Source organism: Scyliorhinus canicula, chromosome 18 (genome assembly GCF_902713615.1).
Source record: "Scyliorhinus canicula chromosome 18, sScyCan1.1, whole genome shotgun sequence".
NCBI classification, from domain to species: domain Eukaryota; kingdom Metazoa; phylum Chordata; class Chondrichthyes; order Carcharhiniformes; family Scyliorhinidae; genus Scyliorhinus; species Scyliorhinus canicula.
This window is the reverse complement of record NC_052163.1, coordinates 64,639,682-64,711,770: the sequence shown is the minus strand read 5'-3', so window position 1 is coordinate 64,711,770 and position 72,089 is coordinate 64,639,682. Positions and strand designations below refer to the sequence as shown.

The window sequence follows — 72,089 nt, the reverse complement described above, 5'->3', positions numbered from 1 at the left end:
TCTCCTCAGTTTATGGCAACAGACTGGCAGCAAAAGAGCTTTGACACGTTAATTGTAGAGCCCTACATAAGATGCAATACACTGGAATCCTGGAATATGCCCCATTTATAAATCCACATAGTTCGCCCATAAAACAGCCCTCCTGTGAGAGGGCATCTGAACAATTGCATATTGGGATCGCTGGCTAGCGTGTTCTGTATACCTTATAAATGGACCTATTGTATTGAATGTGTGGGTCTCTGGCCTTTTCCTCGTGTGAGGCGAGGATTCCTTGGGCCTATTTATTTGTGTGCTGCAGCCCCGGTGGGATCTGAATGGAACCATATTCTCTTTCAGTCTTGACTGCAAGGGAAATTGTGTTTTGTTGACAAGTTGATAAATTACTGCTTGGTCATACATCCGGATCGCAGCGATGTGTTGCCATATCAATAGGTCCAGGTGATATCATTTTTGACAAGCAGCAAAAACCCAATGAACAGGGAAAACAATAAAACAATAAAAAAATTCCAAGACTGAGTCAATAGATTTGAATTTCAGTAACAAGGTTCCAGAATAAATTAATTAAAAATAGATTGTCCTTAAACCTCAAGTTTTACCAGAGGAAGAAAATCACAGAGCCAAGGAAATACACAACACAGGAGGAGGCCATTTGGTCCATCATGTGTGTGTTGACTCTTTGAAAGTTGCGACTGAATCTGCTTTCATCAGCCTGTCAGACAGGAATTGAACCCATGCTGCTGCCGTCGTTCTGCATCATGAACCAGTCGTCCAGCCAACTGAGCTAAACCAGCCCCAGATTGTAATAACTTGCTGTATAAAAAGAAAAATGCTTTTCTTGCCCCTCTAGTTATTTTGTCAATTATCTTTAATCTGTGTCCTCTAGTTATTTACACCCCTGTCAATGGGAACCATTTTTCATTATTTGATCTATCCAAGGCATTTATGATTATGAAAACCTCCATTAATTCATCTTCCGCTACTTGTCTAAAGGGAACAAAAAGCACAAACAAAAATCGTCTCTCCAGTCAAATCCTCTCAAACTAAAGTTAATAGGCTGGATTCTCCATTTCTGAGACAGGATTTGAGTAGGATTAGTGGAGTTCCACGACAGCAAAACTGGCGGCGAACCTGGACCGATGCAGCCCAGGGGCTGGCACCGATGCCACGTGGAACACAATCAATTCTAATGAGAAATGGTGCCGGATTCGCCAGTTTTGCGATTGATACTCAGGAGGCTGACAAGCTGCAGCCGCCTTTACACACTTCAGTCCCCGCACACACCATCCCAGCTAACAAAATGGCAGCAAGATGCGCGGCACCACACTTCACCGACGTCAAGCTGGAGACCTTTCTGGAATACCTGGAGGAGAGGCGGGCCACCATGTACCCTGGCCCGAGAAGGAGGCTGCCAGCCGCCGCCGTTCATCATGCCTGGGCACAGGTGGCAGAGGTGGTTAGGGCCGTAGGCAACACCGTCCAGACGGGCCAGCATTGCTGTAAAACACTGCCCGACCTCCTCAGGGCAGCCAGGATGAGTAGGCAGCACCCTGTCCCTGGCACCCATACAACACACGTAACATGCCCCCCACCCGCACACCCAGAGGGTGGCCAAACTCACACCCTAAACCACATGCCGGTACCTATACCGGCCGCCATGGCTGGGTGCCCTGGCCACTGAAGCCACCAGCGACCCAGCCCCTGTGCTGTTTGCGCCGGACTGTCTAACACTGCCATTTTCAGTTTGCATCCCCCAGCCCCCCACCCCCCGCCCCCCCAGGAGAAGGCCATCCATAACTGCTGGGAGAGGGAGAAAACTGGAGGGGGTCCACAGGACTTGCGGCCCCAGATCATGGCAGGGCAGAGGGTTGTGGTCGGCTGCCCGAAGGAAAGGGAGGTCGTCAGGTTGGAGTTCGGCAACGGGCGAGGAAGTGATACCCTGCTGAGTGGCGGTTCCCCGTGATACGTCTGTCAACCCCCCCCAACACCGCCCTCATACCACCCTCACCACCACCCTCACCCACTCAACTCCATCAAGATTGCTGACGACACAACCATAGTGGGTCAGATCTCGAACAACAAGTCAGAATACTGGAGGCCTAGTGGAGTGGTGAAACAAAAATCTCTCCCTCAATGCCACCAAAACTAAAAAGCTGGTCATTGACATCAAGAAGGAAAGTACTGTGCACACCCCTGTCTGCATCAATGGGGCCAAGGTGGAGATGGTTGACAGCTTCAAATTCCTGGGTGTGCACATCACCAAAAATCTGTCCTGGTCCACCCACATTGACGCTACCACCAAGAAAGCACAACAGTGCCTATACTTCCTCAGGAAACTAAGGAAATTCGGCATGCCCACACTGATTCTGACCAACTTTTACAGGTGCACCATAGAAAGCATCCTATCTGCTGCATCACAGCCCGGTATGGCAACTGCTCGGCCCAAGACCGCAGGAAACCTCAGAGAGTCGTGAACACAGCCCAGTCCATCACATGTTCCTGCCTCCCATCCACCCATTGACTCTATTCACACCTCCCGCTGCCTGGGGAAAACGGGTAGCATAATCAAAAACCCCTCCTAACCGGCTTACTCATTCCAATACGTGACAATAAACCCCCCCCGCCCCCCCGACATGCGGCCGAATCATGCGTCTTGTCTTGCAGGACCAGCTGGAGCCTGGAGGTGGGGCAGGTCCATCCAGTGTCCCGCCCCCAGCCAGTGCCACAGCCGGAGCCACCCCCCCCCCCCCCCCCCTCCCCCCGCCCCCAACCCTGAGCTGAGCATTGATGATTAGAGCAGCTTGGACGTTAGCCCTTGACCTGAAACTCAGGACACCCTGGAGCAGGTTTCCGAAGATGACACAGATTTCCCCTCACAGCTGTCTCCAACACACTCCTCCATCCCAGAGACACTCACCTCAGTTGGGTACTTTAGTGAAGAGGCTCCTGGGATACTCTCTGGTGAGCACCACACAGTTGATCCGGTACATCAGGTGGAGGTCGGAACACCTGATGGGGCGGGATATTCGGAGGGCAGGCCGACCCCATGAACCAGCTGCCGTCGAGACGGGTCCCGGGCTCCTGGAACATCCAGTCCCAGTTACAGTGTTGATGCAGTCTCAGAGCCAGGAACTTCACGAGGGGATTTTGGTGAGTATCCAGTACCTGCCAGCACAGTTGGAAGAGTCCAACCACGTGCAGCAGCAGGAGGTGGCGCCGGCCATGCGTTCCACCCACTGCACGGGTGGCGTCCGCGGTGGAGGCATTGGGGGGCGATGGTTTGGGCAATGGATCAGCATGTCCAAGGTCTGGGGCATTCTGTGCGGGTGCTGACCGAGGCCTAGGACAGAGTTTCCGCCTCACAGGCGACCATGTGCGAGAGCCATGATGTGACCATCAATTCACTCGAGACACAATAAGAAGTAAACTGTGGCTTTAATAGACTTACAACTGAGCCTGCCTGCGACCAGAAGAACTGAGGGCAGACTCACAAGGCTGCAGTACGTTATACTTCTGGTCGTGGGAGGGGCCATGGATGGAGCCAAGGGTGGAGCCCTGTGCAAGCTCCTCATCTCCCCCTTTGGGCAGAGCCGCGCAACGGCTCACAGACAGAGTCCACAAGGACACAACACTATACAGTGTGAGTTACGCAATGTACATTCACCACAAGCCACCTGTAAATTGCTGCGGCGGTCCTGATTGTGGCCCAGTCACAGCCAGCCATGCTGGGAACGTCGACGGCATTTCCCAGGCACTGTCCGACGTGGCACAGACACAGGAGGTGGCCCAGTCCCAGATGGTGATGACACAGTCCCAGATGGAGATGACACAGTCACTAGCAGATGTGACACAAACCCAGAAGGTGGTGGCTCAGTCAATGAATGATGTGGTACAGTCCCAGACGGCGATGGTCCACCCTCTGTGCACCATGGCCACCAGTATACAGACCCTGTTCGAGGCCAGAGCGGGCCTCCAGGACTGTAAGCGCCAGGTGGCGGGGGAGCCTCAGGGGACGTTTCCATTCGCACCCCCACAGAGTAGCCCGGGGGCCAGTGGGCCCCCAAGTGAGGAGGAGGTGATGGGGCCCACGCTGGTGACTCCTGCAGGGGAGGTGGCGGATCACCACAATACCTCAGACTCCTCGCCCCCCCGCCCTCCTGTTCCTGGCACATCTGGTGGGCAGCAGACAGAACAGGGCAGCAGGGTAGCATGGTGGTTAGCATAAATGCTTCACAGCTCCAGGGTCCCAGGTTCGATTCCCGGCTGGGTCACTGTCTGTGTGGAGTCTGCACGTCCTCCCCCTGTGTGCGTGGGTTTCCTCCGGGTGCTCCGGTTTCCTCCCACAGTCCAAAGATGTGCGGGTTAGGTGGATTGGCCATGCTAAATTGCCCGTAGTGTCCTAATAAAAGTAAGGTTAAGGGGGGGGGGGGGTTGTTGTGTTACGGGTATAGGGTGGATACGTGAGTTTGAGTAGGGTGATCATGGCTCGGCACAGCATCGAGGGCCGAAGGGCCTGTTCTGTGCTGTACTGTTCTATGTTCTATGTTCTATGGCGGCACCACGCGATCTGGGACACCCGAGCAGCAGCCGGGCCCATTCAAGCCTGGTCGCCCAGAAGACGCCTGCCAAAGGGGACCCAGGTCTCAGGGCGGGAATCACAGCTTGCCGCTTCCACTCCTAATGTACCGTCTGGGGATCCACCAAGACGTGGCATTAGGGCCTGTAAGGCCAGAAACTTAGACACCAGTTAAGTTGGCATGGGTGCAGGGCACAGTTTAGTTATCGGGGTTAGGACACAAATCTGTAAATATGTTATCACATTAAACACCTGCTACTACTATTACAACCTGCCTCGTTGTGACGGCTGTAAGGGGTGGGCTGGTCTGGGCTGGCCAGACAGGAAGGTGGAGAAATGGGCGAATGTTGTGGGCGTGCCGAGCTCCCCCCCCCACCCTCCCCCCAACCGACCGCCCCCACCACAATCACCCCAGGGATTCGATAGGACCGTGTGATGGAATGGCCAGCTCACATGCAGGGATCACCCAGGTAGTCAGTGGAAAGTGCTAGCATGGACAGGAGTCAGACATTGTCAAACAATGCGGAGCACCAGAGCTCCTGGCAGAGCGGGTTGTCATCATCCTCCATGGCAGCACAGTAGCACAGTGGTTAGCACAGTTGCTTCACAACTCCAGGGTCGCAGGTTCGATTCATTCTTGGCCTGGGTCACTGTCTGTGCGGAGTCTGCACGTTCTCCACGTGTCTACGTGGGTTTCCTCCGGGTGCTCCGGTTTCCGCCCACAGTCCAAAGATGAAAAAAAATGAAAATTGCTTATTGTCACGAGTAGGCTTCAATGAAGTTACTGTGAAAAGCCCCTAGTCGCCACATTCCGGTGCCTGTCCGGAGAGGCTGGTACGGGAATCGAACCGTGCTGCTGGCCTGCTTGGTCTGCTTTAAAAGTCAGCGAATTAGCTCAGTGAGCTAAACCAGATATGCAGGTTAAGTGGATTGGCTATGCTAAATTGCCCTTAGTGTCCAAAAAAGGTTACGTTACAGGGATGAGGAAGGGGTGGGGATAGGGTGGGGGTGTGGTCTTAGGTAGGGTGCTCTATCCAAGGGCCGGTGCAGGCTCGATGGGCCGAATGGCCTCCTTCTGCACTGTAAATTCTATGATTCTATGATTCTATCCCATGGACCTGACCCGGTGTTACTGCCAACCCAGGGCCCCACCCCGTAGTGCGGCAGGTGTGTATAACAGAGGGGGTGCAGGCAGGGGGGTGGCCTAGGGGGTGGGGGGGGGTGGGATTCGCTGTCGGTGCCCCCCTCCCAAACGGTGAGCCTGGAGGTGATCAGATGGTGATGACACAGTACCAGATGGAGATGACACAGTCACTAGCAGATGTGACACAAACCCAGAAGGTGGTGGCTCAGTCAATGGTCCCACGCACGTTGACCCTGGCGCACACGTCATGGCCGCATGTCCTGCCCACCCTCTGCCTCCTCCGCTTCCTCTTCATCTGATGAGGCCTGGCCTTGCTCCTCACCCTCCTCCTCCATCACATCACCCCTCTGCTGCGCGATGTTGTAAAGGACGCTGCAGGCCGCCATGATGTGAGCGACCCTCTGAGCATCATACTGGAGAGCCCCTCCAGAGTGGTCAGGCACTTGAAGCGCATCTTCAGAAGTCATTGTAGTAAGTCTTGGCATCAGTCTGTGTCCTTCAGATAGGCATCATCAGCCATGACCGCAGTGGAAAACCCCTGTTGCCTAGGAGCCAACCCCCCAGGGTGGGCATCTTGAACATGTCGGGAATCATTGAGTGTGCCAGGATGAAAGTGTCGTGCACACTGCCCGAGTATCAGGTGCAGATGTGTATGATGCACAGCTGATGGTCAGCTGCACGTTCATCGAGTGGAACCCCTTTCAGTTTGTGCAGGTGCTTGAAGGTGGACATGCATCCCATCGATCACCCCCTGGACCCGGAGCATGTTGGCGATGGCGATGAACCCCGCTGCCCGGGCATCCTGCTGGGCTCGTTCCACACTGAAATGGATGCATAGAGCCGCCTGAGCATATAGGGCCTCTATGACGGATATCCCGGACAGGTCCCCATTCATCGCCTGGAAGGACCCCGTGGAATGGAGGTTCAGGGCGGTCACCTTGACGGTCATCAGGAGCGGGTGTCCTCCCCCATACCCCCACGGTCTCCCTGCTCAGCCAGAGTCTTCGATGGTATGCCCGGTTCTCAAATGACAGACGCTGCTGGTACACACGAGGCCTCATGCGGCGCCTCCTTGGCACCTCCTCCTCCTCGGCCTGATGGGTGGCTGGCTCTCCCTCTTGGGCAGCTACTCCCTGTTCCTCTGGGGCAGGTTCCGCTGCTGCACGCTCCGTTGTTGCATGCCCCGCTGCTGCACGCTCCATTGCTGCACGCTCCGCTGCTGCACGCTCCGCTGCTGCAGGCTCCGCTGCTGTATGCTCCATTGCTGCACACTCCGCTGTTGCATGCTCCGCTGCTGTATGCTCCATTGCTGCACACTCCGCTGTTGCATGCTCCGCTGCTGTATGCTCCATTGCTGCACACTCCGCTGTTGCATGCTCCGCTGCTGCACGCTCCACGCTACGCTGCTGCACGCTCCACGCTACGCTGCTGCACGCTCCACGCTACGCTGCTGCACGCTCCGCTGTTGCATGCCCCGCTGCTGCATGCTCCATTGCTGCACACTCCGCTGTTGCAGCTTCCTGCTCCTTAAGTAGCATCAGCTCAGTCACAGAACATCCCCCAAGGCTGCGGAGACTCGGAGGAAGGCCACCATTGCTGGCTGACTTCTAATATCCATAGTCTTAGGGCATGAAAGGCTGACATGTGAGCATGGGGCGTACCGCCGTGCCCAACCAGGTCCAACAGGCTTCATGGTGGCCCCAGTTAGTACTGCCCGCTCCACCCCTGCATGTCACCCTCCCGGCCCCCCACCATCCCTGCACCACTCTGGCCCTGGTGCCTGTCCCTAATGCCAGGATACCGCTGGCTTGCACTGCCCTTGCAAGCGGTTTGCTCCTCAGCCCCCGACTGGAGCCCCCATAAGTGCTATAGCGGACTTGCACTGGGTGGGCTGCATCTGGCCCCCGACTGGAGCCCCCATAGGTGCTATAGCAGACTGGCACAGGGTGGGCTGCCAGATGCCCGCCGGAGGATGGGTATGGCGAAGGGTGGTATGGTGGAGGGTGAGGTACGGGGATGGAAGAGTGGGGGCACCCATAATGCCGATGTCACTCTGCAGAACCAGGGCCAAGGTGGGTGGTCAGTAGGGTGCGCAGGAAGTTGGCCGCAGCAATGACAGTCCGTGCCTCGACACCGCCCCTGTCCCATGGGGGGATCACCCCAGCCACTCAGTCCATTCCCCGTCACCCCCCCCTCCACCCACTGCCTAGGCAGGGTCCCCCCCCCTCCACCCACTGCCCAGGCAGGCCCCACCCCCCCCAACCCAGCCAGTCCGCCCAGTGTCCGGCCCGGCACCCCGCAGTCACTCCTCTCTGCGTCCTATTTCCTCTCTCTCCCTCAGCAGCCACCACGCTGGTTTCATGATTTTAAGAAGCACCAGTGAACTGCGCCATCGGGAACTTAGCCCATTGGAGGTGGAGAATCGCGGAGGCCCTGGAGAATACCGGGTCGAGCCCGCTAGTGACATGTAAACGGCATTTACTGTACATGCATTCCGGAACACATTGCCACCGCTGTCGAGATGCTGGAGAATTGTGATCTGGTGTCAAATTGGCACCCGCTGCAATTCTGGCATCGGAACCGATTCTCCGTCCAATCATGTTCCACAATTTCACCGTCAGCAAACGGAGAATCCCGCCCAACAGCCTGGAACCGCATGTGTACCTGGTTAATCTGGAAGCAACCAGTCCAGCTTTGAAGACGTTCGGAGCAAACATATTTTACATTGGGGGGGCCTCAACCAAACATTCAGCCCCTTCTGCAAATATTCTTATCGTTCCTCAAGGCTAGGTATCAAAGAACAAGAACAATACAGCACAGGAACTGACCCTTCAGCCCTCCAAGCCTGTACCAGTCCCCACTAGACACAACCTTCAGTTGCCTATTTATTTGCGATACCAATTTTGGACAGTGCTCTTCCAGCTCTACAAATATACATGCTGACTGCCGACCATATTGGAAATATCAGCATTAGTTTAGAGCATGTGAAAATGAGTCCAGCCCCATCAAATGATTAGACTTTTTACACCCTGCTCCACCTTTCACAGCGACTGGAAGCCTTGCAAGAATGAGAATTCTGGGGTTCACACTGGTTAACACTGCTGCTTCACAGCTCGAGGGTCCCGGGTTCGATTCCTGTTTCCGTGTCTGTGTGGGTTTCTTCCGGGTCCTCTGGTTTCCTCCCACAGTCCAAAGATGTGCAGCCTAGGTGGATTGGCATGGCTAAATTGTCCCTTTGGATCTTTGGATTGTGGGGTGAAACCCACGCAAACATGGGGAGAATGTGCAGACTCCACACGGACAGTGACCCAGGGCCGGGATCGAACCTGGGACCTCGGCAGCTGGGCTAACCCACTGCGCCACTGTGCTGCCACGTGGTGAGGGGATTTAATGTTCCTCGTGCAAGTATACACGACTGCACAACTATCCCAATGGTGTCGTCCCACTATCCCCATCCTCCTTCCTTTCCCCCCGAAACCCCCGCAATGCCCCCTCCCCTCAACACACATTGCACTCCTTATCCCCTACCTCCTCTAGACCCCTCAGTGATCCTTGATGTGCTTGATCTTCCGTGCTCTTCTGCTATACTGTACATCTAGGTGTATTCCCAGGAGGTACATCAGAGGTGGAGGCAGACGGCTGCTTACCTTGTCCTGTGGCCTTCGATACCCATGGCGGCCGACCTTTGAGGGCTCTGGAGTTCTGTTGACATCCAAATTGGCATGGAATCACAATGGGTGAAAACTCAGCAATGCCAAAGAGCGGGAGTAAACTATTTTGGCGTGACTTCCGATCCAGCCAAGAGAAAAGGAAAATGAGGGTGAAAGTTTAAGATTACTCCTCCACATATAACTTCCTGAGATAGCATTGTTTAAAAATCGGCAACAACTTTACTTCAGCCTCACCAAAGCAAACCTAATTGACATTCTGAAGATCTACCGAATGGCAAACCTATTAGGTTAGTCAGATTAGTAGAGGAAGCCTGGATGTTGCCACGTGGAAACACACTTCCCTCGACCCACAGAAAAACAGAACAAATGATCCATTCATTGCTGTTTGTGGGATCTTACATATGCAGATTGTTGTCCTGATTGCCTACTTCACAGTGCCTGCATTTCAAAGGAGGCCGTTGTAAATGAAGTGTTTTGTGATGTGATGTTTCTTAGGGGTTTGATACACAAATGCAACTCTCTCGCTCATTGTCAAAGAAATGTTCTCTGCCACCACAAAGCCACTTTCAATCTTCCTTCTCCGCTAATACATATTGTTTCAGAGAATTCCAACAAACCTACGGCACATTCTTCAATAGCGACACACTATATTTTTATGTTGTCTTTGAAGTCGCACCATGTCCTAATGCACTACACAACATCAATTCAAATTTGGCATTGAACCATAGGAGACATCAGGACAGGTGAGAAAAACCTTGGTTAAAGAGGAATGAGCATCTTGAAGGAGAGTGAGGTAGAGAGGTGGAGATGTTGAGAGGGGGAATTCCAGATTTTAAGGCCGAAATAGTTGAAGGCATGGCTACCTCAGGTGGGGTGCAGGAAATTGGAAGTGCACAATAATCCAGAGTTTGAGCAATGCAGAGATCTTGAACGGCAGTGAGGCTGGAGAAGATGTCAGAGACAGGGAGGGATGACGTCGTGGACTGATTTCAAAACACACACGATGACTTTAAAATACATGCCTTACCGGACGGAGAGCCAGTGCAGGTCAGCGAGCACGGGACTGATAGGTGAACGGGGACTTACTGTAAGCTATGATATGGGCAATAGAGACTTGCATAAGCTCATGTTTATTCAGAGTGGATGATGGAGGTCAGGCATGGGAGCACTCGAATAGTCATGTCTATGCCACCTGGAGTTAAGGGACTGGAGTTGAGATATATAGCACTGGGAATGAATAGTGTGAGATTGAATTTGCTGCATAAAACACTGGTTAGACACCAGCTGGAGTACCGTGTGCAGTTCTGATCACCACATTATAGGAAGGAAGTGATTGCATTGGAGAGGGTGCAGAGGAGATTCACCAGGATGTGGCCTGGGCTGGATCATTTCAGCTATCAAGCGAGACTGGATAGGCTGGGGTTGTTCTCCCTGGAGCAGAGAAGGCTCAGGGGGAAACCTGATTGAGATATATAAAATGATGAGGGGCATTGATAGGTTGGACAGGAAGGCAATTTTCCCCTTCGTGGAGTGGTCAATAACCAGGGTTTACAGTAATGGGCAGGAGGTTTAGAGAATTTTTTTCTTCTTCGTTCATGGGATGTGGGCATGCAGATTGTTGTCCTGATTGCCTACCTCACAGTGCCTGCATTTCAAAGGAGGCCGCATTTATTGCCCATCCGTAATTGCCCTCGAGGGGCAGTTAAGAGACAAGAGTCAACCACATTGCTGTGGGTCTGGAATCACATGTAGAGCAGACCTGGGCAGCACGGTAGCATGGTGGTTAGCATAAATGCTTCACAGCTCCAGGGTCCCAGGTTCGGTTCCCGGCTGGGTCACTGTCTGTGCGGAGTCTGTACGTCCTCCCCGTGTGTGCGTGGGTTTCCTCCGGGTGCTCCGGTTTCCTCCCACAGTCCAAAGATGTGCGGGTTAGGTGGATTGGCCATGCTAAATTGCCCGTAGTGTCCTTAAAAAGTAAGGTTAAGGGGGAGGTTGTTGGGCTACGGGTATAGGGTGGATACGTGGGGTTGAGTAGGGTGATCATTGTTCGGCACAACATCGAGGGCCGAAGGGCCTGTTCTCTGCTGTACTGTTCTATGTTCTATGGATGGCAGATTTCCTGCCTTAAAGAACATTAGTGAACCGGATTTACGACAATCAACATGGTCATCATTAGACTTTTAATTCCAGATTTTTATTGAATTTTTATTGAATTAAAATTTCACCATTTGCAATGGTGGGATTCGAACCCAGGTCCCCAAAGCATTACACTAGCGCCTCCCCAGTGTAACATGTGAGGAAAATCCACTTCACCCAGAGGGTGGTTGGAATCTGAAACTCACTGCTTGAAAGAGTGGTAGAGGCAGGAACCCTCTCAATTAGAAAAAAGTTTTTTATTGGGTTTTCATTTTCATACACAGCAAAGTCATTTAGTGACACATATTATTACATAAATAAATCCTACTGTTTTGCACGTATTTACAAATTTTCTATCTGAGTGGGATACTCGCCCCCGCGCAGTGTGTGGTCAGCGTATGTGCCCCCACAAAGAACAAAAAACAAATAAAAGTACAGCACAGGAACAGGCCCTTCGGCCCTCCAAGCCCGTGCCAACCATGCTGCCCGTTGAAACTAAACTCTTCTACACCTCTGAGGTCCGTATCCCTCTATTCCTATCCTATTCATGTATTTGTCAAGATACCCCTTAAACGTCACTAAGAACAGGACAAGGCCATCAGATCCTTTTCTGCAATGGCATTTTAAGTGCTGATCTAAATACTTTGGATCCTCACTGTCTTCAGGTAATGCCCCGGAGGGCTGTTTCCACCACCTCCTCTGGCAGTGAGCTCCAGGCACCCACTACCCTCTGTGTAAAAAACTTGCCTCGTACATCTCCTCTAAACCTTGCCCCTCGCACCTTAAACCTATGCCCCCCAGAAATTGACCCCTCTACCCTGGGAAAAGGTCTCTGACTATCCACTCTGTCTATGCTCCTCATAATTTTGTAGACCTCTATCAGGTCGCCCCTCAACCTCCTTTGTTCCAGTGAGAACAGACCGAGTTTACTCAACCTTTCCTCATAGCTGATGCCCTCCATACCATGCAACATCCTGGTAAATCTCTTCTGCACCCTCTCTAAAGCCTCCACATCCTTCTGGCAGTGCAGCGACCAGAATTGAACACTATACTCCAAGTGTGGCCTAACTAACGTTCGAAACATCTGCAACATAACTTGCCAATTTTTATACTCAATTCCCCAGCCAATGAAGGCAAGCATGCCGTATGCTTTCTTGACTACCTTCTCCTTTCAGTGACCTGTGGACCTGTACACCTAGATCCCTCTGACTGTCAATGCTCTTGAGGGTTCTACTATTCACTGTATATTGCCTACCTGTATTAGACCTTCCAAAATGCTTTACCTCACATTTGCCTGGATTAAACTCCATCTGCCATCTCTCCGCCCAAGTCTCCAAATGATCGAAATCCTGCTGTATCCTCTGACAGTCCTCATCGCTGTCTGCAATTCCATCAACCTTTGTGTCTTCCGCAAACTTACTAATCAGACAAGTTACATTTTCCTCCAAATCATTTATATATACTATGAACAGCAAAGGTCCCAGCACTGATCCCTGCGGAACACCCCTAGTACAGCCCTCCAATCATAAAAGAACCCTTCTATTGCTACTCTCTGCCTTCTATGACCTAGCCAGTTCTGTATCCATCTTGCCAGCTCACCTGTAATCCCATGTGACTTCACCTTTTCTACCAGTTTGCCATGAGGGACTTTGTCAAAGGCCTTACTGAAGCCCATATAGACAACATCCACTGCCCTACCTGCATTAATCATCTTTGTGACCTCATCGGAAAACACTGTCAAGTTAGTGAGATACGACCTCCTGTTCACAAAACCGTGCTGCCGCTCGCTAATACGTCCACTTGCTTCCAAATGGGAGTAGATCCTGTCTCGAAGAATTCTCTCCAATAATTTAGGGCAGCACGGTAGCATGGTGGTCAGCATAAATGCTTCACAGCTCCAGGGTCCCAGGTTCGATTCCCGGCTGGGTCACTGTCTGTGCGGAGTCTGCATGTCCTCCCCGTGTGTGCGTGGGTTTCCTCCGGGTGCTCCGGTTTCCTCCCACAGTCCAAAGATGTGCGGGTTAGGTGGATTGGCCATGCTAAATTGCCCGTAGTGTCCTAAAAAGTAAGGTTAAGAGGGGGGGGGGGGTTGTTGGGTTACGGGTATAGGGTGGATGCGTGGGTTTGAGTAGGGTGATCATTGCTCGGCACAACATCGAGGGCCGAAGGGCCTGTTCTGTGCTGTACTGTTCTATATATTCTATAATTTCTCTGACACTGACGTAGGCTCATTGGCTTGTAGTCCCCTGGATTATCCTTGCTACCCTTCTTAAACAAAGGAACAACATTGGCTATTCTCCAGTACTCCAGGACATCAGCTGAAGACAGTGAGTATCCAAAGTATTCAGATCAGCACTTAAAATGCCATTGCAGAAAAGGATCTGATGGCCTTGTCCTGATAGGAACATAAAAACAGGAGTAGGCCATTCATCCCCTCGGGCCTGTCCCACCATTTGAAGAGATTATGGCTGATCTGTGGCCCAACTCCATATATCTGCCTTTGGCCCATATCCCTTCCAACATGTTTGCAAGCTAGCTCCCTTTCCATCATTTCCAGTATTCATCTTTGTGGAAAATCTGAATTATACCCTTCATTCTGTTTCAAAGAACCAATGGCTCTCTGTGCATCATTTCCCAATATGTAGTCTCAGCAGACACGAAAAGGTTGCATATTGTAATTTTTAAGCCACTTTGGGCTGGGTTCTCCACCGGCGGGATGCTCCGTTTTGCCGGCAACCCGGGGGTTTCCCCGACGACATGGGGATGCCCCACAATGAAAAACCCCATTGACCAGCCGATGGAGCATCGCGCCAGCGTGCTGAAACAGAAATGTGGCACGGTGGGGCAGAGAATCCAGCCCTTTATTTTTGATTGAGCTTACAATTTTAGTACACAAATACCAGAGTAATTCTCCTTCAATGTGACATTTTAACTACTGAAACATATAATTGTCCTTCTTCAATATGCCCTGGCTAATAATGATTCTTCAACCAATACATTTCTCGTTCTCTTTCTAACACTATCCTACATTCTCCATATGCCTGACATTTACGGTGCCCACATATATTGTGCTCTGTATTTCTGTCAATATTGTATTCTCTCCATATTGTACTGATATTGTGCACAATCCTCATTTTTCTGGTCAGATGCTCTCCCTATTATAATCATATATACTACACTCTCCCTATTTCCATTTCTCCTCATTTGACATATTTCTTCTTATTTCTATCCTGTGCTCTCTCCCTATTTCTGTTGTGCATCGTTCTTGCTTCTTACCTCTTGTGCACTGTGAATTTTGATATTAAAGGGTCCCTTTAAGAAAGGTTTTTTTCTTATCATTTGGCTTCAGTGAGGTCATTTTGTGGGTGGAGCTGAGCTGTGAGGTTTGTTTTAGTTTCATTTTCAGTTTGATTGCTGTGTACTACAGCCAGAGAAAAATAAGAGTTTTGGCCTGTCTCTCTCTATTTTCATTTTAAATATCTGTTCATTTTAAAAATCACCTTGGAGGTGGCTTTGGACATATAATTGCTTTCTGGAAGGAATTTGAATCTGCTGGTTGAAAACCGGATCAGAATCACAGGGACCAAGACCAGTCTTGGTCAAGGTAGAATACAGTGTGCTGGGCCACGCCTTTGAAAAGGGGTTTTTGATTTATTGGATTTTGTTTTTGAATTGGAACAGTTAAGGGGGAATACATAGATTACTGTAGCTGTGTGCTGTCTTTGTTTGTAATTGATTAAAAATATTGCTGTGTGTTTATATATATGTTGACTAAATTCTTAGAATAAAGCTTGTTTTGAGTAAAGTATCTGGGAAGACTGATGATTCACACCTGGAGGGAAGGCTCTTGTGCTCAGCCTATCCAAATTCAACAAAAAGGTTGTAGGTCAGGTGGACTTCATAATATACTTTGGAGTTTCCAAACCCTGGCTCATAACAATTTCATGCACTAAACTTTCTCCCTTTATGTATCACGTTCCAATTCTCACCATACCTTTTTCCTGCACTGTTCTCTCGCCATACCTGTCATGTAGTGTGCACTCTCCATTCCTTTATTCGAACAAAGGGACTCAACAAAGGGTGTTATTTTTAGGTAATTTTAATCAAATTATAAAGGAAGTCTTACAGGAAGACAAATTGTATTGCAACCATTGAATCGATCTTACGGCTCAAAGAGCTCGGGAAACATTTTAGCTAAGAGCTAAAACTCTGGATACTAAAAGGACGCATCGTTGTCACGAAACCACAGACAGTTAAAACCACACACCATTCACTGAGGAACGAAACTTTGAGGAGTTTTGAACAGAAACACACCCACTGCACTGTAATTCAAACACAAAGTTCGGTGGCACAATGGCCCCTACTACATCTTGGAGACTGGGTCTACATGGGGAGGTCCTTGCTGCTCTATGGGAGTGTTGCACTGTCTACAAGAAGCAATTGAGTGCATTTCTAATGCGGGACGATGAACATTGACCATTTAGGTTGGATTGGCACTCCTGCCAATCATCAGCACAAAGCATGGCATTGGTCAACTAAGATTCTCAGTTCCAATATAGTCTTTGCAAAGAAGTTTCTGCAGCTTCTGATCTTCAGAGGATGTTTTCCATCAAGAATTATTTATTTAAAATTTCGAGTTAAGGATTGTGCAGCAGTCCATTAGTCCTTGCCGCTGCCTTCTTGGCTGGGCATGAGTGAGACATGTCAGCAATGAGAGAGAGATTGGATTTAGTCCCACTCTCTCCAGGGTCAGGGAGACCGAACCCCACTCCAGCCCCTGCTCACAGCTGGGTGACACTTTTGAGTGTCTTTGGAGAATTAATACAAATGCAGAGCACATCAGGTAAGGTGTGTACAGCTCTCTTTACGACATCAGTTTCATAGCCCTATGTTTTCAGTCGATCAATAAAAAAAATAGATATGACAATCCATTGTAAAATCATAAGTTAAATGTGGTACCATTTCGTACACATTGCACATATGTTAACATTAGAAACACTTCTTGTAAGCATAGTGAAGATACATTAGGATTGTGATCTGTTAGATACACAAATTCAAATATATGTTTTGTGGGGGATTCTGGGTAAGGGTTGGGGAGATACTGACAGGCATCTGGACCTCTGAGTCCAGAAGTCAAAAACATAACAATTGCCTAACAGCAGTAAGCATGGTAATGTGTTGCTATCCCAAAAGGTCCATTGGCCAAGGTTGGCCAAGTGTCCCCTTAAACAGTTGCTACAGGTTGGATCGTGTCTGTCTGTCTATTTACTGCTTGTTAATTTTTCCCTTGGTGGCCTGAGATACAATTAGCGGCGGTGGCCTTTTCTGATTGAGATTTTTTTTTTTGCTTAACTGGATTTCTTCCTGGCAGGCAAAGTTGATTTTCAATGATCTGATTGGCTGACAGGACTTAAAGTATTCAGTGGCCATTGGATGGATTGCAGGCGAGAGGACTGGGAGATACTGGCTGGCAAAGCTGACTCTCTGAGAGGTTACACTGCCAATGGCCCACGGCTGAGGGAGTGAGCTTTATCATAATGACAGCAGTGTTGGATCACTCTAATCTAATCCATTGATGGGATTGCATCAGCTGTCTCATTTACACCCCCACCCGGCCTCATTACACTTCAATTGCCTTCAATGGATCCTGTCAGTTTTCCTCTGGGCAGATTACATTAAAAACACCCTCAGTGCCCACAATGACAACAATGTTCGTGCCTCCCTTTCAGTGATATGTAAAGCCAAGTCTTCTCAAATCTATCACCTTCAAGACTGAAGAGTGAGAACTTCCTAACTGCAGGTGTCACTGATCCTGTGACAGTCTAAACTCAGTGCTCCTCATCCATAATCCACGCACAAAATCCAAGTGAGAAAGGAAAATGAAATTAAGGAACTCTCAGGCTCATCACAGCATATCTGGAGTTGGCTCGCTTTTAATAGGTGGACTACCTGGGGCTCCCATCCTCTGGGCTTCACAAGGCAAAGGTTTAACTTAACTCTTTTGGACATTGTGTGGGCTAAGTATTTGTTGAATTGAAAGATTTTTCATTGCAGTCTCCTTCTGTCTCTTTAACCCAAAAGCAACAAATTGCCTTTCCCTTCATTTTCTTATTGTTCTAATCGGGTTTTGTCCAGCTCCTGGTTCCTCTCCAGGTTAGTTCCTCGTTAAGCTGTGGGTTAACGAATAACTATTACACCTGAGTCCACTACTGCCATAAACTTGGTCGTTACCAATCTGGTGAAGGAATAAACAGTTTGGTGCGCAGGAGAACCACAGCAACAATCCCTGTTCAGGCCTCACTCTTACTGTCACTGTGGGGCACAGAAGGAGGCACATACAGTAATGCTTATTCAGCACACATTGATGCAAAAGAAGGATGCAGAATGTGTAGAAAAGAAGCAGACCATTCAGCCCATTTAGTCTATAACAGAATGGAGGGAGCCAGGAAACATTTGGGGAGGTTCAAGTGGCTTGGACTCCTTAAGACCTAACTAATAATTATCTTTAAATTGTCACAACAGAACAATCCTGTTGCCTGTGATTGTTCCGCTCAGCTAAATGATCTCTTGACTTCTTGAATTCCAGCAATTACCTCAAATGTTATTTGTTTTTGTTCAATCCGTATTAACCTCATGGTCATGGAAAGTTAGTCCATTATACTGATTATTACATGAGATGTTAGGATATTTAGCAGCTTAACATGCTGGCCGTGCCAGGGGAGGGTAGAGGGTGAAGGCTGCAAAATAAGAACCAAGAAGAATAAATTAGCATGATCTGTTACAGGAAGTGGCAGTCGTACTAGTGAAAGATCGGTGTAAGTAGTGAAGACTTGTGCCGAGTGAGCCATCCTCTTGGTGAACACTAACCAGCCCTTGGGGGGGAAAAAAGTCCTTTGAACAGCAGCAGCTTGATCATTAGGCAATGCCCTTATCTTTCACTCTTAATTTATAATAAAAAGAAGGATTCTTGCACAGGGACTGGTCCTAATCGGTCAAGATCCTGGTTGCGGTCCTGCTCAGTTCTTTAGACCGTTGTGCTGCTTCCTCTTTTGATGTCACCCATAACTTCAACACAAACTGAGCATATTGCTTTAAAAGTGTTAGGGTCGGGCCAAGTGCTATGTTTCGCACCTTCTCAGTCTGACTGACCCAAAAACACAAAGCAACTCAGTCACAGCTGGGAAAGGTTAGCTCAGGGTTGAAAGCTCTGAAGAGCCTCACTGCAAGCCTGAGTTTGAGCCCTCAGGTGGCTCATGTCGATTTCTGAAGCAACATTTCCTTACTAATAAGTTTGTTACTCATTAAAACATGTTTCTCATCACATTTAAAGCCACCTGCATCTTGGATACAGTGCAGTGCAATCTAGACGCAGATTTCAATAGGTGTGGCAACCAGAATTCTGGTGTTGTTGCTCTCCCTTGTTGCTCTCTCATAGCTGCTGTTAGACGAGAGGGAGCTAGATGTCGTCATGGAGGAGAAACGCGAGGATGGCGTTTCCACAGAAATTGCGCTCTTGGCAATATTGCATACTGGGGACAAGCTCTGTTGCTTCATCCTGGCCACCAGATCTTCTTCAGAGGAAGAGCTCACATCAGCAATACTGTTGTTACAATCTGTGTCCAACATCCACCGATATCTCAGGTATCTGAATATTTCCTTGACAGAGCATCTCCTTTCTGGTTCAACAGGTAGAAGTTTACGGAACATGCGGAGAGCATCGTCGGTGAACCGCCTCCATTGAGATGGCACGCAGGCACCTCGGCGCTTCTGCCATCTCACAAACTCATCATAGAAAGAGTCTGACAGTAGGGCTTTCTCCCAGGGGAAATTTCCTGTGAGCATGCAGAAGAGTAGCACTCCAAAAGCCCAGACATCAATGCTGTAATCCACTGAGAAGCCCTCATGTTTGGAGGCATCGCAGAGCTCTGGCGCAGTGTAAGGGATGGTCCCACTCACCCGTTTGACAGGAGTGCCAGCCCGACGAGTCATCCCAAAATCAGACAGCTTAACTTTGCGGCACTCCTTGTCAAAGATGAGGATGTTCTCTGGTTTGATGTCACGGTGTACCAGCTTCCTGCTGTGAAGATAGTCCAGAGCTAAGGCAACCTGGTGCACACAGCGCTTGGCAATCTGTTCAGGAAGTCCAACCTTGCAAAAAACAATGAAACATGGGTTACAATTTTTGGATTCTTCATAACCACATGTGGCCTCAGACACATTGAGATGATTGACTTCAATCCTAACAACTATGGAACAGAGGGACCCAAACCCAAGGATATTGAGATGGGGTCCATGAATCAAGGGATAATGAAATGGAGATTCTTGAACCCAGGTGTCATTGAAAGGTGGTCTTGATACTTAGTGGTGGTGGGATGGAGGATTTCCAAAAGAGGGAGAGTGGAATAGAGATCTCAAATAAAGGAAGGTGGAATGAATAATTCCAAAATTCAGGATAGGAGATTGAAGGACCATAAAATCAAGCATCATGGGATAGGGAACTTCAAATTAATGAATAATGAGATGGAAGACCTGAAATCTGGATTTCTGATCCAGGGACAACAGGTCATTTAAAACTTGGGGATAACATAATACATCTTCAAACTTGTGTAAAACAAGATAACTGATTTCTCGCAATGATTTTCAATTTTTGTTTACCTTATTCTGGAGAAAATCCTCAGACTCTAATTTTTTAACTGTGATTTGCTAAAGAATTGCTTGTTGTACAATGGAGATAACTGGATATCAAAAAAGAATAATGGCCAAAAGAAGTAAACAAAGCTAGAGAACATGATGGTCAAACACAACGCGGTTTGGTATCTGATTGCTGTTGAAGGTGGGTGTGTACCTGGGGAGGAATGATATCAAACAGGTCCCCCGCTGTCGCATATTCCTGGGCAAACACATAATATTCATCAGTTTCAAAGGCTATTCCAAACATGTCAATGATGAAGGGCGATGCTGACAGATAGAGGGAGATGCTGTATTCTCTGAGGAAGCTCTTCAGTTTGGTGGTCTTCTTCCTCAGAAATTTCAAGGCCATTTTGGTACCTGAAGTGGGAAGAGAATAAAATGGATAGTTTTTTCACTAAGTCATTGATGGCATACCCACCATCATATCTGAACAATCCTGAACCCAACTTTAACTTTTTCGAACAATCATGAGATATTTTGCGTCATTACTGACCGAGCAATGGTCCAGTTGTCGAGAGTGTGAGTTGGAATCGTCTGCGAAGGAGCAATGAAGAAAATGGAATAGGCCCCTTGAAGAGTCAGGTTCAGAAGAAAAATAAGCTGTGGGAAAAGTGCAACGCAGCAAGCAACACTCCCACCAATGATTGGATCATGAGTCTCCTTGGGAATTTGCTGCGAGCTGTGGGATGCTAAACAGTATTTGGGGTATATCGTGTTGATTCCATAGCAACAGACATTGCCTTCAATAAAAGGAATTCATTGTGTACTTTTAACATAAAGACACTGTGTAAATGTGAATATTTATTGTTTACAAAGGACTGTGTGCCCACTCCAACTGAATGGTGTCTGCACTGTTTTACACAGAGTATAATCAGGAACCGTGTCTCTTACTGCAGATTCTAGGACTCTTGAAGCACTGTACTGCTTCTTAAAGCAACCTAAATGTCTGCCAACCATAGAACAATATATGATACATGGCATCTGTTGAGTATTCAGACTGCAAGCTTTCCTAACATTCCTGTTCTCTATTTCCAGCATGAAATCTCTGAAATGTCTCAGAATACTTCTTATATAATGGATTAGCTTGCAATGTGCTGACTTGCTGTTATGTGGCCAGATCAGATTGGTCAGACCAAATGGCAGTCTCTCCGTGGTTATACTGATAATGGGATTGCCTTGTGGCTCTTTGCAAGCCAACTCCCAAATGCAGTTCTAATTCAGAAGGGCAACTGCCCTGTCTCTGTGTGGCCTGCAAATTGCCAAAGTGAGGTTCCTGTCTGCAAAGTTAATCCAGGAAATGATCCCACCAGAGTCCCTTCAGGGTACAAACCAGAATATCCCAGTGTGCAAATCTGAACCCAGTGGGTCCGTGTGGAAAAGTAACTCTACCTCCAGAAGCCCTGATCATGTTTTGTAAGGTTATTCTCATCAATGTAAGGGGGGCGGTTTAGCTCAATTGGCCAGACAGCTGGTTCATGATGCAAAGCAAGGCCAGCAGCAATATTCAATTCCTGTACCGACTGAGGTTATTCCTCACTCGCCTAAGGCTTCGTGATCCTCCGGTTAAATCACCAGCAGTCAGCTCTCCCCTTCAAAGGGGAAAGCAGCCTATGGTCATCTGAGCCTATGTCGACTGACCTTACCTTACCTTAAGATATTAGAAATCCTGGCATTTTCTCATTCCCTGTGTGCATAAACCTTACTTCCTGGTGTCACTTTCTGTCACAGTATTGCATCAGATTTCCCATTAGAAGTTCCTATATTCTCCATTTCTAATGGAGATTGTCTGTATTGAACTGTCATGCTGTAATTTTACCCTCTCACTAGCAGTTGTGCTCTACGCCTCATCGTTGCATCATTGCACTGCACACTAGCTAGACTGCAGAGACATTTCTTCTCCTCCTACTTCTTTGCTTCACAGATTGATTGCAGATTATTTAACTGAATGACAAAATTTTTTCTAAAAATGTTTGAAACAATACCTTACACCTATGCAGCCTGATACAATTATTATCCTCTAGCCTGAATTCTCCTGAAGACTGCTTGATCTTAATGTCTATTATGCAGCACCAGAGGAATTAATCAAGAGGTTCTGAGGACCTTTGTTGGAAATGGCTGAGCCCGATAATATTTAATTAGGAATGTTAGCACTCTGTCGGATGGTTGAAAATGTGATACATCTACGACGACAATGCAGTCTCAGTTATTCCCCCAGGATTGGGGTTGAAGTTGGGGTATTTCTCTCACCTTCCCTTTATCTCTCTGTGCCTGACACAGGCCAGGATTTTATGTCCCCTCCCTCCTGGTGGGATATTGTGCATTTGTGTGTATGTGTGTGTGTGGGGGGGGGGGGGGGGGGGGGGGCACAGAAGGAGGGGGGAGGCAGAGGGGGGGCAGAAGGAGGGGGGGAGGCAGAAGGGGGGGGGCATTTGGCCCATCAAGTCTGCACCGACCCTCCGCAAGAACACCCGACCCAACCCCCGCCCTATCCCCATAATCCCACCTAACCTTTGGACAATTAGGGGCAATTTATCATGGCCAATCTACCTATAGACATGGGGGGAAAAGTGTAAACTCCACGCAGACAGTCACCCGAGGCCGGAATCAAACCCGGATCCCTGGAGCTGTGAGGCAGCAGTGCTAATCACTGTGCCACCGTGACGCCCTGCAGAAATATGGTGCACAGGCAACCTGGGGCACTGGATAGATGGCGCAAAAGTTAGATCAGGATCTTTCCCTTCACATTTTCTCTTCTTCGCCCTATGGAAGGGCTTTGCTCCCGTGAGTTGCATCCCAGAGCGGTGTGGCTGAGATTTGTGACTCTGTGTGCCACAGGTTGGAGGCAGAACCATAACTCACTTGTCTGAGGCTTGGCACACAGTTGCTCCAATCTGCAACATTAACATGTTACCAGTTGCCGTGCCAGCTGTGGTTGCCTCTGTGTCACAAGGCTCTGGGTTCAAGTCCCCTCCAAGACTTGAGCACAAAACTCATGGCTGACATTGCAATGCAGTACTGAGGGAGTGCTGCACTCTGGTAGTGTTGGCATTCAGATGTGCTGTGAACCTGTGGGGTTGTCTGTCTGCTCGGGTGGATGTGAAGTATCCCATGGAGCTGTTTTGATGAAAACTAGGAGAGTTATCCCCTGGCCAATGTTTATTCCTCAACGTGGGGGCAGCAGGGTAGCATGGTGGTTAGCATAAATGCTTCACAGCTCCAGGGTCCCAGGTTCGATTCCCGGCTGGGTCACTGTCTGTGTGGAGTCTGCACGTCCTCCCCCTGTCTGCGTGGGTTTCCTCCGGGTGCTCCGGTTTCCTCCCACAGTCCAAAGATGTGCGGGTTAGGTGGGTTGGCCATGCTAAATTGCCCGTAGTGTCCTAATAAAAAAAGTAAGGTTAAGGGGGGGTTGTTGGGTTACGGGTATAGGGTGGATACGTGGGTTTGAGTAGGGTGATCATGGCTCGGCACAACATTGAGGGCCGAAGGGCCTGTTCTGTGCTGTACTCTTCTATGTTCTATGTTCTATGTTCTATGTTACATAACAGATTATCTGGGCATTATCACATTGTTGTTTGTGGGAGTTTTCTGAGGGTAAATTAGCTGCTGTTTTCCTATATTACAACAGTAACTACACTTCAAAAGGTGCCTCACTGGCAATAAAGGGTTTGAGGCATCTGGTGGTCCTGAAAACAGATATATAAATGCAAATCCCACTCGATTTTCCAATTTGTTCTATTATTGCCGAACAGAGCCAGAGTGTCACATGCTGTTCAATTCAAATCATCAGTCTGATTATACCAGTTTGATCCAGATAGTAGTCAAGTGCTCAATGGTCACATCAAACTGTTTGGTTTATATGTTTATAGCTTTCCCTCAAAAAACCATGGCAGAGCAAATGCTGATTACCAGTAGCAATGTTTGCTACGAGTTACCATAGAATTTACATAGAATTTACAGAAGGAGGCCATTGAGCCTTTCGAGTCTGCACCGGCCCTTGGAAAGAGCACCTTACTTAAGCCCAGGCTTCCACCCTCTACCCATAACCCAGTAACCCGACCTAACCTTTTGGGTACTAAGGGGCAATTTAGCATGGCCAATCCACCTAACCTGCACATCTTTGGACTGCTCTCACACCCACCCTCGGACACTGCTCCACTGTAACCAGGGGCAAAAATAAATCCACCCCCCCCAACCCCACTCACCCCCCACAACAGCCTGAAAGGGACAGAGGAGAAATAAGAAAACAAGATAAATGTTCTCAAAGCTGCACTAACATTTAATTCATTCTGGGTGGGTAGGTGGGTAGGTGGATAACCTGATAAAGGTGCCATGCTTGTGCCATGGTCAGGAGATACACGATAAAAACACAAAATGAATGACATTCTAATTATCTGTCCCATTAAGGGTGTTACTCAGTCCTGCTCACACCTTCCACAGCAGTAGGTAGAGACTCACTGTGCAAAGGATTAAGAGGCAATCGAGTCATGGCAAGGCATTGATTCCATCGAGGGGTGAAGGTGTCCCCACTCTCTCGTTTCCCGTTTCTTGCCCCAATGCAGAGAGACCCCCAGGGAAAATGTGGGAGGAGGAAAAAACAAAAACAGGTGGATGGCACAGCTAACCTTAACCTGTCCCAACTTGGGTCAGTAGATAGCAGCAAGAAGTGAGTCTAATTCTCGCTCCACGGCTTAGGGGCTCCAAAGCTAATGGTCATACTCTGGGCCACCTGAATGAGGTCAGCTAACTGAGTCGTACCAATAAGGGGTCAACTCTTGCACACCTGAATTGTGCAGCATGTTACTCAAGTAAAATGTCATGTTCGCTTCAGAGGAGCCAATCAAACAAGTTTTGGCATTGAGCCAAAGAAGGAGACATTAAGACCGATGAACAAAAACTAGGTGAAAGGGGCAGATTTTAAGGGTGCCTTAAAGGAGGAGTGAGCGGTGGAGGTGGGAGATAATTCCAGAGTTCAGGATCTATTGCAATATCATAGAATCATAGAATTTACAGTGCAGATGGAGGCCATTCGACCCATCGAGTCTGCACCGGCCCTTGGAAAGAGCACCCTACTTAAGACCACACATTTACCCTATCCCCATTACCCACCTAACCTTTTGGATACTGAGGGGCAATTTAGCTTGGCCAATCCACCTAACCTGCACATCTTTGAACTCTGGGAGGAAACTGGAGAACCTGGAGGAAACCCACGCAAACACGGGAAGGAAGTGCAAACTCTAGACAGTTACCCGAGGGCAGATTTGAACCTGGGACCCTGGAGCTGTGACGCAGCAGTGCTAACCACTGTGCAACCATGCCGCCCCAAATTGCCGCACAATATTTCTCGCAAGAAAAATTCTCACCAGAGAGGAAGCCTGAGCTGTGTTGTTCACACACTTTGGTGTTTAGGTGTCTCAGTACCTGTAGAAAGCATCAGGTGTGAATCATTGAGCCAGTGGAGTACACTGAAAACTTGCGCTACTTCTTCCTGCCATTTGAGGGAGCTCACTATCTACATCGGGCCTTGCTGGATACAGATTGGGATTGCAGAGTTACAACAGTTTAAAGGACCCATTGTTGAGTCCTAAAGACTTGGGCATGGTCTGGCTCTGGAACAGCCCCAGGCACAAACACACTTCCTAGTTCATTGTACGGAAGTGACCACAGTGGCACAGTGGTTAGCACTGCTGTCTTGCAGCGTCAGGGACCCGAGTTTGATTCCAGCCTTGGGTGACTGTGTGGAGTTTGTATGTTCTCCCCATGCCTGCATACGGGTTTCCTCCAAGTGCTCTGGTTTCCTCCCACAGTCCAAAGATGTGCAAGTTAGGTGGATTGTCCATGCTAAATTGCCCCTTAGTGTTCAATGTTGTGCAGGTTAGATGAGGTTATAGGGCAGGGGAGTGGGCCGAGGTGGTACGCACTTTCGGATAGTCGGTGCAGACTCAATGGGCTTCCTTCCACACAGTAGGGATTCTATGGATAATGATGCCGATGAACAAGGCTATAGAACCTGCTGTATTGGGTAGCTTCAGGGCTGCATTGCCAGTCCAAGCCTCAGAAAACAACGATCATTCAGGACTCTGCTGTGAGTAGTCCTATGAGAAGAATGAGAAGGGCACTCAAAACATGTGTGTGGTTCTGTTCTCAATTTTAATTAAAGTCTGATCTTTATTAAATCTCACAATATTAGAGATGGAAATAAATGCCTTTTTGACTGGTTGCTACAGTTGAGGTGGGAATACGCCCAGGCAGAGGTAGCTGGCTTATTTTGAGCCAAGTTATTAGGAATGCAGACAGTCAGGAGGGATGGGTAGAAAATGTTGGCGTGAACTGAAAAAAAACAGAAACTGGTTTTACACTGAGAAACATGATGGCTGCTGTTGATTATTTCAAATTATCTCCATTCATTTACAGCATCTGTGATGTTACATTTGCTAAGACTTTGCTTCAGTTTTTAATGTAAATTGAACTTTCATCGCCTTTGAGTCATTTTAGAATCCCTACAGTGCATAAGGAGGCCATTCGCTCCATCGCATCCGCACCGACCCTTTGAAAAAGCAACCTACCTAGGCCCGCTCCCCTGCCTCAACCCCGCAACCCCACCTAAAATGCACATCTTTGGACACTAAGAGGCAATTTAACATGTCCAAGCTACCTAACTTGCACATCATTGGACTATGGAAGGAAACCAGAACACTTGGAGGAAACCCACGTAGGCACTGGAAGAACATGCAGACTCCGCACGGTCACCCAAGGCTGCAATCGAACCTGGGTCCCTGGCGCTGTGAGACAGCAGTGCTAACTACTGTGCCAATGTGGTAATTACTGTCAAATTCAGGCATAGTGGCGAAATATCTTTGCTCTGCAATGAGATAAGCCTGAACTAAAATGAATCTTTATCCGCAAGGTGTGATTTGGGAGTACTTTCATCTAGCTCCTATTGTACGATGCAGAACCTTGGCAGAAGTGACCTATGATCTATGATTAGACTCACAGAATCACACTGCACAGGAGGAGGCCTTTTTGCCCAAATGTCTGTGCCAGCTCTTTGAAAGACCTGCCCAACTAGTTCTGCACCTTCTCCACTCCCACACCCAGCCCCCACAATTCCTTCTCAGTTACTACTCAATCCGCTTCTCTCACCCTTTCAGACAGTGCATTCCAGTGCACAACAACACATCTATTGAAACGCTTTCTGCTCATTTCCTTCCTGGACTTTGTTTGCTGATTCTGGTGCTCTACCTCCTCAATTTTGGGGGAATTTGAAGCCAGTTCTGAAAAGGATATTTTTTTTGTCAGTACTTGGGTGTTGTTGGCAAGAAAGACCACCCTTGTTTGCTGCCCCCAAAGATACGACTGAGTGTCTTTTCAGAGGGTTGTTAAGAGTCAGCCACATTGGTGAGGGTTTGAAATTGCATGGAGACCAGGCTATGTAAAGACAGCACGATTCCTTTCCTAAAGGACATTAGTGAATCAGCTAGGTTCTTACAAGAAGTCAACAGCTTGGCCACTTTTACTGATATCAACCTTTTATCTCCTGACTTAAAAAAAACACAAAATCCACATTCTTTATCTGCACTGGTGAGATCTGAACTCATATCCTCTGGATTAGTTGAGGGCTCGCTGGACAGATGTTACTGCATGAGGCAATCTGGGCATCAATAGATATCAATAAGTGGGACACGGGGCAAAACTAGTTAGATATCACTTCTGTTTCAGACCAGGTATAGTTACTCCTTACTAGTCTAATAATATAACCCATACATTAACATGGCTTGTCTGTGGTAAAGTGTTTGGTTTTAGCTTGTGTTGCTGTGTGCATTTGGCGACTGCACATTCTTCGCACTGCCAACCTGCATCTAAGGTTCTCTGGGCTTTGGCAAATGGAGTATGTACCTACAGGGAGAGAGTATAGGTGGCATCATTGGAAGCACTCATGCCTTTGAATCACAAGGTCATGGGTCATGCTGGAAACATGAGCACAAAATCGAAGCTGACTCTCGAGTGCAGTGCCGAGGGTGTGTCGGACTGCCCACTGGACATGATAGTGAACTGAAACCTCATTTGCCATCTCAAGTGGGCATAAAAGGTCCCATGACACTACTTCAAAGATGAGCACTGGAGTTCTCCCCGGTGTTATCCCTCAGCCATCAACATCAAATCCAAATGTTTTGTTCATTATCACATTGCTGTTCATGGGAGCTTGCTGTGAGCAATCTGGCTGCTGCATTCCCTGCATGACAACAATGACTGCACTTCAAAAAAGTACTACATTGGTTGTAAAGAACTGGAGATATCTTGAGGTCATGAAAGGTGCTATATAAATGCAATTTTTCTTTCCAAGTTGGGCAGCAGAATTTCTCACCATGTGCATTCCCCATTGACTATGTCACAGACACACTGAGCAGAAACACGAACAAACACACACATTCACACACAAACATACACACACAAAAACATACACACACACATTTAAAGGGCAGGTCCATGGAATCATTAATTCTATTGTCACATCCCTAAATAATGCTGATTCATTAAATTCCTACCGAAGCACCTCGCCCAGAATAACTGGACCTCGCTCCACCCAAGGCGTGGCACCTTGATAGGTTTCTAATTCTGAATCTGTCAGCTGTGTTAGGACACGTCAACTGTCAGATATCTGTTCAGTCTGTGCTCTCAGAGAAAGGAATGAGAATTATACCACCACACCCGGAACGAGGCACACCCAACATCAGAGAGTACACCCCCTCTAAATGCCTCACCAGCCAAAAGCGATACAGAAAACTCAAGGAGCAGCACCGATGCATCAACATATGCCAAGTTGGAAGACACTTTTATATCACACTGCACTGTGTACTGTGGCTGCTTCAAACAATGAATTACTGTTAAATACCCAGGCACTGTTACGAGGTAGTCAAATACAGCAGCCATGTTGCAAGATTTCATAAACAACAATGAGATAAATGGCCAATTAATCTGTGATTTCATTGGTTTGGTAGAGGAAGAATTATTTAAGATTTACCTCACCCTATCAACATGCAGACAAGCTGTTTCATCTGATACTAGGAGGGGAGAGATACAGTCCAAGCTTCAATCTCCAAATAAGCCTGCCCAACTGGAGACCAGAGGCCTGACTAAGACTAGGTGACAATTTGTGCCACAGTCCAAATGGACAAGGCCATTTGGTTTAGCAAGTCATTGTCGGGGCAGCACCTCCATCGATGCAGTCCTTCTCCGTAGGTGTCGGTCTGACTCAGTTAATAGCACTCTTGCTTCTGAGTCGCAAGGTTGTGTGTCTAAGTCCCATTCCAGAGATTGAGCGCAAAATGCAAGCTGACATCCTAGGGCGGACTGAGGGAGTGTAACACTGTTGGAGGCACTGTTTTTGGCCCTGTCCTTCCCTCAGGCTTCCCTCCCAGGCAGACATAAAGCATCCCAATATTAAGAAAAAAGCAGTAAGGTCTCTCAACCAACACCACAAGGGCATTCATAGAATGAGAAATCATTAGAATCCCTACCATTTGGCCCATCAGGTCTACACCGATCCTCTGAAAGAGCACACTACCTATGCCCACTCCCCTTCCCTATCCTCATCACCCCACGAATCCTGCACATCTTTGGGTTGTGGGAGGAAACCGGAGCACCTGGAGAAAACCCACGCAGACACAGGAGAAAGTGCAAACTCCACACAGACAGTCAGCCAAGGCCGGAATTGAACCTGGTTCCCTGGCCCTGTGAGGCAGCAGTGCTAACCACTGTGCCATCATGCCATCCCCTTATCTGGTGGTTGATGTCTGTGTGAAAATCGACTGCTGTAATGCCTACACTGAAATGGTGACTACACTTCAAAAAGTGCTTCATTGACTGTGAACTGCGTTGGGACTTTGACCCAAACTCGTCAATAATTCATTGCAGGTGTCTGTGTTGGATTACAGTCTAGCCGCCACAGGGAGCTGACTATCCAAACTAGGCCAAACTATGGGGCAGTGGGCAATGAAGATCTCTCAATGGGGTGTCAATATGTGTCATGTGAGAGTACCTTTAAGAAATGGGTGTTTAAGAAATGAATCTTTAAGAAATGGGTGTTTATCAGTGATGTCAGAGTGTGGGTGGAGCTGAGCTGTCTGTCAGCTTTTTACTTTCATTATAGGCTGTTTGCTGCAGTGTGTGTTTTAGTTTAGTTTTCAGAGCTGGATAGCTCCAGTCACAGCCAGAAGGTGTATTAGAGTCTCTCTCTCTGTAATCTAAAGTTGTGGGTCAGGTGAACTCCATGATACACTTTGGGGTTCTCTAAACCCTGGTCCATAACATATGGGATATAGTGGTTCTGTTATTCACAGGCCTAGACTACTAATCCAGAAACACGAGTCTGAAGCCCACCACAACAACAACTTAAATTCAGTCATTTTAATTAATGTGGCAGGAAGAGTTTGTCTCTCAGCAATGACCACGAAACATGAAGGTTGTTGTAAACACCATTCTGGTTCAATAATGTCCTTGAAGCAGGGAAATGTGCCCTCCTTAACCAGCCTGGCCTTTTGATTACAGGCCTACAGCAATGTGGTTGATGCTTTACTGTCCTCTAAAATGGCCTAGCCAGCTACCCAGTTGGTTGTTGAAAGCTATTAGGCAATAAATGTTGAACCTGTCAGTGATTCACGCATCCTATGAATGAATTATCTCTGGTGGTCACCAAAGTTATCAAGTTTCAACGATAACCGCACAAATAAGTCAGAAGTTGAGCTTTGCTCGACATGAACTCAACAGTTTTAATCAAAGCAGCCACTAGGATAATGTGAATGTCAATTTGGAAATTGGGTGTGTTTCAGAGCTTTAGGCTGTAACACTGCACATTGCCAGGTAAACACAGAGAGAGTTCTATTTTGTATTGTGCCTAGCTTGAAGTAAGTCATTATTTAATTGGATATGAAGTAAAGTCACATAGCTAGAGTTTTGTAGAGAGAGCTTTGATCTTCAACTGAACAAAAGCAACAACAACATATATTTATTTGACATCCTTACTGCAAAAAAATGTCCCAAGGTATTTTGCCAAAGAGTAACAACAACAATAATAACAATCTTTATTAGTGTCACAAGTAGGCTTACATTAACACTGCAATGAGGTTACTGTGCAAAGCCCGTAGTCGCCACATATCGGCGCCTGTTCGGGTACACTGAGGGAGAATTCAGAATGTCCAATTCACCAAACAAGCACGTCTTTCGGGACATGTGGGAGGAAACCGGAACACGCGGAGGAAACCCACCCAGGGAGAATGTGCAGACTCTGCAAAGACAGTGACCCAAGCCAGAATCGAACCTGGGTCCCTGGCTCTGTGCTAACCACTGTGCTAACTACTGTGCAATTATGCCGCCAGACAGGAACTGACGCCAAGCCAATGATCAAAGGCTTGGTCAAAAAGTGTATCCGAAAGAGGGTCCCAAGTGTCAGTGTGGCTCAGTTGGTACCACTTTTGCTTCTAAGCCAGACGCTTCAACTGTAACTGCAGAGACTCGGGCACAACAATCTAGGCTGGTGTTTCATTGCAGCACTGAGGGAGTGCTGCAGTGTCAGACATGCTGCGTTCTCCACGAGACAAGAATCCAAAGCTCTGTCTGCCCCCTCGGCTGAAGGTAAGATATTCCATGGTATTATTTACAATAAGAGCATGGGAGTTATCTGAGTTCAAACCCAAAACCAATGACATAAAACCAGATGATCTGGTCATTATCACATTGCTGTTTATGGGAGTTCACTGAGTGCAAATTGGCTGATATTACAACAGTGACTACACCTCCAAAGCACCTCACTGGCTTTAAAGTGCATTGAAATATCCTGAGGTTATGAAAGGAGGGACATATATGTAAGTGTTTCCTTTGTAAAAAGATGAGGAAGGTAGAGAGGTGGAGGGTTTGAGGAAACCTCAGATCTTAGGGCTTAAACAGCTGAGGCAAAATGAGCAGTGGTGTTATAATGAGGATGTGCAATAGATTGGGTTGAAAGAAACATCTGGGGCGGAATTCTCCGACCCCCCCACAGGGTTGGGGAATCGCCAGTGGCCGGCGTAAATCCCGCCCCCACCGTGGCCGGAATTCTCCGCCACCCGGGAATCGGCGGGAACGGGAATCACACCCCGCCGATCGGCGTGCCCCCCGCGGCGTTTCTCCGGCCCGCGATGGGCCGAAGTCCCGCCGCTGTCAGGCCTCTCCCGCCGATGTGGTTTAAACCACCTCTGTGCCGGCGGGATTGGCGGCGTGAGCTGGCCCCCGGGGTCCTGGGGGAGGGGGGGGGGGAGCGTGGTGCGATCGGACCCCGGGGGGTGCCCCCACAGTGGCCTGGCCCGCGATCGGGGCCCACCGATCAGTGGGCGGGCCAGTGCCGTGGAGGCACTCTTTTTCTTCCGCCACCGCCACGGCCTCCACCATGGCGGAGGCCGCTGACGCTCCGGCGCATGCGCGGACTCACGCCGACCGGCGAAGGCCTTTCGGCCAGCCCCGACGCCGATCGGCGTGGTGCCAAAGCCCGTTGGTGCCAGTTTTGGCGCCACTCCGCTACGCCGGGACCCCCCGCCCCGCCAGGTAGGGGAGAATTTTGCCCCTTGTTCTTGCTGTGTCATAGAGCTTGGGAAAACTCTAGAGACAAGGAAGGATTTGATCAAGAAGGGTGGCACGGTGGCATAGTGGAGGTGGCATGGTGGCACAGTGCTTAGCACTGCTGCCTCTCAGCGCTAGGGATCTGGGTTAAATTCCAGCATTTGGTGACTGTGTGGACTTTGCACTTCCTTCCTTGTCTGCGTGGGTTTCCTCCGGGTGCTCCGGTTTCCTCCCATAGTCTGAAGATGTGCAGGTTAGGTGGATTGGCCATGCTAAATTGCCTCTTAGTGTCCAAAGATGTGCAGGTTATGAGGTTTTACAGGGCTAGGGCGGGGGAGTGGACCTGGGTAGGGTGCTCTTTCAGTGGGTCGATGCAGGCGTGATGGACTGAGTGGCCTCCTTCTACACTGTAGGGATTCTACGGATTTAAACATAAGCATGAGAACTATTATCTGAAGACATTGGAAAACATTGTGGGACAACGTTGTGGGATAATGGATGGAGAGGCCATTGCCAAACTTAACTCATGTTTGTTGCCAAGAGTCGATGTAACGAAAGAGGATGTTTAGTGTCACTCTACAATTATTAAGAAACTAACACTGCAATTGGTACATACCTCTGACCTTATGGATAACCAGGTCAACCTTGCCATAGGTGCCTTTTCCGAGCTCTCTCATCACCTCATAGTATTTATTCACCTCCAGCCTCTCCAGGTTCTGAGCTGTGAGCAGCTGGAGCTCCTCCAGAACATCGCTCGCTCCTCGAGTCATCAGTGAAGAATTCATGGCTGTTAACGGAGGCAAAGTGGATCAAGATCACTCCCAGCTCCAAACTCAGATCTTTCTCCCTGCAGAAAAAAATGAAGCATTATCAACACACGTCTGTCATCACATGGTTTACATCGTGTCACTCTATTCAAACCTTAATTGTTGACCTAAACTTACTTTAGCAATGATTTATCCTTGGCAGCTCACCCATCAACCTCCCTCTCTGTGACAACAATCATTCTTCGGATTAGAACAGATGATTTGCTGTCACTTGGGCACCGCTACATCCATTGCCCCCTGTCCTGTTTATGCAATAGTCTGGCAACAAATACCAGTACACAAATTAAATCCAGAACTTTGTAGGCTTGTTCAGGGGGCGTTACACCAAATCACTTCCTTCACACTGTTTTTTCCCTCCAATCAATTTCTATTTAATTTCCACTTTTGAGTCAAATCATAAATATTCAATCTCACGATGCCAATATCACCAAAACTGCCATCCACCATTGCCCATACTGGCATTCATTTATCTGAGTCTATCATTAGACAGTATGCTAATCACAGGGATATCTGTCCATTAACATCCTGCTCTGTCAGTCATATCTATATCGACCGAGTAATATCTGGCCTGTCAATTACACTTATATCTGCCCAGTAATGCCTGATACATGTACTCTGATTTTCTAGAACAGTCATCCTATCCCAATGTGTTTGAAGTTCCTTGTCATGTCTGAATCTCTCTGATTTGGCATCACTACACTATATATCAGAACATAGGTCTTTGGTTATTACTGGACAGCTATCAAATGGAACAGAAATTCTCGTATCTCAGATATGATAACTAGATTGGCAGAGGATCAACCAAGTTTTGGTTGACTGCAGGTCATAAGAGATTAGGAGTTGGGGTTCAGCTCTAGTAAGGTCACGAACTGACATCCTGTTTTCAGACCCTGTATATTGCCAAGAACTTGGTTTTCCTTCACACCCAAGCTGGGCCTAACCTGGAATATTTCATTGCGACTGGACTTGATTAATTTGCATTTAGATAGCATATTTTTATATGCATCCCATGCTTGGGAGTCTTGACAATCTTTACAAACAACAGACCACTTTTGAATTACAGTCACTGATGGGTAGACAAATGTGCCAATGGATTTATGTACAGAATGTTCTCATAAACAGCAAGTGATTGAATGATTTGTTTTGGTGTTGTTGGCAATGTTGGCCATGAAAAGGGCACCATATAAGAAGAAAATCCATGCTCTTTGAATACTGCCATGCAACCTTTTACTGGTTTAATGTTTCATCAAAGGCTAGCTCTTCCCGGCAGTGCTGCACTGCCCCAGGACTGCATTGGAGCCTGGATTGCCATAGTATCCCTACAATACAGAAGGAGGCCATTCGGCGTACTAAGTCTGCACCAGCCCTTGGAAAGAGCACCCTACTTAAGACCACACTTCCCCCCTAACCCCCTAAGTCAGTAACCCCACCTAACCTTTCAGACATTAGGGGGCAATTTAGTATGGCCAATCCACAGAACCTGCACTTCTTTGGACTGTGGGAGGAAACCGGAGCACCTGGAGGAAACCCATGCAGTCACGAGGAGAAAGTGCAAACTCCACACAGTCACTCGAGACCAGAATTGAACCCGAGTCCCTGGAGCTGTGAGGCAGCAGTGCTAACCACTGTGCCACCGTACCGCCCATGCATAATGCCACCGTGCCACCCATATATGCTGAAGACTTTGTCAACACAGAGTCTGAGTGATCGAAGCCACCAATCCAGGCTTTCCCAAGTAGTTTAACCAGCAGAGTAGCTATTTTTCTCTGAGACTCAAGTCACACAGCGCCCAAATGAATGTCCATTGTCAGTTCCTGCTCTGTGTTTTAGGTGGCTGAACTTGGCTAGGCTGGTTCAAGTTGCGCAAACATTGGGAAGAAGCCTGGCTCCTGATTTATACAAAAGCAAATTACAGCGGATGTTGGAATCTGAAACAAAAACAGAAAATGCTGGACAATCTCAGCAGGTCTGACACCTTCTGTGGAGAGAGAATGGAGCTCACATTTTGAGTCTGGATGACTCTTTGTTAAAGCTGATTTATATCCACTGAGGCCAGTTAGTGAGAGGAGGGTTCCAGTGCGATGACAATCCAATGCCTTTGCAGAAAGTTATGGAGATTGGACAGCTAAATCTAACACGTTCCTCAGTGCCCTTTCAATAAAGTCTGTTTACCAAATAGAAATTACAAGGATGAAAGCCGTGTGGAGAGGCGTCATCACACGTCCTATGGGTGATGTGGAAATGATGCGAGGCTCATCATTCTCCAGAACCAAACAGTTTACATCAAGACCTTTAACACCGGAGACAGGAATACTCTGAATCACTTAGCTGTGTGTGTGCGTTTTAATCTAACATGTTTGGGTAGTTCAAAGCTTTCATTTAAACCTGGTGAATTGGAGCAATTGCAATCCTGGGAAAAGGGACTGATCTCTATCTCTGAATCTCTCTGCCCCCCAATTTATCATCCTGTCTCTCCTCTCCCCAGTTTCACCCATCTGTGCTGGCCTGTCTCTCGAGTCATCCATTTCCATTTGACTTATTTCCTTATCTCAATGTTTCCTCCTTTGCAGTTCCACCTTTCTTGCTCTCAGTGGGCAGCACAGGGGTTAGTATTGTTGCTTCACAGCTCCAGGGTCCCAGGTTCGATTCCCTGCTGGGTCACTGTCTGTGCGGAGTCTGTATGTTCTCCCCGTGTCTGCGTGGGTTTCCTCCGGGTGCTCCGGTTTCCTCCCACAGTCCAAATGTGCAGGGTAAGTGGATTGCCATGCTAAATTGCCCTTAGTGTCCAAAACGTTAGGTAGATGGGGATAGGGTAGAGGTGTGGGCTTAAATTGGGAGCTCTTTCCAAGGACCGATGAACTTGATAGTCCGAATGGACTCTTTCGGCACTGTAAATTCTATGATTCTATGATTTCTCTGTTTTCTTTCCCCTTTCTGTCGTTCAGCTGCCATCTCCTCCTTTTTACGAGAGCCCTCTGTGTACATCTGTTTCTGTCCATCGCCAATATTGCGTGACCAGCTTGCCTGATGCAACACAACCCATAATACCCAAATCAGCGCCTTTAAAAATATTAACACGTCTCCCCATAAATAAAGCATCACCTCAAGCCTGCCTTGCAGCGAGATGCTGAATATCAATCCCTCAGATTATCCTGACACTGCAATTCCCAGGCACTGATTACAATGTATGGGTCAAAATGGATTTCTGCTCAAGATTCACTGAGCAGAAAATATATTTAACAGAGGCTTTGGAGGTTCTGCAGGGTGAAGGAGGTTAGGAAACAAACATAATTTGTTAATTAATTAAGAAAACATTAAAATAGACAGTAAATTAAATATTAAGATTTGTAGAATACTTTGAAGGTACTCGTTTTTTAATGTGTTACTTAATGATGAAGCACAGAAGGAGACCCTTCTGCCCTTTGTGCCCCTACTAGTTATTTGAATAGAGCCAATTAGTCCCACTTCCCCTGCTCTTCAGCCACAGCCCTGCAAAATATTTCTTCAATCCTCTTTTGGGAGTTATTACTGAATGTGTCTCCACCACATCTGCTAATCATAACAACTCGCCCCGTAACACAAAATGTATACTCATCTCCTCTCTGTTTCTTCTGCTAATTATGCAAAGGAAAGGGATCTGGAAGGTTCAATTCCCTTGCTGACCACTCATTAGGATCAAGGCTGTTTAATATTCATTCATTTTGCCACGGCCAATGAATAATGAAATTAGACGGAATGAAAGCTATCCGCAATAAAACAAGAATATAGAAAGACCAGGGGGCGGGTCAATAACACACACAAAAAACAGGGACATCAATCACAAGGTACAGCTCCACTATTCTGGGGCTTCTTAATGTTGATTTGGCCACAGAACATGCCCACAAAGGACAGTTGTGTCAGTTTAATGCACATTCTCAAACAGATTCGCAGTCAACATTGGTGAATGGCAATTGCTGCACTGTTGTAAGTGACTTGAGCATTCTGCAATTCTCACCCACCCTCAATACTATTTAAACACACACTAACTGATCTATCCATACAAACCAAACACAGCTTGGACCCCTTGATCCAAAATAAAGCCAAACATCTCAAATCGCACCCAATGCAGAGCGATCTTTAACAATGCAGATTTGTTGTTTTGCAAGATGCTGATTGTTTTTTGGAAAGCAAAACAAGCCTCCAGCACCTGCTTTTCGGAATCCCATGAGGCAAAATCATAACAACAAATATGTCCCTCCCTCACCCCAGAAGGTAATAAAACGGCGTCCCCGTTGAGTCCAGTCATATCACTTTGCTCCCTATTATTTATTGAACTATTTGCGTTCAAAGACAAAATGGAAAAATAAGCATTTTTTTTTCTTCTGAAATTCTCTAAAACGTTGTTTGCCCTCTGCATATTAAGCAAGACAGGAATGCTGCTTTGAGGGAACTGTGCAACGTTCAGAGAAAAGGCACGCACGTCTGAATTGAGTGCGGAGCACCGCAGTAGCACAATGCACTGGAAAGGACAGACAGAGACATCAGCTGGATTTCCTGAAACCGCTGCCCTGGTGACTAGCCGGCTGCATTCGTGCCAGGATCAACCTTGCATCCTCTCATTTCTGCACTGCACCCATTTCTACAATGGGCATAGATTAAACCTTTTGACAACCCTGCAGCCGGCGATCTGCTCTTGTCCGCTGCCCCTATGTTTGCGTGTGCACAGAAGAGTTTGACATCAGACAAAAACGTACATGCAATTAATATTGCCCACATATTTGAGTAACGTATGCACAATTAATATGTGTATAACTATATGCATTCTTACTGAAGAATATTAATTCTTATATTGCATTCCTTATGGTCGTTATTCCATAAGCAAATTAACATAGCAAAAATATGTTTTCCCACTGCTGACATGTTCGCTTAATGTGGTTTTCTATTGTTTATGCAACATAAAAACCCAATCTCGTCTTTTTTTTAAATTGCTGTGCAGTTGCAAGGTGCCTCACCTTAGTGCTGGGATACCTGGCCACTGTGCAGCCCAGATGGAGGGCAAGGATGGAATTGGCTGTGTCTGCAGCAACCTCTGATGGCAGCATTGACTTGCTCCTTTGTTTGAGAGTGCCTGCTCCTCTTGCCTTTGACTTGTCCCTTGTGATGGTGTTTTTTTTCCTCTCTCCCTCAGATGGAATTGCTGTTCATTACAGATATTCAGTCCCCACCACCACCACCAGACCCCTCAGTTTGCCATAAGAGCTCTCGCCTCTCACTCTCCTGCTTTCAGCTGCCAGCTGAGGGACATTTAAAGGGACCCAGACCAACCAGCTGATAAGTCGGTGCCGCCCAGAATCTTCAATCCTCCCTCCAATCGGAAATCCCCGCACCGCAGCCATCCGCCAGTGAAAATGCAGCCTCGGAAAACCAGTGCCAATCACAGCCTGGCTCAGCTGGACCAATTAGGAGAAGGTCGATGTCAGCCAATGGGAACGCAGCGTGGAGCCCAACCACCAACCAGGGCTGACCCCCACATCAAGCCGACTGGGAGCTCAGAGCGGGCAGAGAGATTCAGAGAACAAAACAAACAGCTAAGTCCTTCACCCTCTATCTGCACACATGCAAGACAAGCACAAAACAGTGTGTGGAATCCAAAAGCCTTCAGATTGCAATGTTGAATTGGCATTGCAATGTATTCCCAGCCAGACTCCTGAGCTATTTACCTGTTCCAAACATTAGATTCTCTTGGGGGTGGGGACAGTCCCAAACCAACAAGCCTGCCCAGACATGCAGATGCCACAGGTTGCGAGAGCAAAGCCTATAATTTGAAGGAACCCTGAGGTTAAATTACAGCCTTGTAATCACTCCCTGCTATCTTATTATGTTTATAGTACAAACAAAGTAACAGTCTTTTGATTCATTGTACCATACCTGTGGAGTTCACATCACTATATTGTGTTGGATAGCATCTGAACTTATCTTTTATCAGTTCATGAGGCACATGCAGGCTTCTGTCAGCCATGTTTAAAAGCAGCCTTCCTCCCTACCCTGTGTAATAATAAGACAACAGATAAAAATGCTGCTAACCGCAAGCCATTAATTCACAATAAGCCTAAATTCTTGTGCTCATCAATACCAAGTTAATAGATTCATTACCACAATACGGAAGCTGCACAAAGCAAATAGGAGTGCAGAGTCTGGGTGTCATACCATGCCATGTTAGCCTGTCATCATTCAGAAAACCTCTTTGCTTGTTCCAACAGAATGTTAACCAATTTTAAATAATCACACGCAAAAGCAAAATACTGCAGATGCTGGGGATCTGAAAATGCTGGAAGTACTCAGCAGATCTGACAGATACCGTGGAGAGAAAAACAGAGTTAATGGTCAGGATTCTCCATTGCGAGTACGCCCCATTAGCGCTGCTAGCGAGGACGGGGAATTTTGTCATGGCGTTTGCTGGTGGCCGGATTCTCTACTCCCGCTGCTTGTCAATGGGAATTGCCTTTGGAACCACGCCCGCACGCCGGGAAATCCTGCATGTCAACGGGAACAGAGAATTCCAAAAGCCGATCTCTCTACACAGAGGCTGCCAGACCAACTACCTTTTCTGTCTTTATTTAAAATAAATAATAACATTTTTTTCACTGGATGACATCGAAATTTGATGGGAATCTTCTGAACATATGTACAGTTCAGCATCAAATAATTTCCAAACTATATATAATACATTAGCAGATGGGATTGCTCACAATGAGTTGGAGGGTATGTTGTTTTATAATGTGGATGTAACCAACAAAGTGTGACAGGGTAAGTGTTATAAAAAATAAATGTCATACTCAGAGGAAATGACTGCTGCATGCATGACTACTAATATATCAAAAATCCTTGGCTGGATTCTCCATTCCTCAGAGTAATGTTGAAGCTGGGGCAGGATTAGTGGAGTTCCATGACAGCAAAACAGGTGCTGCACCTGGACCAATTCACTGACCATTAAGGGGACAGCACCACATGGAACACGACCAATTCCAATAAGAAAAGGTGTCTGGTTCACTGGGCTCGGGATTGACACTCAGGAGGCTGACATGCTGCATCTACACACTCCACCCCGCGCAGACCCATCCCAGCCAAGAAGATGGCAGCAAGAAGAGCAGCACCAGGGCAGCACAGTGGCGCAGTGGGTTAGCCCTGCTGCCTCATGGCGCCGAGGTCCCAGGTCCGATCTCGGCTCTGGGTCACTGTCTGTGTAGAGTTTGCACATTCTCCCTTTGTTTGCGTGGGTTTCGCCCCCACAACCCAAAGGTGTGCAAGGTTGGTGGATTGAGCGCATTAAATTGCCCTTTTATTGGTAAAAAAATTAATTGGGTACTTTAAATTTATTTTAAAAAAAGAAGAGCGGCACCGAGATTTACAGACACTGAACTCGAGACCTTGCTGGATGCTGTGTAGAACAGGGGTGGGCAAACTACGGCCAAAGGTATTTCTGCGGCCCACCAAGTCATTAAAAATTTTTTTTATTTTTTTTTTTTAATTTTTTTAAAGGTTAATGGGGGGGGGGGGGCTTTTGGGTTACTTACTGGTATAGGGTGGATACGTTGACTTGAGTAGGGTGATCATTGCTCGGCACAACGTCGAGGGCCGAAGGGCCTGTTCTATGCTGTACTGTTCTATGTTCTATATGAGGCGCCCAGAATCATAACCGGGTGAAGTAATTATTTTACTTAATATACTATGCGGCCCTTTGTGAATTGTGAATTTCTGAATGTGGCCCTTGCACGGAAACGTTTGCCCACCCCTGGTGTAGAAGAAGCGGGCGACCATGTACCTCGGAAGGAGGCTGCCAGCTGCCGCCATTCGCCGAGTCTGGACACAGGGGCCAGAGGTCGTGAGCGCCATGAGCAATGTCATGACGACCGGCCAGCAGTGCAGAAAAAACCTGCAGGACCTCCTCAGGGTGGCCAGGATGAGTAGGCAGCACCATGCCCCTGGCACTAACTCACATTCCATACACCCGTAATCCGCGCACACCCCCTCCCACCCGGAGGGTAGCTGAAACTCCCACCCCGCACCACATGTCGGCACATGGCCAGGTGCCCTGGCCACTGGAGGCACCTGCTAACAACACCTGTGCTGCATGCATCAGACTGTCTTACATCTGTGTGCTTTCAGTTTCCACACCCCCCAGTAGAAGGCCGCATACAGCAGCTGAGAGAGGGAGAAGACTGGAAGGGGACTGTCGGAACTGCTTCCTTCACCGCAGCAGAACAGAGGGCACTGGAGGTGATTGGAAAGCCTGGAGAAAGGCAGTCATGGGGTGGAGGTCAGCATTGGGTGAGGAAGTGAGACTCCGCTGAGTTTCGGTTTCCAATGGCACGTGTGTCACCCCCTCAACACCCCTGTCACCAGCCCTCCACCCACCCCCACATCCACCACGACCCACACACCTCCCCCACACCCTCACTCGACCACCACTACCCCAACACCCCATCTCCACCACCACCTCCCCTCCCCATTCCCAGACACTCCCCCCATACATACCTATCACGCCCACGCACCCCACCCCCCACCCCCTCCCCGGCCCACGGTGCAATCATGTGTCTTGTCTTGAGTCTTGCAGGAGCTGCTGTTGATGAAGTGGGCCCTCTGGTGTCCCTCGCCCCGACCCCAATCACAACCACATCCCCAGGTGGCAAGCAGCGATGATGATGACATTGATATGGACAGGAGCCAACAACCCACATCCCATAATACCCCAGAGCTCGAGTCCAGGGAAGATACTGACACAGGGTGGGAACCGCAGAAGGCCGCCGCCACTCCTAATGTACTGTGGTGAATGTAATATAGATGTATATATGTTAATTCACACTGTCTTTGTAAGTGCAGTAGCGCTATCCTACCACTAGGGGAGTAGCGCTGGGAGCACTCAGGAACTTGTACTGGGCTCCACCCTTGGCTCCGCCCACGACTCCTCCCCCTAGTGCAGCTGTATAAATACCCTTGTCCAGAGTCAGCCCGAGTTCACTACGAGTTCATTGACAGGTAACAGGCTGGCTCTGAAGTAAGTCGATTAAAGCCCAGATTCACATCGGAAACACGTGTCTGGTGAATTGATGGTTCAATCAATTTAATCGACTTGAGAACAGTAAAGATCGATTATGGAATCGGCCCTCAAGCCTGGACACCTGAAACTCAACCCGCAGGATGCAGAGGCTAAAGAAATCTTCTCCCACTGGATCCGGTGCTTCAAGGCCTACCTGGTCGAAGCGAGCACAGCCGAAACTACAGAGGATCAGAAGCTAAGCCTACTGCACGCGAGGGTGAGCCACAGAATCTCGATGCAACTAAACTCGGCCAGTTCATATACTGCAGCGCTAGCAGTTCTCGAAAAAATGTATGTAAGGCCCATTAATGAAGTTTACGCTCGCCATGTGTTCACGACTCGCCGTCAGCGGCCTACGGAATCACTCGCCGAATTCCGAAGAGAACTTAATTTGTCCAATGACTATAATTACCAAGCGGTTACCGCGGCTGAACACAGGGAATTGGCGGTACGCGATGTTTTTGTAGCGGGCCTCAGGTCTAACTATGTGCGCCAATGACTGCTGGAAAAGGGGGCCCAGGACTTAGAAACGACTGTGGAAGATGCTACCACGATGGAGGTCTCCTTCCGCAGCCTTAACTCATTCCCCGCGGACCCCGCGACCCAATCATGGACCCCCGACCAGCGACTCCCCCAGGCCTGTGCTACGCGGCCGCCCAGCCATCATGCTGCCCCAGCCAGCCACTATGCTGCTCCAGCCAGCCACTATGCTGCTCCAGCCTGCCAGTTCTGTGGCCAGAACCATCACCCGCGGCAGCACTACCCGGCCCGCAACGCGACCTGCAGCAGCTGCGGGCGAAAAGGGCATTACGCAAGAGTGCGCCTCGCAAAAAGGGCCCCAGCTTCCAACTCCCCAGCGACTCGCAGTAATCGCTCCCCTCACTCACAGCCCCGCGGGGCCCGAAACGCTGCGGCCTATGCCCCGACTCCGCCCCCTCCAGCCACGTGCGATCCATGGGGCTGCCATCTTGGAAAACTTCCACCAAGCGGCCGGCCACGTGCGACTCATGGGGGCTTCCATCTTGGACGCCATCTTCCTCGCCGCCCGCCACGTGTGATTCATGGGGGCCGCCATCTTGGACGCCATCTTCCTCGCCGCCCGCCACGTGCAATCCATGGGCCCGATCGGCATCTCCGCGCTCGGACAACTCAGCGGAGGAATTCGAATTAGACTATGAACTTAGAGGGCAGTCATCACGGGGCCACTCCAGCACAGCTGATCGAGCCGCCGACTACACGCAACTCAGCGCGGTCACCCTGGACCAATCACGACCAAAGAATCTACGAAACTCGATGGCAGAGTCCATATCAACGGGTACAAAACACCATGCCTCTTCGACTCCGGGAGCACAGAGAGCTTCATACATCCAGACCTGGTAATACGCTGTTCGCTCCCCGTTTTCCCCGTGCAGCAAACTATCACGCTCGCTTCAGGCTCCCACTCGGTCCAGATCCAGGGGCGCACCGCCGCAACACTCACAATCCGAGGCGCTAGTTACTCGAAATTCAAACTTTACGTTTTGCCTGAACTCTGTGCACCACTCTTATTAGGCCTAGACTTCCAATGTAACCTCAAGAGCCTCACTCTCAGCTTTGGAGGGCCCCTGCCCCCACTCACGATCTGCAGCCTCGCTATGCTGCGAATCCCCCCCCCCTCCTCTCTTCACCAATCTCACAAAGGACTGTAAACCCATAGCCACTCGTAGCAGGCGGTATAGCCTGCAGGATAGGGTATTTATCAGATCAGAGGTCCGAAGGCTACTCAGTGAGGGGGTTATAGAGGCCAGCAATAGTCCCTGGAGAGCTCAGGTGGTGGTCGTTAAGACCGGGGAAAAATTCCGTATGGTGGTCGACTACATTCAGACTATAAATAGATTTACTCTCCTCGACGCGTATCCCCTCCCCGGGATTGCAGACATTGTAAACCAGATCACCCATACCGGCTCTTTTCCACGGTGGATCTGAAGTCTGCATACCACCAGCTCCCAATCCGCCTGGAGGACCGCCACTACACGGCATTCATTTCCATTTCCTCCGGGTCCCTTTCGGCGTCACTAATGGGGTCTCGGTGTTCCAACGAGCAATGGACCGAATGGTGGACCAGTACGGGCTGCGGGCCACGTTTCCGTACTTGGACAATGTCACCATCTGCGGCTATGACCAGCAGGACCACGACGCCAACCTCCACCGTTTTCTCCAGACGGCACAGAAACTGAACCTCACGTACAACAAGGAGAAATGCGTTTTCCGCACATCCAGACTAGCCATCCTCGGCTATGTCATGGAAAACGGAGTCCTGGGCCCCGATCCGGACCGTATGCGCCCCCTCTTAGAACTCCCTCCCCCTCATTGTCCCAAGGCCCTCAAACGGTGCTTGGGATTTTTTTCCTACTACGCCCAGTGGGTCCCTCAATATGCGGACAAAGCCCGCCCACTCTTTAGGACGACACGATTTCCCCTGTCAGCCGAGGCACGCCAGGCCTTCGACGGCATCAAGGAGGACATCGGCAAAGCGGCCATTTTGGACAAAATGTATATTAGGCCTTGAACGAGGTCTTTGCCCGCCATGTGTTCACGACTCGCCGACAATGGGCTACTGAAACTTTAGCTGAATTTGCACGCGAGTTGAACAATCTCTCAAATGACTGCAATTACCAGGCTGTAACCGCGGCCGAACATAGGGAGCTTGCTGTGCGGGATGTTTTTGTAGCGGGCCTTCGATCTAGCTATGTACGCCAGAGACTATTAGAAAATGGGGCCCAGGGCTTAGAGACTACAGTAGAGGCTGCTATCACAATGGAAGTTTCCTTCCGCAGCCTCAACTCGTTTTCCGCGGACCGCGCTAACCCCGCATGGGCCCCCGACCTGAGGACCCCCCAAGCCTGTGCCGCAAGGCCCCCCAGTTATCGTGCTGCCACAGCTGGCCGTCCTACTGTCCCAGTCAACTACTCAAACTATCCAGCTGCTCCAGCTAATTACTCAGCTCCCCCAGCCAGCTACTCAGCCCGCCAAACCAGTTATTCAACTGCTCCAGCCTGCCACTATTCAGCTCCCCAAACCAGTTATTCAACTGCTCCAGCCTGCCACTTAGAACATAGAACATAGAACAGTACAGCACAGAACAGGCCCTTCGGCCCTCAATGTTGCGCCGAGCAATGATCACCCTACTCAAACCCACGTATCCACCCTATACACGTAACCCAACAACCCCCCCCTTAACCTTACTTTTTTTATTAGGACACTACGGGCAATTTAGCATGGCCAATCCACCGAACCCGCACATCTTTGGACTGTGGGAGGAAACCGGAGCACCCGGAGGAAACCCACGCACACAGGGGGAGGACGTGCAGACTCCACACAGACAGTGACCCAGCCGGGAATCGAACCTGGGACCCTGGAGCTGTGAAGCATTTATGCTAACCACCATGCTACCCTGCTGCCCGTGGACAAAGCCAGCACCCGCGGCAGCACTGCTCAGCCCGATCCGCGACCTGCAGCAGCTGCGGGAAGAAAGGCCACTGTGCTAAAGTGTGCCTCGGCAGAAGGGCCCCAGCCCTCAACTCCCCAACAGTCCAAAAACATCGCCCCCAGCACCAGCACGCCCACGGGGCCCGAAACGCTGCGGCCTATGCTCATTCTCTGCCCCTCCCGCCACGTGCGATCCATGGGGGCCGCCATCTTGGCAAACCTCCACCATGCGGCCGGCCACGTGCGATTCATGGGGGCCACCATCTTGGACGCCATCTTCATCACCACCCTCCACGTGCGACCCACGGGCCATAGCTGCAGCCCCAGCTCATCGGAGGAGTACGACCTACCCGGGCAGTCACCACATGGCCCGCAACTCAGCGCAGTGTTCCTGCACAAAGCTCGCCAGAACGCAGCGGCTTCTACTCGACAGGACGCCCGAGCGGAAGAATTCGACTCCCCCGGGCACCCACCACGCGGCCCGCAACTCAACACGGTTACCCTCGACCAATCTCGTCCCAAGCATCTGAGAAATTCGATGACGGAGGTCCAGATCAACGGGTACAAGACGTTGGCCTCTTCGCCTCCTGGAGCACAGAGAGCTTCATACACCCAGAGCTGGTAAGATGCTGTTCCCTCTCCATTTATCCCGTCAACCAAACTATCGCCCTCGCTTCGGGCTCCCATTCCATCCAAATCCAAGGCCGCACTACAGCAACGCTAACGATTCGAGGCGCTAGCTATTCCAAATTTAAACTGTATGTCTTGCCTGACCTCTGCGCGCCACTCCTCTTAGGCTTGGATTTCCAATGTAATCTCAAGAGTCTCACCCTCAGCTTCGGCAGGCCCCTGCCCCCACTCACTATCTGCAGCCTAGCCATGCTGCGCATTGCCCCCCCCCCCCCCCCCTCTCTTCGCCAACCTCACCCCGGATTGCAAACCGGTAGCCACCCGCAGCAGCCTGCAGGATAGGGTATTTATCAGAACGGAGGTCCAAAGGCCGCTCAGTGAGGGGATCATAGAGGCCAGTAACAGTCCCTGGAGAGCTCAGGTGGTGGTTGTCAAGACCGGGGAAAAAATTCCGCTTGGTCGTCGATTATAGCCAGACCATCAATCATCGCTTTACTCTCATAGACGCGTATCCCCTCCCCAGAATCGCAGACATGGTAAACCAGATCGCCCAATATCGGGTATTTTCCATGGTGGATCTGAAGTCTGCATACCACCAGCTCCCAATCCGCCCGGAGGACCGCCACCACACGGCGTTCGAGGCCGATGGCCTTTTCCTCCGGGTTCCCTTCGGCGTCACTAACGCGATTTCAGTGTTCCAACGAGCAATGGACCGAATGGTAGACCAGTACGGGCTGCGGGCCACGTTTCCGTATCTGGATAATGTTACCATCTGCGGCTATGACCAGCAGGACTATGACGCCAACCTCCACCGTTTTCTCCAGACGGCTCAAAAATGAAACCTTACATATAACAAGGAGAAATGCGTGTTCCGCTGTAGAAGTCAGGTATTTTAAATACACTTAATATAGGTAAGAAGACTGTTTAAGACAGAAATATTAAATCCCAGTTTTAAAATGAAAGAAATATACAACTTCCAAACTCAGACATGTGTTTGGGAAAAACAGAACCACTGATAAAAACATCACATTTTTCCAAGGGCAAGGGCGGAATCCATAGCAACGAGGGATAAGGATGAAGGATTGTACGGTTCTCACGCAGCTCGAGATTAGGTTGAATCATATCCCATAAATTATACAAGCTAAAAAAAATATCTTGAACTATATTGCCTTGTTTTTAATAAATGGACAGTTAAAACATCGACTCAAATATAATATATATATGTATATATTTGATTCCAACATTCTCAGTGAAACAATCTTATAAAAGACAGTTTGAGTTGTATGTTCTGAATTATGCCTAGCCTAGCATGATGAGATAACATGAGGTCTCCATGGTGGCAATAGGTAGGTCAGCATTAGACCAGTTTTTGCTGGTTTTGATAAAGCACAATATCCCATGAGAAACATACCAATAAGCAACAATTAGAAGTGGCGTTACATTGTCATGATGGACGGCTTTTTATCAAATCAAATGTGTTTTGAATATAGCTTAAACCAATTAGGATTATATTGGGGTGTGATCAGATCGCTTAAGACAGATATCAAATAGTATATCCATGGATAATTTGGCCACCATTTTAAGAAGAGAGACAGAAGACTAGAGGCAAGAAGACAGACAAGTCAGAAAGGCAAGAAGACAGACAAGTCAGAGAGACAAAGAGAACAAGACAGAAAGAGAGAGAGAGAGAGAGAGAATTAGAAAAGAGTTCTGTATTCCTATTTCATTTTCATACTTTGACTTCAGCCTCTGACTTTTAAAGTTGTGTTCAGGCTATTGTCTCAGAAGATAATTCCTGTGATTCTTTGAAGAAAATCAAATTGTCTACAAACTACCTTTTAAATCATTTTCAAGTTGTAACCAATGAACTTCAATAAAACAATTCTTATTTGCACCTGACAAGTTTTTAACTTGAATTTCTACTGAGTTTCAGCAATGTCTCACCAACAACCGGCAACCGTAAATTAAACAAAACTGGATGAAATCCTAAGATACTTCAATTGCGTTTTCTCCAGACGGCTCAAAAATGAAACCTTACATATAACAAGGAGAAATGCGTGTTCCGCACAAACAGACTAGCCATCCTTGGCTACGTCGTGGAGAATGGAGTCCTGGGCCCAGACGCGGACCGCATTCGCCCCCTCTTAGAACTCCCCCTTCCCCAATGGCCCCAAGGCCCTCAAACGGTGCTTGGGGCTCTTTTCGTACTAAGCCCAGTGGGTCCCCCAGTATGCGGACAAAGCCCGCCCACTCTTCAAGGCCACACGATTTCCCCTGTCTGCTGAGGCGCGCCAAGCCTTCAGCTGCATCAGGGACGACATCGCCAAAGCAGCCATGCGGGCGGTGGATGAATCCACTCCCTTTCAGGTTGAGAGCGACGCCTCAGAGGTAGCGCTAGCAGCCACTTTAAACCAAACAGGGCGGCCCATTGCATTTTTCTCCCGTACTCTATCCGCTTCAGAACTCAGACACTCCTCATTCGAGAAGGAAGCACAAGCCATCGTGGAGGCTATCCGACACTGGAGGCACTACCTCGCAAGTAGGAGGTTCCCCCTCATTACCGACCAATGGTCGGTCGCCTTAATGTTCGACAACTCGCAAAGGGGCAAAATTAAAAATGACAAAATTCTTCGGTGGAGGATTGAACTCTCCACCTACAATTATGATATCAAATATCGACCGGGGAAGCTCAACGAGCCCTCGGATGCCCTATCCCACGGGACATGCGCCAGCGCGCAAATCAGCCGCCTAAAAGCCATCCACGATGACCTCTGCCACCCAGGGGTCACCCGGCTCGCCCACTACATCAGAGCCCGAAACCTGCCTTTCTCCAACGAGGAGATAAAAGCGGTCACCAGGGACTGCCCGATCTGTGCGGAGTGCAAACCGCACTTCTATAGACCAGACAGGGCCCACCTGGTCAAGGCTTCTAGGCCCTCTGAACGCCTTGCGATCGATTTCAAAGGGCCACTCCCCTCCACTAACAAAAACATTTACTTTCTTAACATTATTGACGCGTTCTCCCGATTCCCCTTCGCCATCCCATGCCCCGATATGACCTCCCACACAGTCATTAGGGCCCTGCATAGTGTCTTCACCCTGTTCGGTTTCCCCAGCTACATGCACAGTGACCGGGGTGCGTCCTTTATGAGTGACGAGCTGCATCAGTACCTGCTCGACAAGGGCATCGCCTCGAGCAGGACTACCAGCTACAACCCCAGGGGGAACGGACAGGTGGAGAGGGAGAACGCGACGGTCTGGAAGACCGTCCTACTGACCCTCAGGTCCAGAAAGCTCCAAGTTTCCCAATGGCAGGAAGTCCTCCCTGACGCGCTCCACGCAATTAGATCCCTCCTGTGTACAGCTACCAACCAAACCCCTCACGAGCGGCTCTTCATTTTTTCCAGGGGCACTACCACAGGGGTCTCACTTAGAACATAGAACATTACAGCGCAGTACGGGCCCTTCGGCCCTCGATGTTGCGCCGACCTGTGAAACCATCTGAAGCCTATCTGACCTACACTATTATAGAACATTACAGTTCCGGCGTGGCTGAGGACGCCAGGCCCGGTTCTCCTAAGGAAGCACGTCAGGGCGCACAAAACCGACCCCATTGTTGAAAAGGTGTGCCTGCTTCATTCCAACCCACAGTACGCATTTGTTGAGTTCCCGGACGGTTGCCAGGACACACTATCCCTCTGGGACCTGGCACCCGCTGGATCCAGCCCCCCATCTACCCCCACCGAGGAACTCCTTTCCCCATTCCCTATGCGGCCGCCCCCCCTTGCGCCCCCGATTCTGCGAGCTCACCCCACCAGTCCCAAGTGCCAGCACCGGCCCGCCCCCCGCGCCCCCAGTCTCCATTCGACCAGGACGTGTATGAGGCTCGGACAAGACTCGCCCTGGAGCTGGCAACCGTACCCCAGACCTCGATGCCCGCCCAGCCACCGCAAGAGGCGGCAACCCCGGTGCTCCGCAGATCAAAACGGACAATTCGTCCACCGGACAGACTGACTCTTTGATCACCCCCGCCGGACTTGATTTTTTAACAGGGGGTGAATGTGGTGAATGTGATTCACACTATATATAGTTGCCAATATCATTCCATGTATATATGTTCGTTATCTACCCGTTGTAAGATCAATGCTGTATATAGTTGCCAATATAACTCCGTGTCTATATGTTCACTATCCACCATTGTAAGTGCAGTGCACTATCCGACCACCAAGGGGAGTCGCTCTGGGAGTACGTGAGAGTTTGTACTGGACTCCTCCCTTGGCTCCGCCTAGGACTCCTCCCCCTGGGACCGCTGTATAAAGATCAGTGCCTTAGAGCCAGCCTGCCAGTTCATGGAGTTCAACGACGAATAGGCTGGCTCTGTTGTAAGTGTATTAAAGCCTCTGTTCAGATCCAACTACGCGTGTTTGCTGAATTGATGGTTCCATCACTGGTCTCACCCTGTCAGCTCCCTCCGGCCCTGACAGGGACCCCCTCAGCCAGCCGGACCAGTGTCAGCACCGGCAGTCTCTTCGTCCTAGCTCTCATTCTGCCTCATCAGCCATGGTGCCTGTTGCCCAATTTTTGAAAGCACAGCTGAACATCCCCTGCGGAGGCGGAGGATTGCAGAGGCTCCGGAGAATACTGGGTCAGGCCCGCCAATGATATTTAAACGGCGTTTACTGTGCGTGTGGAGCAGGGCACATTGATGCTGCTGCCGAGCACCGGAGAATTGCGATTTGACATGAACATGGCGCCGGCCACGATTTTGGCATCAAGACCGATTCTCCGCCCAATCGACTTTCCCGATTTTGGTGTCGGCCGATGGAGAATTCCGCCCCCTATTTCCGCCTGCACTTTCAGTCAATGTCTTCCATTCCTGTGCTACATTTCTAATGGCAATTGGTCACATAAGCTTCTTACATTGGAATTACACCAGGCTGCTGGTGGCAGCCTAGTATAAACTAGCACGATTTTGTGACTCCAAACACCTCAGGTTATACTGCAAACAAGTGCCTTGGCCCCAAATCAACTCCATCCCTTGGCGTCCTAAATTTCTGAAAATGTTGTTAAAATTTTATAGAAAACTAAAGATGCTGGGCTGGAATCTCCCAGCCCCTCCAGCCATGTGTTTCTTGGCGATGGCGGCAGGAATCCATCTCCCTGCCATTTGTCAATGGAATTTCCCATTGAAGCCATCCCATGCCCCTGGGAAACCCAGAGACTGGGGTGTGGTGCCAGTGGGTAAAGAGAATATCAACGGTTGGAGAACTCTGGCCCAAGGGTGAGACGGAGACTGAGTTACCAGCAAACTAGGTACACAAGAGAATTCGGTGCATGGGGGAAAGAGGTGTGCCACAAACTGGAATTATTGTAAGTCAGGGACAGGAGCAACTGAACCGAAACAGACCTGGATGCAAACCACACCTTTGGAGCTGCGTTTTGAAAAAAAGACAAGTGACATCACAGGAAAATTTCAAGTTCATTGGTCGGTAAGAAACACTATGATTAAGGGGAAACCAAGGCCAGAAAGTAAAGTAATAAAAGTAAACCAAAGTAAGATAAAGTTAATGTAAGGGAAGTAAAGTTAAGGCAGGGTAAGGCAGCTCGGCACATGTAATGCATGTCTTGTAATATGTGGGATGTTGTGGGTACTACTGGTGACCTGGATGACCGCTTGTGTAGGAACTTCTGCCAGCTGCAGAAACTTGAGTTCTGGGTTTTGGAGATCGAGTGGCAGCTCGAGTCACTGATGCACATCTGTGAGGCAGAGGGATATATGGATAGCAGGTTCAGAGAGGTGGTGAGGAGCACCACAGGTTAGGAGCATGGAGGCAGAAGGGGAATGGGTGACTGCTAAGCAGTCCAAGACAACCAGGCATGTAGTGCAGGAATTCCCTGGGGTCACGCTCGCTAATCAGTTTTCTGTTTTGTATACTGGTGAAGGTGTTGGTTCCACAGAGGAGTGCAGTCAGTGCTAGGTTTGTAATCCACAAATGGCTCGGTTGCACAGGAGGAGAGGAAGAAGAAAGGAATAGTGATAGGGGGTTCATTAGCTAGGTGAACAGGCAGGTATTTTTGTGGCCATAGACAGGACTCCAGGATGATATGTTGTCTGCCTGGTTCCAGGGCCAACAATGTCAAAGAATGGCGACAGGACATTCTTCTGGGGGAGGGTGATGAGCCAGAGGCTATGGTCCACATTAGTACCAATGACTTCATTAGGAAGGGGCATCTGGTCCTGCAATCAGGATTCAGGGAGCTTGACAGGAAGTCAGCAAGCAGGACCTCAAGTGTAGTAATTTTCGTATTACTCCCAGAGCCATGTGCAATTTAATACGAAATAGGAAGACAAGGCAGATACATGCATGGCTGAAAAGGTGGTGTAGGAGGGGGGGCTTCAGATTCCTGGGGCACTGGGACTGGCTCTGAGGAAGGTGGCACCTGTACAAGCTCTACGGCTTTCACCTGAACGGATCAAGGACTTGGGCTCCTTGCTAGTATTTACTTTGCTAGTGCTATTGGGTGGGATTTAAATTCAGGAGGGAATATTAGAAGATAATACCAAGGTGCACAAAATACAAAGCGAGGCAGATAGCACTAGAATAGAAATTAGTGAGGTAACAGGCAAAATCAGAATAAAGAACAAAGAACAACACAGCACACAAACAGGTCCTTTAGTTCTCCAAGCCAGTATCTTTCATGATACCAATCTTTGCCAAAACCCTCAGCACTTCCTAGTGCCATATCCCTCTATACCCATCCTATCCATGTATTTGCCGAGATGCCTTTTGAACAACCTCCCCTGGCAACGTGTTCCAGGCACTCACCACCTGCCTCGCACATCTCCTCGAAACTTTGCCGCATGGACCTGAAACCTATGCCCCTGTTGACTGACTTCTCCACGAACAGAATTGTGTGCAATATTCCAAGTGCAGCCTTACCAAGGATCTATACAACTTTCGAATGACTTGTCAGTTTTTATACTCAATGCCCCGTCCAATGAAGGCAAGAATTCCATATGATTTCTTGACTTGTCCACTTGTATTGCCACTTTCAAAGATCTGCGGACCTGTACACCCAGATCTCTCTGACTTTCTATATTCCTAAGAGTTTTGCTATTTACTATATATTTATATATCAATATATTTATACTATATATCGGGCAGTGCGGTAGCACAAGTGGATAGTGTCATGTGAGAGGACCTTTAGGAAATCATTGGAAATGGCAAAAATTCAATTACAAATTAAACAAATGGAACATGAGAAAGAATTAAAGCAGCTTGAATACGAAAGAGAGAGAGAGGAAAAAGAAAGAGAAAGGGAGATGCAGATCAGGGAAAAAGATAAAGATAGAGAGTTTGAACTTCAGAAAATGGCCATGAAACATGACAGTCTGTAAAATTGGCAGGCATAAAGGGAAATGTACAGTTGGATGATAGTGATGAGGATAGTGAGAAAGAGCGTCATAGTCGAAGGCTTGGTGGGGATCTATTTAAATATGTCCAAGCATTGCCAAGGTTTGATGAGAAGGAGGTAGAAGCCTATTTCATTTCATTTGAGAAGGTAGCTAATCAAATGTAATGGATACAGGACATGTGGGTATTACTGATTCAAACAAAGCTGATAGGTAGGGCTAGTGAAGTGTTTGCATCACTATCAGAGGAGGTATCTGAGTCGTACGAAGAGGTGAAAGAATTTACTTGTGTGGGTAAAGTTTACTCATGAGTATCAGATGCATATGAACTAGTGCCTGAAGACTACAGACAAAGGTTTAGAAATTTAAGGAAAGAACCTAGTCAAACATACATGGAGTTTTACAGGATCAGAGTAATTTTGATAGGTGGATAAGGGTTTTGAAAATAGACCAAACGTATGAAGCTTTCAGATAAATTACACTATTGGAGGAGTTGAAAAATTTAATTCCTGATATAGTGAGAACTCATGTGGAAGAGCAGAGGGTTAAAACTGCAAGATTAGCAGCAGAAATGGCAGATGATTATGAATTAGTTCATAAATCAAAGCTTGGTTTCTGACATCAGTTTCAGCCTGTGAGGGATAGAAACTGGGGACATGAGAAATACTCAAGTGGTAAAGATAAAGGTGATCTGATGGGAGATAATAAGCAGAGTGTGCCTCAGATTAAAAAAGAAATCCAGGAGGGTGGAAAAGAAATGAAACATTTCAAATGTTTTCACTGTAATAAACTAGGCCATGTAAACTCACAGTGTTGGTGGTTGAAGAAAAGCACTGTGAAGGCTGATGTGGTAAAACAGGATAAGACAGTGGGGTTTGTTAAAGTGGTGAAGGAAAGCTCAAGTGAAGCAAAGGAGGGGCAAAAGATTGTACAGCCTGATCAAGAGTTGATTGATAAGAAGGTGCCAGATCTCTTTAAAGAATTTACTTGTGTGGGTAATGTTTACTCATGTGTATCAGGAGGAGTAGGTAGAGAAGTCACAATTTTAAGAGATACGGGAGCTAGTCAACCTTTAATGGTAAGAGATGAGGAGTTATGTAGTTTGGGAAGAATGTTGCCAAGATGGAATTTAGGGTGAGAGGAGTAGTGTTCAATTATATGAGGTAAGGTTGGAAAGTCCAGTGAAGAATGGTGAACTGGTAGTAGGAGTAATAGAGAAACTATCTTGTCCATGAATACAGTTTACCTTGGGTAATGATATAGCTGGATCGCAGGTGGGAGTGATGCCTACTGTGGTTGATAAGCCAGTGGAAGCTCAGACAACTGAAGTGTTGAAGGACGAATATCCTGGGATTTTTCCGGATTGTGTCGTAACAAGGTTGCAAAGTCATAGGTTAAGACAAGAGGAGAAATCAACGAGTGAAGGTCAAGTTCAAGTGCAATTATCAGAAACGATTTTTGATCAGATGGTTGTAAAAGAACAAGGACAGGTGGAGGATGAGGTGGATATTTTTAGTTCAGGAAAATTGGCAGAGTTACAACATAAAGATGTAGAAAAAAACCGGATGTATCAGAAAGCATACACGGAAGAGGAATCTGCGTGTATACCAGAGTGTTATTACCATAAAAGTGATGTCTTGATGAGAAAATGGAGACCTTTACATATGCAGGCGGATGAAAAGTGGGCAAAAGTTCATCAAGTAGTATTGCCGGTAGGGTAGAGAAAGGAGGTGTTGCGGGTTGCACATGAGGTACCAGTGGGAGGTCATTTGGGAATAAGAAAAACTCAAGCTAAAATCCAAAAACAATTTTATTGGCCTGGACTACATAAAGATGTAGTTAAATTTTGTCAATCATGTCACATATGTCAGGTGATAGGGAAACCTCAAGCAGTGATAAAACCAGCGCCCTTAATACCCATTCCAGCATTTGAGGAACCTTTTACAAGGGTCCTTAATGATTTCTGAGGACCGCTTCCTGAAGCGAAAAGTAGGAATCAATATCTTTTGACTATCATAGATGTGTCTAATAGGTTTCCAGAGGCCATTCCAGTACGTAATATTACAACTAAAAAGATTGTGGAGGAGTTACTTAAATTCTTTACTAGATATGGACTACCAACAGAAATACAGTCAGACCAAGGATCAAATTTTACCTCAAAGTTATTCAAAGACGTTATGGATAGCTTAGGAATAAAATAATTTAAATCAACTGTGTACCATCCAGAATTGCAGGGAGCGCTAGAAAGGTTGCATCAGACATTAAAGACAATGTTGAGGGCTTATTGTCAAGATTATCCAGAGGATTGGGATAAAGGAATTCCATTCGTAATGTTTGCAATTAGGGATGCACCAAATGAGTCAACCAAATTCAGTCCTTTTGAACTAATTTTTGGTCCTGAGGTAAGAGGACCACTTAAATTGATTAAGGAAAAATTGGTGAGTGAGAAATCGGAAATTACATCATTGGATTACGTGTCAAACTTTAGGGAATGATTAAATAGAGCAGGTGAATTGGCTGGACAACATTTGAAAGTTGCACAAAATGTGATGAAACGGGTTCCGGACAAGAAATCCAAAGTTCGAAATTTTGTCATTGGAGATAAAGTTTTATTGTTGTTACCAGTGGTAGGTGAACCTTTAAAAGTTAGGTTTTGTGGACCATATCAGATTGAAAGGAAATTAAGTGAGGTGAATTATGTGGTAAAAACAGCAGATAGAAGAAGACTCACCGAGTGTGTCATGTGAATATGCTTAAAAGGTACTTTGAAAGGGAAGGAGAGAAAAAGGAGGTTTTAATGATTCTAACTCAAAGTGACAAACCAAATCCAGATGACTGTGAATTTTACATACCTCAAATTAAATTGGAAAATTATGATGTTCGTAAAAATTGGGATAAATTGTTGAGTTATCTTCCAGAGGAAAAACGGACTGACCTGAAAGAGTTATTGATATCACATGGGCAAGTTGTAGAGATAAATTGGGAAGTACCAAAATGGCTATACATTATGTAGATGTGGGAAATGCTGTTCCAATCAAACAATATCCGTACAGACTTAACCCTTTAAAATTGGTACAGGTTAACAAAGAGATTGAGAGTATGCTTAAAAATGGCATAATTGAAGTGGGTTGCAGCCAATGGAGCTCACCTATAGTGATGGTACCAAAACCGGACGGTACCCAACGGCTGTACGTGGACTATAGAAAGGCTAATGAAGTTACAAGAACGGTCGCTTATCTTATCCCACGTTTGGAGGATTCCATTGAGAAAGTGGGACAATCAGCTTTTATTTCCAAATTGGATTTACTTACAGGTTACTGGCAGGCACCTTTATCCAAAAGGGCGAAGGAGATTTCAGCTTTTGTGACTCCAGATGGTATATACCAATTCAAAGTTATGCCATTTGGCATGAAAAACGCCCCAGCCACATTTCAACAGTTAACTAACAAAGTAATTTAAGGATTACCCAATTGTGCGGTATACATTGACGATCTGGTAATTTTCAGCCAGACATGGTAAGAACATTTAAAACACCTGATGGAGTTATTTGATTGACTTCAGGAGGCGGGTTTGGTGATAAACCTAGCCAAGAGTGAATTTGGGAAAGCCCGAGTCACTTTCCTTGGCCATACAATCTCACAGGGTCGAATGGTCACACGGGATGTGAAACCAACAATTATTGAAGAGTTTTCAATACCCTCAAGGCGAACGGAAATAATGCGATTTCTTGGCATGAGTGGATTTGATTGAACATTTGTGCAAAGGTTTTGTAGCATGATTGCTTCACTGATGGACTTGCTGAAGAAACGTCGAAAATTTCAATGGACAGCGGACTTTCAACAGGCATTTGACGTCCTCAAAGCTGTGATAACCAATACTCTTGTGTTGGAGAATTGCAAGGGACTTTGCGATCAGATTGAACTAAAGTATCTGACTTTAAAGAGAAAGGCCGAGGCGTAGAGAAATGGACGGACCATGAAGAGACCTTCTTGTTCAAAGAAACTGTCAATCGAGAAGGATTTCAGTTGGAAAAAGAAGAAAAAAAATGGACTATATTGTTATATCTGTTTGTGCGTGTTTTTTGGAAACAAAAAAGTATATTTACTGTGTACTTCTTAAAGAATAGTGAAAAGGTGAAAAATGAAACCATCTCGAAGTTGATGGTTTATTTGATTTTTTGGGGGGGAGGTGTCATGAGAAAGTCGCTTTAAGAAATGTTTGGCTGCTCATATTACTGCAGTGATGTTAGAGTGTTGGTGGAGCTGGGCTGTCTGTCAGCTTTTTACTTTTGTTTTAGGCTGTTTGCTGCAGCGTGTGCTTTAGCTTTGTTTTCAATGTTGGAGCTGAAGCCAGGCAGAGTAGGTGTACTGTTGATCTCTCTGCCATAAAAGGCTATCTCTTGACCATTTGGTGAATTCAGAATTATAAATGTTCTCAGTAGTGAATGTAAACCTAATGTGTTTCTGTTAAAAGGCGTTTCTTCTGTCTTCTGGATGTTGTTTGGGAAGTTATCAAGGATTACTTAGTGCTGTGTTCTTTGGAGATTGTATTTGAATTAATGGTTGCTGAGATGTTCACTGTATGTTTTAAAAGGTTAACTTGAGTTCATAGAATAAACATTGTTTTGCTTTAAAAAAATACTTTTCTATTACTGCTGTACCACACCTGTAGAGTGGGCCGTGTGCTCCCCATACCACAATCTATTAGAAGTTGTGGGTCAGGTGAACTACATGCTACACTTTGGGGTTCTCTAAACCCTGGCCCATAACAATGGCCGAATGGCCTCCTTCTGCACTGTATTTTCAGTGTTGGAGCTGGAGCCAGGCAGAGCAGGTATACTGTTCATCTCTCTGCCATAAAAGACTATCTCTTCATCATTTGGTGAATTCAGAATTATAAATGTTCCCAGTAGTGAATGCAAACCTTATGGGCGATATTCTCTGCTCCCAGGGCTAATGCCCGTGCCATCGTGAATGCCGTCACGTTTCACGATGGAGCGAACAGGTCCCAGGCACAACCTATTCGGGGGCCAGCACGGTGCTGGAGTGGTTCACACCACTCCAGCATCCCAACGCGGAGCCAAATGGGCGCCGCGCCAACCCGTGCATGCGCAGTTGGGGCAGCTCATTCCTGTGCATGCGCAGTTGGCCGTGCCATCCTGAGCATGCGCGGGAAACTTCTTACGCGTGCCGGCCCCTCACCAACATGGCGCTGGTGTTCTGGGGCCGGCCACGGAAGGAGGTAGGCCCGGGGGGGAAGAGGCCAGCCCGCTGATCGGTGGGCCCCGATCGCGGGCCAGACCCCATCGGAGCCCCCCCGGTGAAGGAGCCCCCTTCCCCCCCCCCACAGATCGCCCCCCCAGCGTTCCCGCACAATTCCCGCCGGCAGCTACCAAGGGTGGATGGCGCCGGCGGGAACCTGTTGTGGCGGAGCGGCCACTCGGCCCATCCGGGCCGGAGAATCACCGCTCACCGTTTGCGGCGATTCTCCGAGCGGCCCGGCGCGATTCACGCGGCGCTGTTTTCAGGGGGGGTGGGAGAATCGCGTGCGGGGGTCAGGGCAGCGTGGCGCGATATGCGCGGCGCCCCGGCGATTCTCCCACCCGTCGTGGGGTGGGGGGAGAATACCGCCCAATGTGCTTCTGTTAAAAGGTGTTTCCACTGTCTTCTGGATGTTGTTTGGGAAGGCCCTTCGGCCCTTGATGTTGTGCCGAGCTTTGTCCAAAACCAAGATCAAGCTATTCCACTCCCTGTCATTCTGGTGTTCTCCATATGCTTATCCAATAACCGCATGAAAGTTTCTAAAGTGTCCGACTCCAATATCACAGCAGGCAGTCCATTCCACACACTAACCACTCTGAGTAAAGAACCTACCTCGGACATCCCTCCTATATCTCCCAACCCAAACCTTATAGTTATGCCCCCTTGTAACAGCTACATCCACCGGAGGAAATAGTCTCTGAATGTCCACTCTATTTACCCGTCTCATCATCTTGTAAACCTCTATTAAGTCACCTCTCAGCCTCCTCCGCTCAACCTTTCCTCATCAGACCTATCCTCCAAACCAGGCAGCATCCTGATAAATCTCCTTTGCACCCTTTCCAATGCATCCACACGCTCCTATAATGAGGTGACCAGAACTGCACACAATACTCCAAATGTGGTCTCACCAGGGTCATGTATAGTTGCAGCATAACCCCGCGGCTCTTAAACTCAAGCCCCCTGTTAATAAACGCTAATACACTATAGCCCTTCTTCACGGCTCTATCCACTTGAGTGGCAACCTACAGGAATCTGTGGACATGAACCCCAAGATCTCTCTGTTCCTCCACATTCCTCAGAACCCTGCCGTTGACCCTGTGATCCGCATTCAAATTTGTCCCAACCAAAATGAATCACCTCACACTTATCAGGGTTAAACGCCATCTGCCGTTTTTCAACCAGCTCTGCATCCTATCAATGTCTCTTTGCAGCCTACACAGCCCTCCACCTTATCCATTACTCCACCAATCTTGGTGTCATCAGCAAATTTACTGACCCACCCTTCAGCCCCCTCCTCCAAGTCATTTATAAAAATCACAAATAGCTGAGGATCCAGCACTGATCCCTGTGGTACACCGCAGGTAACTGGTCTCCAGTCTGAAAATTTTCCATCCACCACCACCCTCTGCCTTCTATGTGATCCCCAGTTACTTATCCAATTGGCCAAATTTCCCTCTAACCCACAGCTCCTTACTTTCTTCATGAGCCGACCATGGGGAACCTGATCGAATGCCTTACTGAAATCCATGTATACGACATCAACTGCTCTACCTTCATCTACAACTTAGTTACCTCCTCAAAGAATTCAATCAAATTTGTGAGGCAAGACTTATCCTTCACGAATCCATGTTGACTACCCCGGATTAAGCCGCATCTTTCCAAATGGTCATTAATCCTATCCCTCAGGACCCTTTCCATTAACTTACCGACCATCGAAGTAAGACTAAACGGCCTATAATTACTAGGGTCATTCCTATTCCCTTTCTTGAACAGTGGAACAATATTTGCCACTCTCCAGTCCTCTGGCACTATCCCCGTGGAAACTGAGGACCCAAAGATCAAAGCCAAATGCTCTGCAATCTCATCCCTTGCATCCCAAAGAATCCTAGGATATATCCCATCTGGCCCAGGGGACTTGTCGATCCTCAGGTTTTTCAAAATTGCTAATACATCTTCCCTCAGAACATCTACCTCCTCCAGCCTATACGCCTGTATCACACTCTCATCCTCAAAAACATCGCCCCTCTCCTCGATGAACACTGAAGAAAAGTATTCATTCAACTCCTCTCCTATCTCTTCTGACTCCATGCACAAGTTCCCACTACTGTCCTTGACCAGCCCTAACCTCACCCTGGTTTTCTTCCACAAAGTCCTTTTCTTTGGGAACACTGATGGAAAGTACTCATTTGTAACCCGCCCAGTTCCTTTGGCTCAACACATAGAACATAGAACAGTAGAACATAGAACAGTACAGAACAGGCCCTTCGGCCCTCAATGTTGTGCCGAGCCATGATCACCCTACTCAAACCCACGTATCCACCCTATACCCGTAACCCAACAACCCCCCCCCTTAACCTTACTTTTATTAGGACACTACGGGCAATTTAGCATGGCCAATCCACCTAACCCGCACATCTTTGGACTGTGGGAGGAAACCGGAGCACCCGGAGGAAACCCACGCACACAGGGGGAGGATGTGCAGACTCCACACAGACAGTGACCCAGCCGGGAATCGAACCTGGGACCCTGGAGCTGTGAAGCATTTATGCTAACCACCATGCTACCCTGCTGCCCCTTTTCCCCAATGTCCTTAAGTGGTCCAATCCTTTCCCTGGCCACCCTCTGGCTTTTTACATATGAATCAAAAGCTTTGGAATTGACGTTGATCCTACTTGCCAAGGACTTTTCATGATCCCTCCTAGCCCTCCTAATTTCCCGCTTAAGAACCTTCCTTCTTTCTTTATACTCCTCAAGGGATTCGACTGTCCCCATCATTCTGGACTGTACAAAAGCTCCTTTTTATTTTTGATGAGGTTTGCAATATCCCTCGTTATCCAAGGCTCCCTAAACTTCCCATTCTTATCCTGTGTCCTCTCAGTAACGTGACTTTCCTGACTCCTCATCAACTGTCGCCTGAAAGGCTCCCACGTGTCCGACTTTGATTTACCCTCCAACAGCCCCACCTAATCCAAATTCTTCAATTCCTGTCTAATGTTATCGTAATTTGCCTTTCCGAAGTTTAGCACCTTAACGCGAGGGTTACCGTCACCTCTATCCAAAAGTACCCTAAAACGTACAGAATTGTGGTCACTACTCCCAAAATGTTCCCCTCCTGAAATCTCAACCACCTGTCCAGGCTCATTCCCCGATACCAAATCCAGTACTGCCTCTTCCCTAGTTGGAATATCTACATATTGCATCAAGAAACCTTCCTGGATAAACCTTACAAACTCTGCCCCATCCAAGCCCTTATCACTAAGTGAGTCCCAGTCAATATCGGGGAAGTTAAAATCCTCTACCACAACGACCCTGTTACTTTTGCACTGCTCCAAAATCTCTCTACCTATCTGCTCCTCTATCTCTCGCTGGCAGTTGGGGGCCTGTAATAAACCCCCAACATTGTGATTGCTCCCTTCCTGTTCCTGAGCTCTACCCAGATTGACTCATTGTATGAGCCCTCCGAGGTGTCCTCCCGCAGTACGGCTATAATATTCTCCTTAACCAGTAATGCTCTTCCCCCACCCCTTTTACATCCTCCTTTATCTCTCCTGAAGCATCTATATGATATATATATATATAGCATCTATATTGTCTATCTGATGATATCAAGTTAGATGGGAGGGTGAATTGTGACGAGGGTGCAGAGATCCTGCAGCATGATCTGGACAGGTTGGGTAAGTGGGCAAACCAATGGCAGATACAGTATAATTTGGATAAGTGTGAGGTTATTCACCTTGGAAGCAAAAACAGGAATGCAGATTATTACCTGAATGATTGTAAATTGGGAGAGGGGAGTGAGTTGCAGGACCTGGGTGTCCTTGTGTACCATTTGCTGAAGGTAAGCATGCAGGTGCAGCAGGCGGTAAAGAAGGCTAATGGTATGTTGGCATTCATTGCAAGAGATTTCGAGTACAGAAGCCGGGATGTGTTGCTGAAATTATACAGGGCCTCGGTGAGGCCACACTTGGAGTATTGTATGCTGTTTTGGTCTCCTTCTCTGAGGAAGGATGTTCTTGCTCTCGAGGGAGTGCAGCGAAGGTTTGCCAGACTGATTCCAGGGATGGCAGGACTGTCATATGAGGAGAGATTGACTCGGTTGGGATTTTTCTTGCTGGAGTTCAAAAGAATGAGGGGGATCTCATCGAGACTTCTAAACTTCTAACAGGACAGGGTAGATGCAGGGGAGATGTTACCAATGATGGGTGTGCCTAGAACCAGGGGTCACAGCCTGGGAATTTAGGGTAAACTATTTTGGACAGATATAAGGAGACATTTCTTCACACAAAGAGTGGTGTGCCTGTGGAATTCATTACCACAGGAAGTAGTTGATGCTAAAACTTTGAATATATTCAAGAGGTGGCTAGATATAGCACTTGGGGAGAATGGGATCAAAGGCTATAGGGAGAAAGCAGGATTAGGCTATTGAGTTGGATGATCAGCCACGATCGTGATGAATGGCGGAGCAGGCTCGAAGGGCCAAAAGGCCGCCTCCTGCTTCTATCTTCTATGTATCTCTGTACCTATATTCTCCAATGTTCAGATGCCAATCCTGCCCTTTTAACCACGATTCATAGATTTCATAGAATTTACAGTTCAGAAGGAGGCCATTCGGCCCATCGAGTCTGCACCGGCTCTTGCAAAGAGCACTCTACCCAAGGTCAACACCTCCACCCTATCCCCCATAACCCAGTAACCCCACCCAACACTAAGGGCAATTTTGGACACTAAGGGCAATTTATCATGGCCAATCCACCTAACCTGCACATCTTTGGACTGTGGAAGGAAACCGAAGCACCCGGAGGAAACCCACGCACACACGGGGAGGATGTGCAGACTCCGCACAGACAGTGACCCAAGCCGGAATCGAACCTAGGACCCTGGAGCTGTGAAGCAATTGTGCTATCCACAATGCTACCGTGCTGCCCAAGGGCCGAAGGGCCTGTCCTGTGCTGTACAGTTCTATGTTTCTGTGATAGCCGCAACATCATAATTCCAAGTGCTCTAAGTTCACCTGCCTTACCTGCTATACTTCGAGGTGAGAAAGTAACGGGGCTGAATTCTCCGCTGTCGGGATTCGACATTTTGCAGGCAGCCTGTGGGTTTCCCAACGGTGTGCGGCTGCCCCACAATGGGAAACCCCACTGACCAGCCGGCAAAACGGAGAATCCCGACGGCGTGCCGCACTAGAAATCTGGTGCAGCCGGACAGAGAAACCTGTCCATGACGTCTGAATCATGTGCATCGATTTGAATGCAAGGAATATAATAAGTGAGACTGGGAGTCACTGGCACAGATTGGGTGTTAAATATTCGCTGGCACAAGGCATTCAGGAAAGATATGCCATTTGATGGGGTGGTTAAAGATCACGATCTCAGTGTTCAAAATGTCTCACTCTGGACTGCAAGGATTGGTGTCAGCTTGTAACTGGCCAGCTCAATCAGTTCCAACTTATGGATAATTATATCTGGATGCTCACCCAACAGAGAAACCTGAGCGAGCACGACAATAGACTTGATTGTGCTCCTTTGTACAACTGCGTAGAGACCGTGCACCAGCACAAAATAATTCTGTCTCTTAATATGCTCAATGACTCACGATATAATTGTTTCCATCTTACTTTATATGTAATGATGACTATTTTCTAATCAAAAATCAAATGAGTGGAAGCAAATAACTTGAATTGCAAATGGAAACTGTGGGAGGAAACAGCACAGGCAGTGGATTTCTGAGGTGACTGTTTATTTGATATAGAAGTATCTCCAAGGAGTATAGTTGTATGCTGAAAGATGAATGGCACAACAGTCTTCTTGCCAACTGAAACAGCTCTGATTAAAGTCACAAATTGCATATGTGACTGTGACAAAGGTCACTATCTCTCCTCATTCTTCGCAACCTGTCTGCAGTCTTTGACACAGTTGACCACACCATCCTCCTCCCACATCTCTCGTCATTGCTCAGCTGTAGCGACCATTTCTACCTGGTCCCACTCTTATCTACCTCACCACATCTCCCCACACCTTCACTGTTGCTGAATGGTCAGGCTGCTTATTCGACATCCAGTTCTGGATGACCAGGAATTTCCTCCAACTAAATATTGGGAAGGCTGAAGCCATTCTTTGTTGTCCCTTTCCAAATTCTCTTCCCTTGCCACCGAATCCATCCCTCACCCTTGTAACAGTTTGAGGTTACGCCAGGATGTTCATAGCATCTGGCGTCACATTTGATTCCAAGATGATCTTCCAACCTCATATTTGTGCCAAGATGAACTATTTCACTCCGTAACATCATTCAACACTGCCCCTGTCTCAGCTCAACTGCTTCTGAAACCCTCACTCATACCTCTCGGCTCAACTATTCCAATCATCATCCAGTAGAGGTGGCAGAAGATGCAGAAGAGGATTCTGGAGGAAGTCAACTCAGTCACCTCAACTGTACTGTGGGGAGCTGAAGAATACCTCCAGCAACAAACAGGAGGAACATCATCGTCAAGTAGAGGTGGTGGAAGAGGATTCTGGGAGAAGTCAATTCAGTCACTTCGACTGTACTGTGGAGCCGAAGAACTGGTGTCAAGGACCTATACAACAAGGATGGTTGCATCTGAACTGGCAGGGCACCAATATCCTGGGCGGGAGGTTTGCTAGTGCTGTTTGGGAGGGTTTAAACGAGTGTGGCAGGGTGGTGGGAACTGGAACAGCAGGCCAGTAAGTGTAGAGGCTGGGGAAAAAAGTGAGACTGAGATAAACATAGCAAAACGTAAGAGCAGGTAGAGGGAAGCCGTAGGGCTCAGCGGGTAGATCTGTAGGTCGTTTGCTTCATGCAAGAAATATAACAGATAAAACAGATGAATTGAGAGCCTGGATTGCTGCAGGGGACTATGATGTAATTGCAATTATGGAGACATAGTGAAAGGAGGGACAGGACTGGTAGCTTAACAATTCTGGGATATTGTTGTTTTAAACGGGACAGAAGGGGAAACAAAAGAGGTGGGAGTGTGGCATTGCTGATTAAGGAGCAGATCACAGCTGTGTTGAGGGAGGACACATTGGCGGGTTCTTGTAGTGAGGCCTTATGGGGGAACTCAGGAATAAGAAGGGTGAAATCGCATTGTTGGGAGTGTACTATAGACCTCCCAACAGCCCGCAGGAGACTGAGGAGCAGTTGTGTCATGACACTGAAAAGGTGTGAAAAAAGCAGGGTAGTTGTGATGGGTGAATTAACTTCCCCAATATTGACGGGGAATCCCTTACAGCCAGGGGCTCGGATGCAGAGCAATTTGTTAGATGTGTCCAGTAAGGGACAGCATGGTGGCGCAGTGTGTTAGCCCTGTTGTCTCACGGCGCCGAGGCCCCAGGTTCGATCCCGGCTCTGGGTCACTGACCGTGTGGAGTTTGCACATTCTCCCCGTGTTTGCGTGGGTTTCGCCCTCACAACCCAAAGATGTGCAGGATAGGTGGATTGGCCATGCTAAATTGCCCTTAATTGGAAATAATGAATTGGGTACGCTAAATTTTTAAAAAAAGAGAAAAAAGTAAAGATGTGTCCAGTAAGGATTTTTGATACAATATGTTGACAATCCAACCAGGGAAGGGGCCCTACTAGACTTAGTATTGAGGAATGAGCCAGGCCAGGTCATTGATATTTCAGTGGGGGAGTATTTTGGGATTAGCGACCATAATTCCATAAGACTTTGATTAATCATGGATAAGGACAAAAGTGGCCTGCGGGTGAGGATGCTTAATTGGTAGCGCAAGTGGATAGCACTGTGGCTTCACAGTGCCAGGGTCCCAGGTTCGATTCCCCGCTGGGTCATTGTCTGTGCAGAGTTTGCACGTTCTCCCCATGTCTGCTTGGATTTCCTCCGGGTGCTCTGGTTTCCTCCCACAGTCCAAAGACGTGCAGATTAGGTGGATTGGCCATGATAAATTTCCCGCAGTGTCCAGAAAGTTTGGGAGGGGTTATTGGGTTGCGGGGATGGGGTGGAAGTGAGGGCTTAATGTGGGTCGGTGCAGACTCGATGGGCCAAATGGCCTCCTTCTGCACTGTATCTTCTATGTTCTATGTTCGATGTTCTAATTGTGTGAGGGCCAATTACATCCAAATTAGACAGGAACTGTGAAATGTGGATTGGGAGCGGCCATTTGAAGGCAAATCCATGTCTGACATGTGGGAAGCTTTTAAAGGCCAGTTGATTGAAGTGCAAGACAGGCATGTCCCCGCAAAAATGAAGGATAGAAATGGCAGGATTTGGGAACCATGGATGACAAGAGAAATTGGAAGCTTAGTCAAAAGGAAAAAGATGCATAAAATAGGATTAGGCATCTAAAAGCTGAAGAAGCCCTTGAGAAGAACAGTCAAATTAGGAAGGAACTTCAACGTGGAATTCGAGGGTTGTTGATGGAAAAAGTGAAGTCGTATGGGGTTCAGGGTGTACTGGCTTGATGGATAAAGAACTGGCTGGGCAACAGGAGACAGAGAGTAATGGTGGAAGGGAGTGTCTCAAAATGGAGAAGGGTGACTAGTGGTGTTCCACAGGGATCCGTGCTCGGACCACTGTTGTTTGTGATCTACATAAATGACCTGGAGGAAGGTATAGGTGGTCTGATTAGCAAGTTTGCAGATGATACTAAGATTGGTGGAGTTGCAGATAGCGAGGAGGACTGTCAGAGAATACAACAAAATATAGATAGATTGGAGAGTTGGGCAGAGAAATGGCAGATGGAGTTCAATCCAGGCAAATGCGAGGTGATGCATTTTGGAAGATCAAATTCAAGAGCGGACTATATGGTCAATGGAAGGGTCTTGGGGAAAATTGATGTGCAGAGAGATCTGGGAGTTCAGGTCCATTGTACCCTGAAGGTGGCAACGCAGGTCGATAGAGTGGTCAAGAGGCATACAGCATGCTTGCCTTCATCGGACGGGGTATTGAGTACAAGAGTTGGCAGGTCATGTTACAGTTGTATAGGACTTTGGTTCGGCCACATTTGGTATACTGCGTGCAGTTCTGGTCGCCACATTAACAGAAGGATGTGGATGCTTTGGAGAGGGTGCAGAGGAGGTTCACCAGGATGTTGCCTGGTATGGAATGTGCTAGCTATGAAGAAAGGTTGAGTAGATTAGGATTGTTTTCGTTGGAAAGACGGAGGTTGAGGGGGTCCTGATTGAGGTCTACAAAATTATGAGAGGTATGGACAGGGTGGATAGCAACAAGCTTTTCCCAAGAGTGGAGGTATCAGTTACAAGGGGTCACAATTTCAAGGTGAGAGGGGGAAAGTTTAAGGGAGATGTGCGTGGAAAGTTTTTTACGCAGAGGGTGGTGGGTGCCTGGAACGCTTTACCAGCGGAGGTGGTAGAGGCAGGCACGGTAACATCATTTAAGAGGCATCTAGACAGGTATATGAACGGGCGGGAACAGAGGGAAGTAGACCTTGGAAAATAGGAGACAGGTTTAGATAAAGGATCTGGATCGCTGCAGGCTTGGAGGGCCGAAGGGCCTGTTCCTGTGCTGTAATTTTCTTTGTTCTTTGTTCTTAAAGGGAGCCATGAAAGGAGGGCTAAAAGGGGCCACAGCAAACTTGGTCAAGGAGAAACCCAAGGCTTTTTATGCATATATTAGGAGCAAGAGGGTAGCAAGAGAAAGAGTAGGCCTATCCAAGGACAATTGAGGGAAGTTATGTGTGGAACCACAAGAAGTGGGTGAAATCCTTAATGAGTAGTTTGTATCGCTATTCACCAAGGAGAAGGACATGACGGATGTTGAGGCCAGGGATAAGTGTGTGAACGTTCTTGAGAACATCAATATATCAAAGGAGGAAGTGTTGAGTATCCCAAATTGCTTTAAGATAGACAAGTCCCCGGGGCCAGATGGGATCTATCCCAGGTTACTGTGGGATGCAAGGGGAGAAATAGCTGGGGCTTTAACAAATCATTCTATTTGACCACAAACGAGGGGCGCGATTCTCCGCTGCCCACGACGGGTCGGAGAATAGCGGGAGGGCCTTCCTGACATTTTTCCCGACCTCCCGCTATTCTCTCCCCCCCCCCCCCCCCCGACGGCTGCCCCACGACAGGAATTGCTGCTCGCCATTTTTTACGGTGAACAGCGATTCTCCCCAGGCCAATGGGCCGAGTTCCCAGGCCTTTACGGCCGTTTTCACGAACGCAAACACACCTGCGCTCACCGTTCGTGAAAACGGCAGCTAAGTGCCGTCCCGGACAACCATGGCACCGATTGGCACGGCCGCACCACGGCCGTGCCAAGGGTGGCATGGGCCTGTGATCGCGGGCAGCGGGTCCGATACCCGCGCACTCTTTGTTCCTCCGCCGCCCCGCAGGATCAGTCCGCGGGGTGGCTGAGGGGCATGACGGCCCGCGCATGCGCGGGTTTGACGCATATGCGTGATGACGTCATCCGCGCATGCGCGGGTTGGAGCCGTCCAACCCGCGCATGCGCGGCTGACATCATCGTGCGCGTCAGCCGCCGTGACGCTTGGCGCGCGGGCTTAGCGACGGTCGCTAAGCCCGTGATGCCGTGCTTCACGGGGCCGCGCTGCTAGCCCCGACCGGGGGGGGAGAATCGGGTCCCGGGAGGGGGCGCGGAGGCTGCCGTGAAACACGGCCAGTTTTACTGCAGCCTTTACGACTCTCCGCATTTGCGGAGAAACGCGCCCGAGGTTCCAGAGGACTGGAGAATTGCCACCATTATTCCCTTGTTTAAGAAAGGAAGCAGGGACAATCCAGCAAATTAGAGGCTGGTGAGCCTGACATCAGTGGTGGGAAGCTTCAGGAAAAGATACTGAGGGACAGGGGATGGGATTCTCTCAGACTGCGCCGGGACAGAGAATCGGCGACCGCACACGGACATGGCTGCGGGTGAGGGGGCGGGGGCGGGGCTCCCATGTTCGGGTGGGGGGGGCCGGTCATCTAATTCGGGGGCGGGGCCTCAATGTTTGGGGGGGAGAGGGGGTTTTGGGTAGTGGACCTCTATGTTGAAGGGGGGTGGGGCCTCCATATTCAGGTGGGGGGGCCGGGCCTCCATGTTGGGGGGGTTGGGTAGGGGACCTCCATGTTTGGGGGGCGGGGCCTACATGATCGGGGGGTGGGGGTGGGGGCGTGGGGACGACATGCCAGCCGGCCTGCCAGGGCAGGGCATTGCCAGAGCCACGCCCACCAGTACAGCGGCCAGGCTGATGGGGCACCGGTCCCGGGTGCTGGCTGCCCGCATGGCCCGGGCCTTGCCCGTGGGTGCCGGATCCCCAGAGGCAGACCTCCCAGTAGCCGGCAACCATCGGCGGGAAGGGGCGGGTCCGCACCCATGGCAGCCCCCAGTGAGGGCACGTTATCAGTAGGGACGGACAATAGTGGTCAGAGCACAGAGGGTGTGGGCAGGGGTCTGTGTGCATGTGTGGCTGTGGCACAACCAGCCAAGCAGGGCAGACATGTTGGCCATGGCACATGACTGTAGAGGGGGCCATGCGCCATCCCGAAACATGTTATATACCCTCCACCTCCTACAGACCATAATGTTTGGGCACCAGCCAGCGATATTGGCCGCCGTGGCGGGAGCCGCTGCCCTGCATGTGGCCCTGTGGCAGCGTCGGCGCCGGTGGCTCAGAGAGTCTGTGGCAGCGGCGGCTGCAGCAGAGGGACAGGCTGAAAAGGGCCAGGTGGCACTCGCTCAGGCTGCAGACAGGCACAGGCGGAGGTGGACGACGACCAGAACAACGAGGGGGATGCACAAGATAACAATACTGATGTGGATGAGGACCTGGGGGAGGAGGAGGAGGAGCAGGTGGTGGTGGTGCCAAGGCCTCGGAGGGCCTGATGAGTCCACGTGTCTACCGGCACCGCATGTCTTTTGAGGACTTGCTGGACAGGGTATGCAGCAGGAGACTCAGGATGAGTCAGGAAATGGTTGCACATATCTGCCACCTGGTGGCACACCTGGCACCGTGCGGCACTGGCGGAGGACATGCTCTCCCGGTGGCCATCAAGGTTACGGTGGCTCTGAACTTCTATGCGACTGGGTCGTTCCAGTCACCAAGTGGGGACCAGTCAGGCATCTCCCACCTTCGATGCACAGGTGCATCCGTGCAGTGACGGACGTCCTGTATGACATTGTGGACCATTACATCCAGTTCCTTGTGGACCGCGCCCACCAGAATGCTTGGGCAGCGGGATTCGCTGCCATGGCCAGGAATCCCATGGTACAGGGGGCGATCGATGGGGTGCACGTTGTCATGCGTCCACCAGTGGAGAACAGGGATGTGTTTATGAACAGGAATGAGGCCTACTCCATGAACCTTCAGGTGATCTGTGACCACCGCATGAAGATCCTGAACGTCTGCGCCCAGTACCCGGGCAGTGTGCATGATTCGTTTATCCTGGCACAATCGTTCATCCCCGCCATGTTCAAGGAACCCCCCACCCCCTGGTTGCAGGGCTGGTTGCTGGGTGACAAGGGTTACCCATTGGGGTCATGGCTGATGACACCAGTACGGAGGCCACAGACCGACGGGGAGACCCTATACAATGAGGCCCATGCAGCAACCAAGGGTGTGATCGAGAGGTGCTTTGGCCTGTTGAAGATGTGCTTCAGGTGCCTGGACCGCTC

The 72,089-nt window shown here is 48.5% G+C and overlaps 1 protein-coding gene across 3 annotated transcripts; it reads right to left on the bottom strand.

Annotated features, from left to right (window-relative positions):
* Positions 1–15,607: 15,607 nt before the first annotated feature.
* Positions 15,608–38,910, bottom strand: LOC119953172 (serine/threonine-protein kinase SBK1-like). Of its 3 annotated transcripts, none has more exons than XM_038777128.1 (4): positions 38,622–38,910; positions 33,420–33,590; positions 20,370–20,572; positions 15,608–19,672 (listed from the first exon to the last, which is right to left on the bottom strand). In XM_038777128.1, exons 2-4 carry the CDS (start codon positions 33,586–33,588, stop codon positions 18,887–18,889), a joined length of 1,158 nt encoding a protein of 385 aa, XP_038633056.1. In that variant the 5' UTR covers positions 33,589–33,590; positions 38,622–38,910; the 3' UTR covers positions 15,608–18,886. The 3 variants fall into 3 exon arrangements, with proteins under 3 accessions (XP_038633056.1, XP_038633054.1, XP_038633055.1); XM_038777126.1 differs by having other exon boundaries at positions 33,420–33,650; positions 38,622–38,909; XM_038777127.1 differs by lacking the exon at positions 38,622–38,910 and adding an exon at positions 33,748–33,879 and having other exon boundaries at positions 33,420–33,650.
* Positions 38,911–72,089: the final 33,179 nt, after the last annotated feature.

What these genes read in the sequence shown, in the direction of transcription:
- LOC119953172 (XM_038777128.1), bottom strand. Translation starts at nt 33,588, where the DNA reads ATGAATTCTTCACTGATGACTCGAGGAGCGAGCGATGTTCTGGAGGAG. An exon ending in GGTTATCCATAAGGTCAGAG is followed by an intron (nt 20,573 to 33,419) that starts GTATGTACCAAT and finishes TTCCCACTTCAG; the next exon opens with GTACCAAAATGGCCTTGAAA. An exon ending in TTGATATCATTCCTCCCCAG is followed by an intron (nt 19,673 to 20,369) that starts GTACACACCCAC and finishes GTTTTTTGCAAG; the next exon opens with GTTGGACTTCCTGAACAGAT.